At 43.5% G+C, this 60,948-nt stretch overlaps 2 protein-coding genes across 2 annotated transcripts in view; one reads left to right on the top strand and one right to left on the bottom strand.

Moving 5' to 3' along the window:
• Positions 1-16,968, top strand: part of LSM2 (LSM2 homolog, U6 small nuclear RNA and mRNA degradation associated) — a 22,119-nt gene extending 5,151 nt beyond the window's left edge. The window contains exons 2-5 of the mRNA XM_073598936.1: positions 7,946-8,013; positions 8,751-8,781; positions 10,119-10,178; positions 15,927-16,968. Of these exons, the coding sequence (XP_073455037.1) occupies positions 7,946-8,013; positions 8,751-8,781; positions 10,119-10,178; positions 15,927-16,052 (285 nt within the window). The 3' untranslated portion in view covers positions 16,053-16,968. The remainder of the gene's footprint in view (positions 1-7,945; positions 8,014-8,750; positions 8,782-10,118; positions 10,179-15,926) is intronic.
• Positions 16,969-24,331: 7,363 nt separating this feature from the next.
• LOC141107215 (fucolectin-like) lies at positions 24,332-44,958 on the bottom strand. The gene is made up of 7 exons (XM_073597942.1): positions 44,841-44,958; positions 39,648-39,680; positions 34,527-34,812; positions 33,953-34,101; positions 28,368-28,444; positions 28,213-28,279; positions 24,332-24,525 (listed from the first exon to the last, which is right to left on the bottom strand). Exons 1-7 carry the CDS (start codon positions 44,932-44,934, stop codon positions 24,494-24,496), a joined length of 738 nt encoding a protein of 245 aa, XP_073454043.1. The 5' UTR covers positions 44,935-44,958; the 3' UTR covers positions 24,332-24,493.
• Between the last annotated feature and the right edge of the window lie 15,990 nt (positions 44,959-60,948).

Consider the following 60,948-nt stretch of genomic DNA (forward strand, 5'->3'; position numbering starts at 1 on the left):
ATTAATTTTTTTTGTCCCAAGTGATTAAATAATGACAAAAAAAAAATACAAAAACTTGTCACTAAATGATATATTGCTCACACAGGCCATGGGCATATGTGGAATTACACCCAAAATACATTCTGTTGCTTCTCCTGAGTATGGGGATACCACATGTGTGGGACTCTTTGGGAGCCTAGCCGCGTACGGGGCTCCGAAAACCAATCACTGCCTTCAGGCTTTCTAAGGGTGTAAATTTTTGATTTCACTCTTCACTACCTATCACAGTTTCGGAGGCCATGGAATGCCCAGGTGGCACAAAAGCCCCCAAAATGACCCCATTTCGGAAAGTAGACACCCCAAGCTATTTGCTGAGAGGCATGGGGAGTATTTGCAGCTCTCATTTGTTTTTGAAAATGAAGACCGACAAGAAAAAAAATGTTTTTTTTTTTTTCAATTTTCAAACTTTGTGACAAAAAGTGAGGTCTGCAAAATACTCACTATACCTCTCAGCAAATAGCTTGGGGTGTCTACTTTCCAAAATGGGGTCATTTGGGGGGGGTTGTGCCACCTGGGCATTCCATGGCCTCCGAAACTGTGATAGGCAGTGAAGAGTGAAATCAAAAATTTACGCCCTTAGAAAGCCTGAAGGCGGTGCTTGGTTTTCGGGGGTCCCATACGCGGCTAGGCTCCCAAAAAGTCTCACACATGTGGTATCCCCATACTCAGGAGAAGCAACAGAATGTGTATTGGGGTGTAATTTCACATATTCCCATGGCATGTTTGAGCAATATATCATTTAGTGACAACTTTGTGCAAAAAAAAAAAAAAATGTGTCTTTTTCTGGCAACTTGTGTCACATAAAATATTCCATGGACTCGACATGCCTCTCAGCAAATAGCTTGGGGTGTCTACTTTCCAAAATGGGGTCATTTGGGGGGGTTTTGAACTGTCCTAGCATTTTATGCACAACATTTAGAAGCTTATGCCACACATCACCCACTCTTCTAACCACTTGAAGACAAAGCCCTTCCTGACACTTTTTGTTTACATGAAAAAAATTTTTTTTTTTTGCAAGAAAATTACTCAGATATCGATCCGTTCAGATACTATACCACTAAGGGAGGTGTATGCTGCGTGCGTGGGTGTTAGTGGTACTGGTGCTAATCTGACGCTGCCTGGGGCGACGCATATCACCGCCGGGCAATCAGGGGGCTAAACCTTTATTCGGTAATAAACGGCGGGTGCCCTGACACTATAAAAAATAAACGAACTAACCAGCGTCATCCGTAACAGTTATACGGTGATCAGTGGTGAAAGGGTTAACTAGGGGGCAATCAAGGGGTTAAAACATTTATTAGATAGTATATGGCGGTCCCTGTCGCTATAAAACGCTGACAGCGGACCTAAATATTAACCTCCCTAACTAGCGTCACCAGTGACACTAATGCAGCGATCAGAAAAATGATCGCTTAGCGACACTGGCGACGGGGGGTGATCAAGGGGTTAAAACTTTATTAGGGGGGGTTAGGGGGGTACCCTAGACCTACAGGGGGCTAACACTAACTGCCCTACCACACTAACTGTCACAAACTGACACCATGCAGTAATCAGAAGAGAAAAAAAAAAAACTGCTTGGTGTCAGTGTGACCGGGGGGGGGGGGGGGGGGGGAGGGGTGATCGGGGGTGTAAAGTGTGCCTGGCATGTTCTACTGTGTGTGTGTGTGGTGCACTCACATTGCAGTCTTCTCTCCTCTGTGCCGAAACGGAAAATACCGAGCCGAGGAGAGATGACATCATTTCCTTTGCTGCTGTTTAGCATACAGCAGCAGAGGAACTATTCTGATTGGCTGGGAGCGATTGCGGGGGGGGGGGGGCGGCGAATGGATGGCCTCCCCCTCGCCTCTCATCGCTCCCAGACCAAAGCTGACCGCCTCGGGCTCCGGGGGGGGGGTTGTCCGATCGGACCCCCCCACCCGCGGGAGGCAGATCACGTACAGGTACGTGATTCTGCCTGCCCGTGCCATTCTGCTGATGTACATCGGCGTGAAGTGGTCGGCAAGTGGTTAAAACAGCGCAGTGACAAATTGCAAAAAATGCTCCGGTCAGGAAATGGGCGAAGCCTTCCGGGGCTGAAGTGGTTAACAAATTGAAGACCAGGGCTTTTCTGGCACTTTTTGTTTACAAGTTGAACCACTTCAGCTTCAAAAGGTTTACACCCCCCCCCCCCCCCCCTCTTTTTCACGACCAGCCCACTTTTTGTGATACAGCACTGCATTACTTTGACAATAGCGTGGTCGTGCGACACTGTACCCAAATAAAATGGCTGTGACTAAGCACCAGGGAAGGGATAGCTGTGGTGTATTTGTACCCCCATTGCTGTATGGATTGTGTTGTGTGTTTTTTTTCTTTTTTTGTTTTTTTTTGTTTTTTTTTTTTTTTTCTATCATGGATCAATAAAGATGGTTTTATGGGAATGCGGCCATCCAGACTTTTCACTTTGTACCCAAATAAAATTGATGTTTTTTTCCCCACAAATAGAGCTTTCATTTGGTGGTATTTGATCACCTCCGCGGTTTTTTATTTTTTGCGCAATAAACAAAAAAAGACCGACCATTTAAAAAAACAAAAAAAAAAAAAAAAAAACAATTTTTTTTTTAACTTTCTGATATAAAACATATCCAATGAAAAAAAAAATCAAATTTCTTCATCAGTTTAGGTCAATATGTATTCTGCTACATGTTTTTGGGAAAAAAAATCCCAATAAGCGTATATTGATCGGTTTGTGCAAAAGTTATAGCGTCTACAAACTATGGGATATTTTAATTTTTTTTTTCTATTTATTTACTAGTAACAGCAACGATCAGCGACTTATAGAGAGGCTGCGATATTGCGGCGGAGAAATTGGACACTGACACTTTTGAGGACCAGTAACACTAATACAGTGATCAGTACTAAAAGAATGCACTGTCACTGTATTAATGACACTGGCTGGGAAGGGGTTAACATCAGGGGCAATCAAGGGGTCAACTGTGTTCCTAAGTTGTGCATACTCGCTGTGGGGGAGGTGCTTTGACTAGAGGAAGGCAAAGATCCGTGTTTCTGCTTAGCATAGAATCATAGGATCAGTACCTTCCCCTCTGACAGAACGGCGATCTGCCTTGTTTACATAGGCAGACTGCTGTTCTGCTTCTTTCCCAAATGATTGGTGGGTCCCAGCGTACATCGAGTCCACTGGACCCGCTGATTGGCTCCCGCTCCAATCACAGCGGGTCGCAAGCGGCCTGCGTGCCCTAGACCCAGAAGTACAGGTACGTAATCCTGCACAGGAGAGCCACCTTGCCGCCATATATATGCAAGCAGTTAAATCAGTATTTTTTTGGTAGAAATTTACTTTGAACCTCCAAACATTATACTTTTTTTTTTTTTTTTTTTTTTTTATTTTGCAGAGACCCTAGGGAATAAAATGGCAATTCTTTTTATGTAACAGTATTTGCACAGCATTTTTTCAAACGCATTTTTTGGGGGGGGTGGGGGGTGGGTTTGAAGAAAAAAACATTTTAAAGAATAAAATTTAAAAAAAAGCACAATATTTACCCCAATTTTTTTGTATAATGTAAATGGATGTCTAACATGTCATGCTTTAAATTTGCCCACACTTGTGAAATTGCAACAAACTACGGTACTTAATCTCCTTAGGCGATCTTGTAAACGCCTTTTACAGGTTACCTGTTTAGAGTTAGAGGAGGTCTAGCACTAGAATTATTCTCGCTCGCAGCAATGCCTCATGTGTGGTGCGAACATCCTTTAAATATGCGTGAGTTGCATATGTGTTTGCATCTGCACACAAGAGGGATGGGGGCGCTTTATGTATGTGTCACTTGTATTCCTATTACAAGGAATGTAAACATCCCGGGTCATAGAAATAGGGATGACAGGTCCTCTTTATAGAGAGAACTGGAGTCAAAAAGACCCTAAATCTCTTCACCTTTTTTGAAAGCAAAAGATAAAAAAAACAACTTGTTTACCTCCACCCCAGGCCGGAAGTGACATCATTCCGGTCCTCCAAGACCATAGAGGCGATTAAAGCAGATCTACTCTGATTGTCTGTGTGACAAGCTGGTGGCACCATTGGATTGTTTCTTGGGCGAGCCAGCGGAAACGGTAAGCCTAAGAAACAAAGGCAAATGTCCCCCTCCCGCCACTTCTGAAAGCATTCTAGCCGGCTGAAAAAAAAAAAAACAGTACCGGGGTTATAGCTGATATCTTCAGCCATAATCCCGGTAAATCACTTGCAAACCGCAACATATATATGTATTGCGGTTGGCAAGTGGTTAAAAAAGAAGTACGGTCAAACCTTTTCTGGTCATACTTGTTTTGTGGGTGAAAGGAGTGCGCTTGGTTCTGCCCTCCTGTAAACCCAGATTCAGCTAACAGCGGGCTAAAGTCAGCTGATGTGGCAGAGCTGCTTTAGACTCTATGGAAGGATACCGACAATACTGTCAGGATTGCTAATTGCTTAGTACTTGTTCTCTGTTCTTGATCTAAGGCTAGCCAAGTGGCCATTATTATACAATTTTCCTTTAGATTTACCAAAACCATAAAAGATTAGGTCAAACCTAAACACTTTTTCAATTTGTATTGAATCAGGCAGACCCTTGCACCACATAATTAAAGGTAAATCTAAAGGAGATTGAATAAGCACATTGTATAATGTAAAGCCAGCTGCACATCACATGGAATCTGCAGCCTAGTGGTGGTTATGGCCTTGTTTAGACCTGCTTTGCTGTCCACATTTGGATCATTGTATGGACTGGCAGAGAGGAGGCGTTGTATTGCCTCTTTACTGTCTGTTTTAAACCCCTAATTACCCGACAATGCATGCGGTTGTAGAGCGGCTCCTTTCGCTCGAATGGGTCGGGCTCGGTAGGCTATACTGTCCGCCGATCGTGACAGGTTGTATGATTCCTGCTGCGACATGTATACCTTAGCGGCAACAGGGGGTGCAGGTGAGGGGTGGTAAAAATGTGGCTCAACTGTGGGGTTTTACTGCCCCTCAGTCGCAAGTATAAACCAGGCCTATGATATATATATATATATATAATATTTTTATTAGTTCTACAAATCTCGGGCCTATTCGGACAAGGATCTGACCCAGTGTGTGCAAGCCTGCCAGGAAGTTATCACCTGAACGGCTAATCATCTGTGTCTGGGGCATTCCCCACCACATGTACACAAGGGGCATGTATATGTGTGGTTGTGGGGTGGGACATGCACCTACCATAGATGATTGCTTCAGATCCTTGTCCAAAGAGGCCTGAGCTCACCACTGCCCCTCCTACCTTTTTATATTCAAGGAAGCTGCCATCTTAGCCTGTGTTGATCTGCAGGTGCCATGGTGTTGTATATGTGATCAGTTATGACAACCCAAGCAGCTGTGACTGTTATTGTTCACAGAATGTCCTGAATGTATCTGTTTTAGGAAACCATTAGAATGGAACTAAACCCTTTGTTTAACCACTTGCCGCCCGCCGTATAGCAAAATGACAGCGGCAAAGGGGTTTAGTTATCCTGATCGGACGTGATCAGGATAACAGAGCCGGCGCGCACCCGCGGCGATTGGAGGTGCTGTTTGTCAGTCTGACACCGCAACTCCGATTGTGGTATGAAGCCTCTGACAGAGGCTTCAGCTGTGACCATTCACAGCTGATCATCGCATGAACCAGGAAGTGGCGGTAAAAGGCTTTCATTGGTTCACGCTGACGGGGAGAGACTATCACATTGATTATCAGCACAGCCCCCATCAAAAGGTGCCCATCAGCTGCCAGCCTGTCCCTCTCTATAAAGCCTGTCAGTGTCAATCAGTGCCCCATCAAAGTGACACTCAGTAAAGCCTATCCAGTGCTGCCTATCAGTATTTTTTTTTTATTTTTTATTTTTTTCAAAATTGGCGGTCTTTTTTTAATAGTGCAAAAATTAAACCGCAGAGGTGATCACATACCACCAAAAGAAAGCTCTATTTGTGGGAAGAAAATGATAAACATTTAGTTTGGGTACAGTGTTGCATGACCGTGCAATTGTCATTCAAAGTGCGACAGCGCTAAAAGCTAAAAATTGTCCTTGGCAGGAAAGGGGGAAAGTGCCTGGTAATGAAGTGGTTAAGATTTTTTTTTTTTTTTTACACTTCCTGTCTTGTAGAAACAGGAAGCAAGCTAAAATATCACCAAAGTGATTAAAATTAGACAGTTTACATAATGTGTGTCCATTAGGGCTGGGGAAAAAATTGATTAGAATCTTGAATCGAGTTGCGAGGTCAAATCGATTTTTTTTTTTTTTTTTTTTTTTTTTACACCATGTGCCGATCCCTGAGGAGCCGCGGACTAGGCCGAAGCCACGGCCTCTCCTAAAAACTCCTACCCGCAGCTCCTCAGGACCGCCGCTGTGTCCATGAAAAAAAAAAATTTGAATCGTGAATCGAGTTTTTTGGAGAAAATCGCCCAGCTCTAGTGTCCATTAGATTTTCTCTCCTATTCTCATTCCAGTGATGAGCTCAGACATGACCGTACACGACTTTGAACCCACTAGTGCTATCCCACCAGGAAGCTGTCAAAGCTGACAGCCAATCATAGGCAGCAGACGCGTTCTCTTCCCTGTAGCCACACACCCCTTGCATAAGTGTGGCTGTAGGATGGGAAATGCCTCAGTTGCCTGTGATTGACTTTCGGCTTTGACAGCTTCCCAGTGGGATTGCTTAGGCAAGTTCAGACTCTCATGTCTAAACCCACCTGAGCTCGTCACTGTTGAGAGAATGGATTTCCCTGGAAACTTTGACAGCCATAAAAACCCCCCTCACCACTCTATTTATTTAAACTTTATTTAAAAAGAAAAAAAGTTTTGCCTTTAGCTACTTTAAAGCGCTTGCTAACAACCCAAAAAAAATGTATCTTGCTCCTTTTAAAGCATGCATAACAGCACAGTGCTTGTGCTGTGCAATTTGCCCCTCCCCCGTATCACCTGAAATACCTGGCTGATCCTGCCAGTTTCTACCCTCCCCTTTGTAAACGGACAATGGTTCATCATCGCTGCTGAGCCCTGACATCGCGGTCAGTTTACGTGCCTCCGTCATCCGCAGCTCTCCTGTGTCATCCTTCCCCCTCCCCTCCCTGCCTGTCAGCTAGTGACAGTGACCACCACTCCACTTCTGTTGCTCTCATAACTGTTTGTTTAAAATCCTCTTCCCTCCTCCTCTCTCGGCCCCGCCCACTGCATCTGTCAGCCTAGCAGAGGCGAGAGCCTGCCGGTGACGTGATCGCAGGGAACCGCTCTAAAATACGGTAAAGGAGGCATTTTTGTTATATAAAACAGACAGGAGCAGCTATCATTGGGGAACCAGCAGGATTATGTAAATTGATATAAGTGTATGTGTGTGTGTGTGTGTGTGTGTGTGTGTGGGGGGGGGGGGGGGGGGGTTTGTGTGACCATCTTCCTGATCACTTGACCACAGATTGGCTGTCACAGTGGTCACGTGATCAGGAGGCAGACACCATAAATCTTAGACCCTTCCCTGCTGTATCAAAAAACTATCTTCTCAAAACTTTCTTCTCTGGGGAGCTGTATTGGTGAGCTATGTGTGCTGAGTTCCCACCTGCTGTGCCCATCATGAAGGGTTCCCACCATCCTTACTAGATTCCATTTTATATTCTAGAGAATGTAACTGGAAGACAGAGATGGGCAGGGAGGAGAGCTGGCACTTGGCCACTTAGCACTGACTATTAGGGATCTACAAAAAGCCAGGGGCTGACTTGGCCCATCCTGATCCGCATAGCCTTAAAGTCTTTAAGATGACCGTTTAAAGAGTTTGCCAAATAAGTTATTTAATGTTGAATGATGAAACGCAGTGTTAAGCTATGTGAACACATTCTGAAATATTTGACATTAATTTGTCTGCATTGTCATTTTTCTATAGTTGTTTTACTCCTTCTTCAAATCCCTTGTGGGCAAGGATGTTGTAGTAGAGCTGAAGAATGACTTGAGGTGAGTATTTTCTTCATTGATGGCTTTGTTGTATTCCTCACCCTCACATAGCCCTCTATCTATGGAAAATTCATGGTGACGCAAAGGATTTTGCCTAATGGTGAACTTGTGCATTGTCCGTGCAGGAAAAAAAAACTGTCTCACCCTAACATGTTTACTTTGTGATATTACCCTGCTGTCCACCATGTAAAACACATGTACAGCGCAAAAGGATGGGTTGTAACTCCCACATGCTGCACATATGCATCACCTGGCGGCTAATGTTTCTGTTCATAGACCAAGCTGTCAAAGAATACGCACAGTCCTCACTAATGATCAGTAGCCAGCGGGCAATCACGGTGGTCATGCAATGGGGCAGCCCAGGCATGCCAACCCATTTAAGGGGATGGCAGGGCAGAAAGGGGTTAAGGTCATCTATCTAATCTATCTATCTCCCTGTTCTGCAGTGCATGCTGCTGCTTTAAACGGCTTTCTTTCCCTCAGTTAGGCTAGTCCTGATCATACGCACTGGTCTTTTGGGACTGCTTACATTAGGCAGATGCGAGGGGCAGGATCTAATGTCTCCCAGTATTGGAGGGTATGTGATCTCAGTCCTGTGACGATGCAAAGCTTCACAATTGAAAGACTCTAAAGCTCCACCTGCTGGTTGGATTGATAAGCTAATATTATTGTTTAATTTTTCACACTTGCCTGCTCTCTTCTGTTTTGTAACTTATTAAACTTTTGTCCTATTCCAGTATCTGCGGCACACTACATTCAGTTGATCAGGTAAGACTAAAGAAATATTTTTGGTTTGGTTGTATTTGAACTATTATTGTAGCTCATGTCCTTTTTTAATATAACTGTGTAATTTCCCAGGAAGTCCAAGATGATATTTTGGATTGGGGTATTTATCTTGGTTATAGGTGTGCAGTCTTCCTTTTTTACAAGTAAATATTTGAAGTATAACTAAAGGCAAATCTTTTGTTTTAGGCCCCTTTCACACGACAAGCCGGCTAGGATCCGCCTGTCAGTTTTTCAGGCGGATCCATTGACTCCTATGGGCAGGCGGGTGTCAGCGGAGATGTGTCCGCTGACACCCATCTGCCATCCGATCTGCTAAAATCAGACGCATGGCGATACGTTCGTCATCCGTCCGATTGGATGAGATCTGTTGAAAAATTACATGCTGTTTTTTTTTTCATCCAATCTCTCCATAGGAATCAGCGGCGCTTGACAGGCGCCTCCCCGCTCAGTGAGCAGAGACGGACCTGTCATCCGCCGACTCAGCGGAGTTCAACTGAGAGATCTCCTGCTGAGCTGGTGGACTCAGCTGAAACAGATCCGCCTCATGTGGAAGGGGCCTAAGAGTGGGCGGGAGCTAGCATACCGGTCAGTTTTTGTTTGTCTCCCAGTCTGGGAGATTCACCCTCTCCATTTGTCGTGGTGACCATTATGAAAGTAAGTGAAAGAAAATCCCAAGTTTTGAGTGGTCACCAGAGCAGGAATAAGAGGGGTAATCTTCCAAGGGAGGCGCTAGTTCTCATGACCCTGGATTTTACTAATTTTGAAGTGATTGCCTTTTGCTTTCTGTTGTGCTATGGGACACGGAGTGAAGGGGTATCTCCCCAGTGGGTGACAGATGGCCGAACCTGACAGGGGTTGTAACAATCCCTTGGGCCTCATTACACGGCACTGAGTCCTGTAGTCCATGAATGGACTGCTGCATCCCCATACATGGGCTGCCTGCACACGCCACCTGGTGGCTCAAAGCCACATAAACACACACCCCCCCGTGTATCCGACTGACTCCTTGCTCTATGCAAAAGGAAAAAAGTGTGCCTTTTAGTTTAATACATGACGTGGGATTCCTAAAACACTCCAATTTAGCTAAATAGAGCACAAAAAAACAATGCTTGCTTTTTGGATTGGCATTTCTGATTAAAACTTCACAATTGAGACGGCTTATATGGGATAGGTAACCCTTTTGACTCATTCAATTCAGCTAGCTTTTTCTGATGGAAGCCCTCAGTAGCAAACAATTTCTGTCTTTTTTTTTTTTTTTCTTGTTTTTTATATGTAATCCATACTAATGCAGTATAATAATCTTGCATGTGTTTTTCTAGTACCTAAACATCAAACTGACAGATATCAGTGTGACAGACCCGGAGAAATATCCTCATATGGTGAGTTCCAGTTTTCCTAACACCCCATGCACAGCTGTCTGCCCATCTGTAGGGGTACATTTATTAATAATGAGTCCGTACCAATACCATACCTGAAGCTTGTAAGCAGTGTGTTCCACACAAAGCTTTCTTTTAGGGCTAGTTCGCACAATGGACAGCTGCTGCACACTAAATTGCAGCAGTTTAGTGTGCAGTGAGCCGACAGTAGGGGGCGGTGTAATGCGCCTTTCAGGGCATTACTCAGTTCTCTATTTGAAGTGTACAAAGTGACACTTCATTTATGTCACTCTACAGCAGCACTGTGCCGCGGTTCAGCGATCTTTGATCCTGCCCTGTGCACTGCAATAAAATACAGCAAGTTGTATGCGTTTTTTGGCGGTGACTGGTGTTCTTCCATTGTTAAGGGGTCTCCCCTGACTACTGCTTGCAATGCCAGGGTTTCCAATTGCCCATAATTTAGTTTGCCGGATTAAATACTGTGTTTTTCAGATTCATTTTTTGTGTTGCTGGGCAAGACTGGTGTTTTTGGTGTGCATTGCATTTGGATGGCACTTGTGTTGATTACAGAAGCAGTGTTTTTATTTATTTTTTTTTTCCCCCCACTTTTTAGTAGAAAGAGTTTATGATAAAACCTACACTCAGGCTGTGTTCACACTTTTGTGTGATGACATATAACATCACATTGCTGTGCAGACCACATGCGATGTCTGTGATGCAAATTCAGCCTTACAAGCTGTATGGCTGAAATCAAATCGCATATGCACCAAAATGGTGTAGGACCCTTTTTTTGGTTTGCACTGTAATCAAATCACATGGGTGTTCACACCTATGCGATCCAATTCCTGCACCATTTGACAGTTCGCACTGCGATCTGATCTGGGGGTGTCATTTAACTTTCTATTGACATCCACAGCGGTACGCAGAGGGCAGTGTGATCCGCCGGCCAGTGACTGGATTCACATTGGTGTTTGCATCGCATATGTGTAAACCAGGACAATGGTGCGCCTCCCCATTACTCTGTATACATTTTAGTGTAAATACCTTTTTTTTATTAGGTTTTTCTTTAGCAGTTTCTATACTCCACATCCTCGTAAGCGTGCAACTGGTGGAAGAGACCGTTCCCTCTCTGACAACCACTAGAACAGTGGAAGGTTTGTCAGGCTTGCACATTGACACTGAGATGCTGGAGCTTTGATCACATGACTGCATAAAAAAGTTTGGGGGAGGGGGATAAAAGGTAATGTTTGTTGTGATATATGCTAAAATGTATTAGAGCTGCACAATTAATCGTTAAAAAATCGTGATCTCGATTCACCCCCTCTGAGGATCTGTCCTGCTGAGTTTGCAGTTTCTTTCATATAAACAAGTGGAGAGATTATCTGCTCACTCGCCTGTCAAAAGAAAGCATCCGGGCAGTCTGCCAAGTTTAGAACTTGGAACATTGTAACTTCCTTCTTAGATCAAAGGGATAAACTTCTCTGTGTAAACAAATAACCCTGGCAATCTGCCAAGTTTTAAACAACGTGTAAGGCCCCTTTCACACGATCGGACCGTTCAGGTCCTCCTGTTAGTTTTGACGGCGGACCTGAACGGGTGATCCATGTTAGTCTATGGAGCGTCGGATGTCAGCGGAGACATGTCCGCTGACATCCGACCCCGTCCAATCCGCTAAAAGCAGACAGATGGCCCTACGTCCAGGTCCGTCGCTATCGGATCGGGTGAGATTTTTCGTCCGATCCCTCCATAGGCGGCAGCGGCGCCTGAAAAGCCACTCCCGGCTCAGTGAGCAGAGAGGGACCTGTCATCCGCCGGCTCAGCGGAGATCAACGGAGAGATCTCCCGCTGAGCCGGCGGACTCCGTAGAAACTGAGTCCGCCTCGTGTGAAAGGGGGCTAAATGCAGGAAGTTTAACCACTTAAAGTCTAAATCTTTTTCTGACACTTCTTTCTTAAGTTAAAATCAATACTTTTTGCTAAAAAAATTACTTGGAACCCCCAAACATGCAACTTTTTTGGGAAAAAATACACTTCAATAATAAAAAAAAAAAACAGTAAAGTTAGCAAATTTTTTTTTGTTTTAATGTGAAAGATGATGTTGGGCCGCAAGAATCGTGAGCAATCGTGATCTAAGCAATAAAATCGTGATTCTCATTTTAGCCAGAATCGTGCAGCTCTAAAATGTATACACAGTTATGGGGAGGTAGCATTAGGTTTATTGTAGCCCTTCCTTTTACGTTAATGCAGTATTAAACCAAAAAACAGATTTATTAAATCACAGCTTAACAATTCTTAGATGTGGTGGCTGTATTAGGGGTTGTGTGTTTGTTTATTTTCATCTGTTGATCTGGCAAGCAAGTCTGTTTATTTTTCAACTTGCTTTAACAGACCAAGCCGTCCAGAAAAACTAGTAATTTAGAGGGTTGAGACAAACCTTTTACCACTGACAGGGGTGCTTTAAAATGATCCGCAACATAGTTGGTAAGGTTGAGTAAAGACAACAGTCCATCCAGTTTAACGTGTGTGTGTGTGTAAAAATAATTTCCCATATCCCCCGTATATTGTTTTCGCTAAGATGCCCATCCAAGAGTCTTTTAAAACTATCCATGCTTCCTGCCGACGCCACCGATTTGTGAAAGAGCGTTCCACATCCTTACCGCCCTGACAGTGAAAAACCCCCTACGCATCTTAGGGTTAAACGGCTTCAGTTCCAGTCTCATCGTGTGGGCCAGTGTCCCCCATTACACTCCCTAGGACTGAAAAGTTTCATATTTACGTTGGGATCGCTGTTGAGATATCTGTAAATCGCTATCATATCTCCTCTCAACTGTCTCTTCTCCAGGGAGAATAAATTTAGCGCTTGTAGTTGTTTTTTTTATTCATTTATGTAATACCTTTTGTCCCAAAAGGAACAACATTGTTTGCTGTAACTGCTCAAGTGTTAGCTGAAGTTTGGCTTCAATTTCTTGGTCAAGTCCATCTACAGTGGATATAAAAAAAGTGTACACACCCCTGGTTAAAATGTCAGGTTTTTGTGATGTAAAAAAAAATAAGACCAAGATAAATGATTTTAGAACTATTTTTTCCACCTTTTTAATGTGACCTATAAATTGCACAACTCAATTGAAAAACAAACTGAAATCTTTGGGGGGGGGAGTAAAAAATAAAAAAAAATGTGGTTGCGTAAGTGTGCACACCCTCTAACTGGGAAAGTGGGAAAGGAGCTGTGTTCAGAATTAAAAGAGAAATATATGGGGGTTTTTGCTAGTCTTACTTACCTTGGTGGATGCAGCATCAGACCGATGCTGCATCTGTCCCCCGGTGTCTCTACACTGAGAACCGAGGCACCGAACATCACCCAAGGCTCGGTTCTCACTCCTCCCCGAGCAGAGCGATGCTGACTTCCAAGTCTGGTGGATCCAGACTTGGAAGTCAGGATGATGCGCTGCCTCGACTGATGACAGTGATGTCAGCGGAGAGCGGACTTCAGACCGCTCTGCGCTGAAAACTGGTCACAGGCGTGCAAAACTAATTGCACTTCTGTGACCCAGAGGAGAAGCCCAGCCTAAAAGCTCAGGCTGGACTTTTTTTTTTTAAGCAATCACATTTTAACTTGTGTTTAAATAGGAGTCAGTACACACCTGCCATCATTTTAAAGTGCCTCTGATTTAACCCCAAATAAAGTTCAGCTGTTCTAATAGGTCTTTCCTGACATTTTCTTGGTCGCAATTCTACAGCAAAAGCCATGGTCTGCAGAGAGCTTCCAAAGCATCAGATGGATCTCATTGTTAAAAGGTATCAGTCAGGAGAAGGGTACAAAAGAATTTCCAAGGCATTAGGTATACCATGGAACACAGTGAAGACAGTTGTCATCAAGTTAGGAAAATATAGCACAACAGTGACATTACCAAGAACTGGACATCCCTCCAAAATTGATGGAAAGATGAGACGAAAACTGGTCAGGGAGGCTGCCAAGAGGCCTACAGCAACATTAATGGAGCTGCAGGAATATCTGGCTGTGTGGTACTTGTGACCACAATCTGCCGTATTCTACATATGTCTGGGCTATGGGGTAGAGTGGCAAGATGGAAACCTTTTCTTACGAAGAAAAACATCAAGCCTAGCTAAAATTTGCAAAACACATCTGAAGGCTCCCAAAAGCATGTGGGAAAATGTGTTCTAGCCTGATGAAACCTAGGTTGAACTTTTTGGCCATAATTCCAAAAGATATGTTTGGCGCGAAAACACTGCACATCACCAAAAGAACACCATACCCACCGTGAAGCATGGTGGTGGCAGCATCATGCTTTGGGGCTGTCTTTAGCTGGAACAGTTGCCTTAGTCAAGGTAGAGGGAATTATGAACAGTTCCAAATACCAGTCAATATTGGCATAAAAGAAAGCTGAACATGAAGAGGAACGTCATCTTTCAGCATGACAGCGACCCACAGCCTACATTCAAATGTAGGAATGGCTTCACCAGAAGAAGATGAAAGTTTTGGAATGACCCAGCCAGAGCCCAGACCTGAATTTGATTTAAAAATCTGTGGGGTGATCTGAAGAGGGCTGTGCATCACCAATCTCGCAATCTGGTGATTTGAGTGTTTTTGCAAAGAAGAGTGGGCAAATATTGGCAAGTCAAGATGTGCCATGCTGATGGACTCGTACCCAAAAAGACTGAGTTCTGTAATAAAATCAAAAGGTGCTTCAGGTATTCAAGTATTAGTTTTAAGGGTGTGCACACTTGTGCAACCATATTTAATTTTTTTTATTTTTACTTCCCTCCACCTAAAAGATGTCAGTTTGTTGTTCAATTGAGTTGTACAGTTTAAGGGTCACATTAAAGGTGGGAAAAGTTCTGAAATGATTTAGCTTTCGCTCCTTTCTTTATTTTATTTTTTTTTTAATTTATTTAATATATCCCCACTGTAAATCTGCTAGTCCATCTAACATTACCCTCTCCCAGACTGACAATGTTGCTGTCCAAAGGTGTTTGCTTTACTACGTCATCCACAATGGACACCACTAGGCGGGAAGTGTTGCTGGCTAGATCACCAGGGAAAAAAAATTAATGCAGCTAACACATCGAAGGATTGATGAGCTGCAATACATTATATTTTGGGGTTTAATATTTCTTTTAATAAACAAAGCTACTGCTACTGTATGAGACACAGGTGCCACCCACTTGTAATGCTCACCAAAAGTATTGTAGCCTTTCCTTCTGCTTTAGGAAGTGGAAGGAGATCGTTATAAGGGGAAAAAAAGTCAGGATTGAGGAAATTGTTGGCCAAAGGCCAAAAGATGTTTACTGGTAGAAATCCTTTTTAGAGGAAAAGCTTAGAGAAAAGGATTGGATGCTGTAGGTAGATAACATGTCCTTTTCAAAATGCTAGTTACCTGGCTGTCACGTCCCCGGTGTCCTGACTTTACTCTAAATTTCCTGGTTAGTGACTCTGTAGTGGAGTCAGACACAGATGGGCAGCTAGCACTTTCAAAACAAAATTTAACTATTTCCTAATCAATTTCTTGTGAGCTGTCGGTGGCAGTTACATTGCAGTCCCTGTTCCTGACCAGTAGCATCTCTTTGTGTTGCCACAGCTGTGTGCTTGGTCTCTGGAATCTTCACCGCACCTCCCCTTCAGCATCCTGAACCAGGATTTTTTTTTTTTTTTTTGTTTTATTTTCTTCTGTTTGTCTTGACCTTCTTCTTTTTTTGTGTCTTGACCCCTAATACTTTTTGCTTTCTTGAACAGCTGTCTGTGAAGAATTGCTTTATCCGGGGCTCAGTGGTGCGCTATGTCCAGCTTCCGGCTGACGAGGTGGACACTCAGTTACTCCAGGACGCAGCAAGGAAGGAGGCTGTGCAGCAGAAACAGTGACCTACTGGGGCAGAATTTTATGAGACCATACAGGGACTCCCTACTACTGTTGCCTTCGTGCTAAGGCCGATTATTCTCTTATTTTTCAGATCGATCACATTTAAGTGTTTGGGCGTTTGGAAAATGTTCCAAAAAATTGTGGTTTTTTTTTTTTGTTTTTTGTTTTTTTGCAGGCTAATGTGTTAACCTGCTATTCCCTAAAGATGAAAAGTTCATGATCAAACCAATATTGTGACTTTTATGTTTTTTTTCACTTCTGTTTTATTGGTGGGCTTCTCCCGCTGTCAGCTCTTGCAACACTGACACCAGCAGACGAAACATGGGTAGTGCACTCAAGCCAGGCTTTCAATTCTTTATACACCTGCATTGGTTATTGAGTTAGAAGTAATGCTGATACTTTTCAGAGTTCTTCAGTTTTGTTCTGCAGGCTGGTACAGAAGTTGTTAGTTTGTTGCTGGGCTTTGGGTGGAACTAGGTGTTTACCTACTAAAGGCAAATAGGCTGATTTTTGCAAGAGAATTTTCCCTTGGCTTAGTGAGTTCTGCCAACTTCCAGCATCCAACCACTTGCATGCAAAAATATTTCTTTTTTTTTTTTTTTCTGCCCATGCGATTAGGTTTTCTTTATAAATGGCTTTTCACCACAAAGCAAAGGGAAACGTCCCTTGCAAAAAGACCGACCTCAAGGTGCCAATTCAGTCTAAAAATGTTTTATTTTTTTTTTATTCGAAGGGAACTGTCATTTCTTTTGGGACAAAGTAAAGCCAACAGGCTTGAGAACAATTTGTTAGAATGCAGCAAACTCATTTTGTGTTTTTATTTTTTTAATGTTAAAAGATTTTCAGAGACATGCCTGTCTGGGGAGAACACTCCTCTTCTTTTTTTAATATATTAAATAAAATACGGTTTGGATATCACCAGGCCTGCTGTATTCATTGTCTAGCTCTAAACTATCCAAGTTTTGCCTAGATATTTTACAATCCTACAGCTAAGTGTGTGTGTAATAAATATATATATATATATATATATAGTGTGTGTGCAGCATATCTTATGGTGCTATGAGGATTTGATGGCTGCTTTTATCAATAATCGCCATCTACACACCAGTGATCTCTGTTCACCACTGTTGATGATAAATGAAGCCAGCACTTTTTAAAAATAACCCTTCATAGGTTTTTTTTTTTTTTTTTTTGCAGTAAATGAAAGCTGTAGACCTGGCTATTGCTGTTATGTTTTGTGTGGAAGACCATGTTTGGTCATATAGTCCTTTAGTCCCTTTACAGAAATGGAAAGCACTTTTTGGGTAAATGCCATTTGTACATGTCAGCCTATCCATGCATATTCTATTTTGGCAATTATGTCAAGTATATTCGGAACTAGAAAAATGTGAGTTTTCCACTAGTGACTTCTCATGCTGCAAAATGCTAATACTTGGCTGCCATGCTGGACCTCTGACATCAATGTTCTGAGTAACACACACATTGCACAAGATCTGTCTTTACAGAAACTGTTCTAATACTTTTTAATTAGTATTAAAGCCAGTGGGTCAACTAGCATTTTCAGAAGTAGGTCAGCAATGGTTTACTTCAAAGGCTTATTTGTATACACTTCCCAGGTACCCTATTTTTCTGTACACCTTTCTTATAGTAGAGGTAAGTTACATCATACGCACACACTGATGTATGCTGTTCTTTCGACCAGTGAGGGGTGGCTCCTGTAATCATTTGATACCTGCTGCATGGTTGTGTTTGTAGTAACCATTCATGTCCCATAGTTCCTGGCCTGTCGTCATGCTGCAGGTCTGCGCCTTCTCATTTGACTGCTTTAGGACCACCCATAACGTAACTAATATGTATGCTGACATGAAAATAGGCCAGGAAAGGAAAATTACATTGAGTATTTTATAACCATTTTTCATATTCTTGGCTTGTTGCCATACTATTGAATGTAGAAAGCAGTAAGACAAGGAAGGGCAATAAGACCCCTAAATGTGGCTTAAACTTTTATGAGAAGACCTGGCTGATAAAACCAAGACCCCAAAGGAGGGCAGCCATGTCCACTAAATTGTGACTCCTGAGAGTATTAGATGAAGTCCAACTTGCAGTTTTACAAAATTCTTCTGTTGAAACTCTGGCATAAGCTGCCCAGGATGCTGCCACACATCTTCCAGAATAAGCTCTAATGCATCTGATGGCAGGGGCTCCCTAGCTGTAAAACATGCCTTTTATGTATTGCCTAATTGAAGCTGCATACCTCTTCTTTGGACCCTTCAGTAGAAGGAAATCATTCTTCACACCCCTAAAAGTGCTCGCTGGCTGCAGGTAGGTTGAAACAAGTAAAGTAGATTTAACAGGTTGACCTCTACTCAGTCTGCTGGGAAGGTGGGGAACACTTGACTTCAGCTTTGATGAAAAGGCATAGAGGTGGAGTTGACAGCCTCAAGACCATTTTTTCTGATTTAAAAAGGCTCTTTGGTCAAAAAGGTCCTTTCAAAAACCATCTACAGTATCTCACAAAAATGAGTAGACCCCTCACATTTTTGTAAATATTTTATTACATTTTTTCATGTGACAACACTGAAGAAATTACACTTTTGTTACAATGTAAAGTAGTGAGTGTACAGCTTGTATAACTGTAAATTTGCTGATCCCTCAAAATAAGTCAACACACAGCCATTAATGTCTAAACCACTGGCAACAAAAGTGAGTACACCCCCTAAGTGAAAATGTCCAAATTGGGCCCAAAGTGTCAATATTTTGTGTGGCCACCATTTTCCAGCACTGCCTTAACCCTCTTGGGCTTCACAGTTTGCCACTGGAGTCCTCTTCCACTGCTCCACGACAACATCACGGAGCTGGTGGATGTTAGAGACCTTGTGCTCCTCCACCTTCTGTTTGAAGATGCCCCACAGATGCTCAATAGGGTTTAGGTCTGGAGACATGCTTGGCTGGTCCCTCAACTTTTACCCTCAGCTTTTTAGCAAGGCAGTGGTCATCTTGGAGGTGTGTTTGGGGTTGTTATGTTGGAATACTGGCCTGCGACCCAGTCTCCGAAGGGAGGGGATCATGCTCTGCTTCAGTATGTCACAGTACATGTTGGCAATCAGTGTTCCTTCAATGAACTGTATCTCCCCAGTGCCGGCAGCACTCATGCGGCCCAGACCATGACACTCCCACCACCTTGCTTGACTGTAGGCAAGACACACTTCTCTTTGTATTCACCTGGTTGCATCTACACACGCTTGACACAATCTGAACCATATAAGTTTATCTTGGTCTCATCAGACCACAAGACATGGTTCCGGTAAACCATGTCCTTAGTCTGCTTGTTTGCAGGCTTTCTTGTGCATCATCTTTTAGTAGAGGTTACCTTCTGGAATGACAGCCATGCAGACCAATTTGATGCAGTGTGTGGCATATGGGCTGAGCACTGACAGGCTGAGCCTCCCCACCCCTTCAGCCCCTGCAATGCTGGCAGCACTCATCAGTCTATTTCCCAAAGACAACCTCTGGATATGATGCTGAGCATACGCACTTAACTTCTTTGGTCGACCATGGCAAGGCCTGTTCTGATTGGACCTGTCCTGTTAAACCACTGTATGGTCTTGCTTGGCCACTGTGCTGCAGCTCAGTTTTAGGGTCTTGGCAATCTTCTTATAGCCTAGGCCATCTTTATGCAGAGCAAAAATTCTTTTTTTTTTTCCAGATCCTCAGAGGGTTCTTTGCCATGAGGTGCTATGTTGAACTTCCAGTGACCAGTATGAGAGGGAGAGAGCGATAACACCAAATTTAACTCTCCTGCTCCCCATTCACACCCGAGACCTTGTAACACTAACAAGTCACATGACACTGGGGAAGGAAAAAGGCCAATTTGGACATATTCACTTAGGGGTGTACTCCACTTTTGTTGCCAGTGGTTTAGACATTAATGGCTGTGTGTTGAGTTATTTTGAGGGGACAGCAAATTTACACTGTTATACAAGCTGTACACTCACTACTTTACATTGTAGCAAAGTGTCATTTCCATTTCTTCAGTGTTGTCACATGAAAAGAAAAAAAATTTAAAAAAAAATTTACAAAAATGTGAGGAGTGTACTCACTTTTGTGATATACTGTATCTCTTGTAGGTGCAACGCTTTCACCAGAAGTAAGATCTTGGGTAGAAAAAAAAAAGGCATTTGAACTGATGTTAGCCTAGGTTCACACTGATGTGGGTTTGAAATCATGCGAGTTCAGCTGAACTCGCATGATTTCAATCCTGCATGTCAGTCTGACTTTGGGAGCGATTTCAGAGACATCTGTGTGGGTTTCTGCACAGATGTCTATTGAAATCACCCCTGGAGTTGCCAAAAGTTGTGCAGGAACTACTTTTGGGAATCGGTGCCGTGCCAATTCAGACTGTGTGTCGTTGCCAGCGATTCCCAAAAGTAGTTCCTCCACAACTTTTGGCAACTTCAGGCCCGATGTAAACGCGTGCTTAAAGTGGATGTAAACCCAAGAAATTTTTTTTTTTTTATCGTACTGTAGAGTATAAGATTTCCTATCAATTGAGCCCAATCTTGCCCCTGCAGCTCTCATTGACCCTCTTATGACTCATACACCCCCCCCCCCTTTCCTGGCAAACTCTTGAGAGTGAAAGAGCTGTGCATGATGTCATAAGCCTAGGCTTTTTACAAGACAAGAAACAGGAAGTGGGCTGTATAAGGTATTTACGGGAAGAAAAAAATGTTTTACCATCCAAAGTTAAACAAGGGCAGAAGATTTAATGGATGGAAAGTTGAGAGAAAAAAAAAGTCTGCTTTAATTCTTCGACATAGTGCTCTAACCAAAGCTTTTTCTCTGAACCTTCTGGCACACATGTTTGAACACAAATATCCCTTAAAGGTGACTTGAGAAATTCTGTTAGTTACCCTCTTGTGAATGCAGCCATCTGTAATCATTTCCACCCCGACATTTAAGAGGGCAAACCATTCTACATATTCTTGGACTTCTTTTGTGGTCCTTGTAGGAGAAAACTTTGACCACTTCCTCACTTCTGTCTGAGAAATTCCTTTCTGGGCTTGTAATCTCTAGCGTCTAAACCGAGTTCTAGCCTTGTGGACATAAAAGGGCTGCTGCCTGCCTATTCTTGGGGTATCAATCCTTATTTGCCCCAGTAACAGGTGGGATTACCTCATCCAATGGCTTGCCAAACAAACTTTTCCTATTAAATGTAATCAAGCACTGGGTCTGTTTGGAACCTGCATCTGCTGCCCAGTGCCTGAGCCAAAGGATCCTCTTTGCAGTTAATGATTGAGCAAAAAAGAGAAGAAAAATGTGTAACATTCGCTGCTTTCTCGGCCACAGGTACTACCATAATCTCTTGTAATGCCAATATAATTGAAGACCTGACCTTGATGGCTATTTTGATGCCATTCTAGGTACATAAAGCTCTTGTCACAGAAGAAAGTGTCACGGCTGGCCTACAGGACAAGCCTGCTGTTGCATACAGTACACCTGATTTACCTCCTTTGCATAAAGTTTTTAAAGGAAATGAAATTCTCCAGTCATGTGTGAGCCTCCACAGTGAAGCATCCACCCCCAGTGGAGAATCCTCCGACTTGAATAGACAACGCTTTTAACATTTGTTCAGCAACTTTGTTTTCTTATCGACAGACTGCCACTGTTCTTCAAATAATTCTTTGATCTCCCCCATTAATGGGGAGGAGGGAAAACCTATTTCAGATCAAGGTAGCATTTTTGAAACTTCCCTTGCTGTGGTTTAATTTTTACTGCAACCACAAAGATAGATACAATTCAAAAAGTCAAAGGTAAATGGCTCTGACTTCATCTTCTGGTGATTGCTGATCATCTTTGCCTGATGTGTGTTCCTGGTCAGCAGAGGAGGCCAGGTCTGATACTGCTGATGTATTTGTGGAAGTGGAGGGAGAATTTGTAGCCGTAAATTGCTGTATAATTTCTTCTTCCAATAGACTGTATGAGCATACCTCCTGCCAATCTAATTCTTTATTTTGAGGGTGTTCGGTAAGGCTTAAGCCTCATACACACGATCGGAGTTCAAACAAACTTTTCTGTGGATTTCTGTACAAAGGGCGTTGCCCGTGAACTTGTTAAGCATATACACGGCAGGACTTTTTAGGCAACAAACATGAACGTAGTGACGTTTCAACGTACTGACGACACTTCAAAAGAGGACGTTCAATTCTCTGACACCACCCTTTGGTCAACTGCTGTATTGTTGTCTGATCTTTTGCATTGGTTCTGAGCATGCGTGTTTGTACTAAAGTCCGATGGTTTTGTGTACACACGATCGGAATGCCGACGTAGGACTTTTGTTGCCGCCAAGTTTGTCTGTTCGCGCAGCCAACATTTGTCCGATGAAACCCGAAAAAATTGCCTTAAAACAGCTCATTTGCATGTTTGTTGTCAAAAAGTCCGATCGTGTTTATGGTTCTTTAGGCTCGCCATACATTATGCAATTTTCTCATACAATTTTCCTTTTAGATTTACCAAAACCTTATAATGTTAGGTCAAACCTAAACACTTTGAATTGGTATGCAATCAGGCAGGCCCTTGCACTACATAGTTGACAGTAAATCTAAAGGAAGTTGAATACGAAAATTGTATAATGTATGGTCATCCTTAGCTGAATTATTTCTTCAGGGAAAGAAGTTGCACCACCTGCTAAGTATCCTACCCTTTGAGGATGGTGATGTGAGCAGGAATAGTGATGCCTTGATATCAAGCATCTGTTAGATGAAAACTGTACCAATGCAACTCTCTGGAATAATGGCTGCAATGTGAGAAGGAAGAGCTGCTTCTGAGCAAGAAATCAGAATGTATAGATGGCGAGCTTCTCTCTCTAAATAAAACAAATTCCAAAGAGTCTCTAAACGTAACCCCCTTCTCCTTTTTTTTTTTTTTTTTTTTCCTGGTAATATGCATTCTCTAACCTCTCCAGCTCACACCAAAATCTTTGGTGCCCAGGCTCATTAGTCTGGCTCATGGCTAGAACACAATGATATAGTCACAATAAGACTTATTAGAGAAGAGGCCAAATATAAAATATGTAAAATAAGTTGCTATAAAAAGCTATAGTTGCAGGGAATGCACTAGGGACTCTGGCTGCAGACTGGCATGCCATATATCTGCCTGGTATAAAGCCCGGTTCACACCTATGCATTTTCAGTTTTGCAGGAACACACTATAGTCTGTTTACCATGGTTTCCTATGGATGTAGTTCACATCTGTGCATTTTATGAAAAGGGCCAGGGACTTTTTTCTGATTTTTGGTTCCATAGACTTCAATGGATGAAAAGCATGTATTGAAAAATACAAAATGCACCTGCCATATGCAACCTGCATAAGTGTGAATCTGTCCTGAATTAGCAGCTGGAAGACTTCAACAATTTTGTTTTTAGGTAAAAGGGCTGTCCCCCCAACTACAGGGCACATGCGCCAGCAAAGCCCAGTAGCACAAGGAAGGAGCATCTGACATTACGTGCTAAGAAATGGGCCCACTCCTGTTTATCCTCCTTCCCTGTGATGAGGATGCACACCTATCCAAAGCCTCTACCGCCATTGCAAAATTGGGCCAGCAGCATGCACAGTTCATATTTACCTGTCAGCCACTGAACCATATCTCCCCATCATTAAATAAGGAGGCCCAAGAACAGGCCATTTAGATCCCAAGGCCTTGTTTAGAGAGGCGGTAGTTTCTACTGCTTCTCTGAACAATCTGTGGTGGATCACATCTCTGAAGGTTGAAGTGCAGCATATAGGAGGATATACTGCCTGTTTTTCTCATCTAAAGCTGGATTTTGTATTGAAATACTGTGCCCAATTGAGAGGCAGGAGCTCGGTTCACAGATGCAGGGTGGTCCCATTCAGTGAGCGATTTGACAGGCGGTGACTTAATATTGACAAGACAAGCTAAATTTGCCATGATGCCGCAGCTAGTGTGAGGGAAGTAGTGTAAGTGTGAACCCTTCCGGCTACATGTCATCTTTTAGGGTGGGGGGGGGGGTGAGGGAGCAGTAAAACCACAGCACCACTGCCCCTTTTTACTGCCCCCTTGGTGTATGTATGATTGAGGTCTAACAAACCAATACCAGCGCTAAAGGATGCCACTGAATTAAGAGGGTTTACCTCTGATATCGGAGCCTTGCATTCCAGGGGAGGTTAAACCTGGGTGGGCTCAACCTACCTGAGATAGATGGAGAGCAGCAATCTTAGGTGATCTAGAGCGAGGACAATAAGAACACAGGTGGGATCTACCTTTTCTTTTTTTTATTGGTTAGTGATCCTATGGAGGTCAGAGGTGAAGGAGCTGACCTGTAGTATGCTCACATGAATATACCTTAATCATTGAGTATATTTTGTTGAGTGTGCTTTGGTTATCTTTATTGGCAAATAATTTACTCAGCCCAGCAGGACTTTCAGGTTATGTCTTCATCGGTATACAGGTCTGATTATCTGTAGGGTAAAAAGATTGACTTGTTACTGCACAGTATATCACTACACAAACTCCTCATTTAGCCAAATTATGTATTTATTAAATGTATCTTTGCAAATAATTCACATAAGTGCCTGTCTTGATGTCTTCTAACCCCCTGCACAGCAGTACACAGACTGGGATAGGTGGGTGGGGAGGGGCAGCAATGGAAGCCAATCATGGCCTATTGGTTTGCATAGAGGTGTCACTGTAACTAGGGGGGGTGCAGATTTATAGGCAAGTAGAGTCCAGAAGCAACCTCGTGTGAGATATCGTTTCTTCTTTATTATCCATACATGTGGTGTTGAGTGTCCTGGACAGGGATGCATAACTATAGTGCCCCTATGATCTGCCTCTGCTATCTGGCAGGCATGCCTGGATCCCAAGAATGAACAAAATGTAAACTCACAGGCAGGTAAAACAGCTCACATATATGCATTTTGGTGCCCAACTTGAATTTTGCTTTTGAGCTAAGCAGAATATTTATCTCAGCTATTCTGTGATCGTCCCAGTTATAAAAAGTGCCATGCTGTGGGATTCACAAATTTCCACATAATTGCCAGCTGCAACCTCACATTGTGCCCCTAAAAATCATCAGGCAACTGGAGCCTACTTTATCCCATGAATTTCTCTCTGCTTAAAGCAGCAGAGAGAGCTCTGTGATTGGATGACCTTTTATTTATTTATTATTATTTTTGCGTAATATTTATTGTAATTTTTTCAAACATTACAAAGAAACTAAAGCAGTGCTTCATTGTAGCATCGAACAGACAGTAAAATGAAAAGTGGCATAGTGACCACTAGTCATGTATAGACATAACATCAATGTATGAATTGAAAGATATGTATATGACACTCAAGATTAATACCAGACAATGGAGAATAACTATGGGCTCAAGTACTGGATAGTAGCCCATAAGCTGGACCCAGAAGAGCAAGTTCTCGTGGGTCCAATAATTTGGATTATAAATACAAAGCCTCTACCCATAGGCATCCTCTGTTAAACCAGTAATTACTTGAGCGGGTTTGGGGCCTGCGCTACAATCCAGTAAACCCAGTCTCTGTGGAATTGTCTTGGCTTTCCGAGCTGGAGAACTAAGCAGTGCTTATAGGTGACCGTCAGGTTCATCTGATTTTTAACATCTGAAATGTTAGGTACCAAGGAGCCTCTCCATTTTCTAAGAATCAATAATCTAGCAGCGAATAGGATTTGAATGACCACAGTCCTACACTCTTTTGGGAAGATATCAATGTCTAAACTGAGTAATGTCAGCGCCGTGCTGGGTTTGGTCAGGCAACCTGTAACCTCTGATATAAGAGTGAATGTCCTGTTCCAGAGCTTTTTAGGTGCAGTCAGTCCCATAAAATATGTAACAAGGAACCCACTCTCTGACAGCCTCTCCACGATAGATCGTCTTGTATGTTTGAAAATTTCGCTAAACGTACTGGGGTTAGATACCACCTATGGAGTATTTTTCTGGGAGATTTCCCAGAAGTTTATAGATTTTGTATAGGATATGTTGTAGTGTATAGCCTAAAACCACTCTGATTCTGAGAATACAGTCCCCAGCTCTTGTTCCCATATTAATAGGGAGGCAGGATTGGATATTCTTTTAAGTCACATGACCGGGCTCCCCTCTGGACTTTTTTCCCACCCTACTTTGAAATTAATTTCTGGCTTCTGACTCCCAGCGTCAGGGGGGAGTGCACTGGACACACACACATTGTTGTGTTTTTATAAATCTAAAGTGTTTTTGTTTTTTAAAGTAGAGGTATGGTTGCAGCCACCTTTTTATCATCTTCCAAAATGCAGAACATACACTATTCTAATGATAAAAGAAGCCAAAATCCTACTTTTGCACAGTATGGCAGGAGCTGAGAAGATCTAGTGGCAGAAAAGATTATCTAGTCCTCTAGATACCAGCCAGCAGGTAAACTTTAGGCTGCTTTTCAAGTTTTAAAGGCTCTCGGTTTGTTTGATAAAACATGGATGTTATATAGCTTAGGGACTCATCAGCAGTGACTTATCCCTTAACTTGACCTCCAGAAGGTTTTACCACCTTCATGACCAGGGCATTTTTTGCTATTCAGCACTGCGCTACTTTAACTGGCAATTGCGGTGTCATGCAACACTGTACACTTTTAATTTATATAATTTTTTTCATACAAAAAGAGCTTCATTTTGGTGTTATTTGATCACCATTGGGATTCTTTTTATTATATAAACAAAAAAAGACTGAAAACTTAAAAAAATATATATATTTTCTACTTTTGTGTTATAAAACCATATCCAATAAAAATCAAATTTCTGCATAAAATTTGACCAAAATGTATTCTGCTACGTCTTTGGTAAAAACCAAACTGCATTTTTGAGGACACTAATATAGTTCTGATCGTGATCAAGATACTAATCCGTACAGACACTATACTAGTAACGTGGGTGATCAGCGACTTATAGAGTGACTGTAATAGTGTGATGGGCAATCTGGCGCTGACACTGGCCGGGAGGGATGCTAACTGCCACTGACATCCCTTAGTGGCACTAACACAGTGATCAGTGATAAATGCTGTACGTTGTAGTAATGGCACTGGCTGGGAAGAGGTTAACTCTGTGCCTAACAAGTGTAATGTGTGCTGCTTTTACTCACAGATCTGGCTGCTTTTTCTCCCTGAATTCCGAGTTGATTTCAGGGAGAAGAAACAGTCAGGACGCTGTCTGGGTACAGAGTTCTGTGTGTTTGTAAACACAAATTCTGTGCTGTGACTGGCTGCAGCTAATCAGCAGGTATAGAGCCAAAGTTATTGTCTGAAACCCTCTGTCAAACTCGTGCTGTGTCCAATCACAGCACAGATCAGCAGGGGCGCACACATGCATATTCGGAAACAGGCGGCGACATACAGGTACATTGCCAAGCCTGTATATACTACCAGCCTGCAGTAAATGTACCATGGGCGGATGGCAAGTGGTTAATAGAGAGCTTAGGTTAATGTTTCTGTTAATTAGTTCCTTAAAGCAAGGAGCTCTGCTGTGTTACCACCTTAGATAACCCATAGTGCTCTAGGCATCTTTTGTTGTGTATGAACATATTTATTTGTAAAACAAAGATTGTATGTAGATAGTAAAAAACAAGAATTTAAATGTGTTAACATCAAAGAAAATGAACATTATGTTGATCATTATAGTTTCTTTTAAAGGGATCCTTTCACAAAGCAAAATACCTCTGTGATTAAAGCTGAACTTCTGGGTTGACTGCCTGTTTACTTTAGGGGAGTTTTCAAGTACCAGAATATTTATTCCTTGCAGCTTCGCAGCTGGCTTCCGACTGCGCATGTGCAAGTCGGGCTGGGCTTTGTGAAAGGTCCAAGAAGGGTGTGGGCAAAGGGGAGGGGGAACTTCGGCGATTCTAGCATAAGTGGGAGTGGGTACCTATTAAAACTAGGTAATTGCTTCCCCCATATGTGGGGGGGGGGCTGGACATAAAGCAGAACTTTCCTTGTAGGGTGAAGGTTCACTTTAAGTCTCCATCAAAGCTATTGTTCCTTGCCTCATGTGTTCAATAAGCCTCAGCCGAGTGAAGACAGGACATAAATGTCATGCTCTACCAGAATACACAATACACTGGTTTAGTGAAAACCTGACCGATTCTCTTCAGGCTTGATCCACTCACCTCTCTTAAGAACATTGTCAATCCCCAAGCTTAATGTTCTGATTTTGCTTGCAAGTTGCTGTTTGAACTGTAATAAATGAGATGGAGATGTAATTATCTGTGTGCCATCCATCTGGAAGAGATGGGTCCTCATTGTATGGGAGGAGCTGACTCACCTTTGTTATCACAACCTCTGCTGAAAGGTTTGATCCAGCATTAGATACACTCTTGATCTTGAGTCCAAGCTGACGATCTGTTTAAAAATTAGGAAAAAAATGAATATTTAGGTTTACAGAGCAAAGACCCACACAAAGAGAACATTACAAATTTCAATGTGGTTATTCAAAACATCCCTTTGTCTAAGGGTGGCCATACACACTCAAATCTGTTTATATAATCCTTGTACAATTTTAAGTAAATTTTCTAAAACTTTGTTACATGATGATAACTTATTCAATTAATTTTTTATCAATTCCACAGGCTTTTATTTTACATAGTTGTTGGTATATCTATAGCAGTGGTCTCCAAACTGTGGTCTGGGGGTCAGATGTGGCCCTTTGCTTGCCTTTATCTGGCCCTTGGAGCACTATTCCACCAACTGACAACAATAAGGCACCATTCCCTCTACACCATCAATGGGGCACTGTTTCTCCCATTAAAACCAATGAAGGGGAACTGATGCCGGGACATTTTATACACCCACTAGCCACAGTCCAGACCCCCTAAAGCCGGAAGGACAGTAAATTGGCCCTTTGCTTTAGGCCCCTGATTTATAGTGTATGTATCAAGTTAAGGATAGTGAGAAGAGATTATATCCTAATTTAAATATATATGTATATATACTGATCAGCGTTAACATTGTGACCAGTGACAGGTAAAGTAAATAACATTGATTATCTTGTAACAATGGCCCCTGAAAGTGGGTGGGATATATTAGGAAACAAGAGAACATGTTCCCCCTGAAGTTAATGTGTTAAACGAAAACAAAAATCGTAAGGTTTTGAGTGACTTTGACAAGAGCCATTGATGCACGTGGGAAGTGAAGGCTGGCCTGTGTACTCTGATCAAATAGAAAGGCTACTGTAGCCTGAATTGCTGAAAGTTAATTCTGGTTCTGATAGGTGACAGAACACACTGTGTATCGCACTTTGTTGTGTATGGGGCTGCGTAGCTGCAGACCAGTCAGGATGTGCATGCTGATCCGTGTCCACAGCCAAAAGCACCTAAAATGGGCAGCATCAGAACTGGACCATGGAGCAATGGAAGAAGGTGGCTTGGTTTGATGAATTCAAGAATGGTGTGAGGAACATTGCAATGAGTTTGATGTGTTGACATGGCCTTCAAATTCTCCAGATCTCAAACTAAGAAGAGGTGAGCTGTGGACAGGAGGGAAGAAGAGGTGAGCCGTGGACAGGAGGGAAGAAGAGGTGAGCCGTGGACAGGAGGGAAGAAGAGGTGAGCCGTGGACAGGAGGGAAGAAGAGGTGAGCCGTGGACAGGAGGGAAGAAGAGGTGATTTTTTTTTTTGTGTCCTGTGTGAAACACACACCTCATCACTGCAGAGTACACTTTCCTGAGCCCTGTGTGTTATGCGCTCCTAAGTGCCGCACGCAGTGCCTTTTGGGCCTACGCAGATTTGACGCCGCTTTACTTCTCTCCCCGTGGAACGACAGAATTGGGGGTGGAGAGTTGGCTGGGGAGGGTGAGTTCCTGCACATATATTCTGAGAAAAAAAGCCCTGTATGTGTATATATATATATATATATATATATCAGTGGGGACGGAAAGTATTCAGACCCCCTTAAATTTTTCACTCTTTGTTATATTGCAGCCATTTGCTAAAATAATTTAAGTTCATTTTTTTCCTCATTAACCGGTTCCCGACCGGCGCACGCCGATGTACGTCGGCAGTATGGCACGGCTGGGCAAATGGGCATACCTGTACGTCCATTTGAATTCCCTGCCGTGTCATTGCGTACGCGCCAGGCGGGAGCTCCGTGAGTCGGGTCGCGGGTCCCGCGGACTCGATCGCCGCGGGGATACCCACGATCGCCTCACGGAGAGGATGAACGGGGAGATGCTGATGTAAACAGCATCTCCCCGTTCTGCCTAGTAACAAGTGTCACTGATCACAGCTCCCTGTCATCGGGAGCTGTGATCAGAGTAATGACACACACAGCCCCTCCCCCTACAGTTAGTAATCACTCCCCTAGGACACACTTAACCCCTCCCCTCCCCCTAGTGGTTAACCCCTTCACTGCCAGTATCATTTACATAGTAATCAGTGCATTTTTAATCGCACTGATCGCTGTATAAATGACAATGGTCCCAAAAATGTGTCAAAAATGTCCGACATGTCCGCCATAACGTCGCAGTCACAATAAAAATCGCTGATCGCCGCCATTACTAGTAAAAAAAAAAATTATTAATAAAAATGCCATAAAACTATCCCCTATTTAGTAAACGCTATAACTTTGGCGCAAACCAATCAATAAATGCTTATTGCGATTTTTTTTTACCAAAAATATGTAGAAGAATACGATCGGCCTAAACTGAGGAAAAAAAATGTTTTTTTTTTATATATTTTTGGGGATATTTATTATAGCAAAATGTAAAAAATAATGCGTTTTTTTTTTAAATTGTCGCTCTTATATTGTTTATAGCACAAAAAATTAAAATCGCAGAGGCGATCAAATACCACCAAAAGAAAGCTCTATTTGTGGGAAAAAAAGGACATCAATTTTGTTTGGGAGCCACGTCGCACGACCGCGCAATTGTCAGTTAAAGCGACGCAGTGCCGAATCGCAAAAAACGCTCTGGTCAGGAAGGGGGTAAAATCTTCCGGGGCTGAGGTGGTTAATGTATACACAGCATCCCATATTGACAGAAAAACACAGAATTGTTGACATTTTTGCAGATTTATTAAAAAAGAAAAACTGAAATATCACATGGTCCTAAGTATTCAGACTCTTTGCTGTGACACTCATATATTTAACTCAGGTGCTGTCCATTTTTTCTGATCATCCTTGAGATGGTTCTACACCTTCATTTGAGTCCAGCTGTGTTTGATTATACTGATTGAACTTGATTAGGAAAGCCACACACCTGTCTATATAAGACCTTACAACTCACAGTGCATGTCAGAGCAAATGAGAATCATAAGGTCAAAGGAACTGCCTGAAGAGCTCAGAGACAGAATTGTGGCAAGGCACAGAGCTGGCCAAGGTTACAAAAAAAAAAAATTTGCTGCACTTAAGGTTCCTAAGAGCACAGTGGCCTCCATAATCCTTAAATGGAAGACGTTTGGTATGACCAGAACTCTTCCTAGAGCTGGCCATCCGGCCAAACTGAGCTATCGGGGGAGAAGAGCCTTGGTGAGAGAGGTAAAGAAGAACCCAAAGATCACTGCGGCTGAGCTCCAGAGATGCAGTCGGGAGATGGGAGAAAGTTGTAGAAAGTCAACCATCACTGCAGCCCTCCACCAGTCGGGGCTTTATGGCAGAGTGGCCCAATGGAAGCCTCTCCTCAGTGCAAGACACATGAAAGCCTGCATGGAGTTTGCTAAAAAAACACCTGAAGGACTCCAAGATGGTGAGAAATAAGATTCTCTGGTCTGATGAGACCAAGATAGAACTTTTTGGCCTTAATTCTAAGCGGTATGTGTGGAGACATATCAGGCACTGCTCTTCACCTAAGACATAAACAGAAAATAAAACCGCGCTAAAGAATCCAATATACTCAAAAGCTTAAAGCTGCACGAATAAAACACAAATATCTGTGTAAAATAAAAACAAATAAAACAAAAAAATGTGCGCTCATAATCAGTGTAAAGATATTTGTGCAAGATAGATCATGTTGAAACGATCCAAATTAATAAAAATAAATTATTAATGAACAACTTAAAAATTCCCACACTGAATAAGCTGCAACATTAACCAGTCCTCATGGCTCTACAAAAGCTTCTCAGCAGTGAAAAGAACAGAGGTAGTCCATGGAATGGATGACGGAAAGAAAAGTTCCATAGGTAATTAACCGCTTCAAAAGAGCAAAGCCACACAGGTAAATGGAGAGGAAGGAAGTGTATACACGAGATTCCCCCAGGTGCCCCTTTGAAGACGTCAGAGTGTGACGAAACATGTAGGGCGTGGCTACGCATCGTAAGCCATCTTTCAGTCCGCCCCATGACTTGCACGGGTGTCTGTTAGTTTTTTATGCTGGCTATTTTACATTTGTTTTTAATTGTTTACGGAGCTCACTCCTTGTGGCTCTGCTGTTTATAGCAAACAATAAATTTTTATACATACTACACCATTGGAGCCCCGCTTCTACTTCTTACCCACCTCCCTCTGGGTTAAGTGGGCTTATCACCCCTCCTCAGGTGGAAGAGTCGGTTCACGCCAGGTCGGAGACACAGGATACACCAACTGATTTGGATACTATCCACCCACAGTCCCCGCAGAGGGCCAAGTCTGCTTGCCTGTAAGACCTCGCCAGAAGGGAGGTCCACCATTGAGGGTAAGGGTCCACCTTTTATATCCTTGGATTCTGGGGGAATCTCGTGTATACACTTCCTTCTTCTCCATTTACCTGTGTGGCTTTTTGACCTGATGGATCGTGGAAGCTTTCCTTTGCTCTTTTGAAGCGGTTAATTACCTATGGAATTTTTCTTTCCGTCATCCATTCTATGGACTACCTCTATTCTTTTCACTGCTGAGAAGCTTTTGTAGAGCCTTGAGGACTGGTTAATGTTACAGCTTATTCAGTGTGGGAATTTTTAAGTTGTTCATTAATATATGGTTTCAAGCACATTAGTACACATTGCACTTTATTATTTATTAACAGCATTTTGATTAATGGTTGTTCTAAGTATTTTATTTATTTTTATTAATTTGGATCGTTTCAACATGATCTGTCTTGCACAAACTGCTCGTCACCTGTCCAATACAGTCCCAACAGTGAAGCATGGTGGTGGCAGCATCATGCTGTGGGGGTGTTTTTCAGCTGCAGGGACAGGACGACTGGTTGCAGTAGAGGGAAAGATGAATGCGGCCAAGTACAGGGATATCCTGGACAAAAACCTTCTCCAGAGTGCTCAGGACCTCAGACTGGGCCGAAGGTTTACCTTCCAACAAGACAATGACCCTAAACACACAGCTAAAATAATGGAGTGGCTTCAAAACAACTCCACGACTGTTCTTGAAAGGCCCAGCCAGAGCCCTGACTTAAACCCAATTGAGCATCTCTGGAGAGACCTAAAAATGGCTGTCCACCAACGCTTACCATCCAACCTGACAGAACTGGAGAGGATCTGCAAGGAGGAATGGCAGAGGATCCCCAAATCCAGGTGTGAAAAACTTGTTGCATCTTTCCCAAAAACACTCATGGCTGTATTAGATCAAAAGGGTGCTTCTACTAAATACTGAGCAAAGGATCTGAATACTTAGGACCATGTGATATTTCAGTTTTTCTTTTTTAATAAATCTGCAAAAATATTGACAATTCTGTGTTTTCTGTCAATATGGGGTGCTGTGTGTACATTAATGAGGAAAAAATGAACTTAAATGATTTTAGCAAATGGCTGCAATATAACAAAGAGTGAAAAAATTAAGGGGGTCTGAATACTTTCTGTCCCCGCTGTGTATGTATGTATATATATATATATATATATATATATATATATATATATATATTTATTTATGTTTAAAAGACATATAAGCATAGACCTATGGAACATCACTCAATCTATCTGTATGTTGTAATACCTGGTATGTCCAGAACCGCCACCTGAACCTCGCACAGTGTTAGCATGGCAATAAGGTTTGGCATGACCACTGTGATGTAACGTCCGTAGATTCCCCCACATGGAAATGACCTAGTCTCTCCCGAGGACATTGAAGGTATGACAGCACAGCTGTAAGGCAAGAAACAAGGGCTGATTGCTGCAAACTGCAAGCTAAAAGAACTATGGTAGAAGTGGAGTGAATGGAATAATTGTTATATCTTGCCCCCGCAATCTGACTGGTTGCAACAAGCAGATTTGCTCTTTTCATACCAGCCATATACAGTAAATCACTCCCAGAGAGGACTTCATACAGTATAAATGTCTAATAAGAGTTTTTGTTGCCCATTCAGTTGGTTTCAAATTCTCCCATACTTCACTGAAAGTACAAAAACGGAGGGTGTGATTGGTTGATTATGATATTTTGCTTTTTTTAATAAACAAGCATTTTTATTCTTTTCATATTGTGTAGTATTAGTAGCATTTATTTATAGTGGTCTCATAAACTTTAAAGTATATCCAACACAAACTAGGCACAATCTCTGTGCCTTACTTACATTGGGTTATATATTCCATAGCCTTGTATGTCGTTGCCAACATGGATCTCGGCCCCCAGCAGCAGGCTTTGCTGCTTGCTTATCTGGTTGGTAATCGTAACGTTATCAATGAGGTAGCCACGTCTCAAGTCCACTGTCCACCATGGCTGGAACTCATAGGTAGTCTGGCTGCAGGACCCATACAAGAGGTTGGGATTGGTATTATTATCTATTGCCAGGTAAGCTTCCCCCCAGCCTTGATTGGAGCTGGACTGAAAGGCAAGACCCTGGAGAGCCACATTTGCAACTGCAAAAAGAGCATCAATATGTATTCAGCCATTGCTGTATTTTTATTCAAATCAATTAATAAATACAGTACGTAAATAAACAATTGTGCATTCTGTTGTGCTTATCCAACGTGATTTCATTAAAAAAATTTCTCTAAAAATATGAATCTTTGTTATGTAGTGTTCAGCATCCCCTGGGGCTTACTAAGTGCTTGTAGGCTTAAAGTGAATCTGTGCACCAGCTAAGTAGATTGTAATGATTCTTAAAGTGTTTGTAAACCTCAGACATGAAATATGAACAAAGCATGTTACTCTATTATTATTATGATACAGGATTTATATAGCGCCAACAGTTTACGCAGCGCTTTTTACTCTATATCAGGGGTCTTCAAACTATGGCCCTTTAGTTATTCAGGAACTACAATTCCCACCATTGCCTAGTCATGTCTGTGAATGTCAGAGTTTTACAATGCCTCATAGGACATGTAGCTCCGCAACAGCTGGAGGGCCGTAGTTTGAAGATCCCTGCTCTATAGTGTGTACTTGTCTCAATCCAGAGCCCTAAGTGTAATTTCTGTCTACTGCTTCGTTACTCTGCTATAAGCATAAGTCACTTCTGACAAGTTTTCCTGACACCAAGAGAAAAATGGTGACAGGGGAGGGCACAACTTGTGAATGACAGCCTCAGCTCTGTCCCTGTGTGCTGTGTGAAGGGCGGTGTGTCCCTTCCTCCAATTCGCTCTCAGAGCTCTCCTCACTGATGTAACTGCAGCTCTTTGAAAGGATGTAGGATTGTAGGAGAAAGAAGGCTGTAGCTAAACAGGTACAACTTATATAGGAAGATTTGTTTCATCTCTGTGCATCACCTGAGGGCAGTCAATTCACTGGGTGTATGTAAGGGTTTACAACCACTTTAAGAAGATGGTGTGTGAAAGGGATCCGGTGACTGCACAGCCGCTAGATCACTTCCATCTCACAGCCGACAGTTGGCTTGTCAGATTTCGGCTCCTTTTACGCTAGCGGACCAATCGGATCTGAAAAACGAACAGGTGGACCTGATCTGACCCGACCGTCTCCTCTATGGAGCAGCGGGTGTAAACGAACGTGTCAGTTTATACTCGCTGATCTGATCCTAACTGCTAAAAACAGACGTTCCCCATCCGTCTGGTGGATTGGATTAGTTGGCAGTTAGGTGTAAAGGGACAGGCCATCCTCTTACATCCAACTGCCCATAGAGGAGAGTGGGTTGTGACTCTGTATGCTCTGCATAATTAGACTAACCATCCAGACTGATCCCACGGTGAACAAGTGGACTGCAACGAAGCCCGCCCCATGTGGAAAGGAGCCTTACACAGTGTGTTTAAAACACTCCAAAGCCACTGATGTTGTTTCTATATTGCAATACACTTGTGCAACTTGAAAGTTGCGTGATTTTTACAGTGATTTTTGACGCGACTTGAAGCAATGCCTGTGTAATCTTGAGGTCTATGGACTTCTATGGAAGTGCAGGGACTTCTTTGGAGTCACTGCGACTTGAAGATGCAAAGATAGAAATGGTACTCTTTGGAAATCATGGGGTATGACTTGTCATGCGACTTTGCAGTTCCAAGTCGCACAAGTGTGAAAGGGGCCTTAAAGCGGAGTTCCACACAAAAATGGAACTTCCGCTTTTCGGAACCCTCTCCCCCTCCGGTGTCACATTTGGCACCTTTCAGGGGGGAGGGGGGTGCAGATACCTGTCTAAGACAGGTATTTGCACCCACTTCCGGCATAGACTCCCATGGGAGTCTACGCCACTTCCCGTCCCCACTGCGCTGTCTCCTGGGAACACACAGCTCCCAGGAGAGAGCGGGGACCACTTGGGACATGCAGCGCGACTCGCGCATGCGCAGTAGGGAACCGGGAAGTGAAGCCGCAACGCTTCACTTCCTGATTCCCTCACCTAGGATGACGGCGGCGGCAGCTGCCGAGAACCGAGCGGGTTCTCGGCGTCCCATGCCGACATTGCTGGACCCTGGAACAGGTAAGTGGCCATGTATTACAAGTCAGCAGCTGCAGTATTTGTAGCTGCTGGCTTTTAATATTTTTTTTTTTTTGGCGGTGTGGGTGGATCCCCGCTTTAAAGGCATTCTCACCGGGAAGGGAAATGACAGTTGGTGGAACTAAGCCATGGAAATTTTTAAGTAAAAATCAGAGAAGGGCAAGGAAGTGGCTTTTCTGACTAGTAAATATATTTATTTAGGAATTGTTTTGGTGTCTGTTAGGCAGGATCTTTACTTTCAAAATCTTAAAATTGAGGACAGATTCACTTTGAAAGAACTCATCAGTATATCGTGTGACCTCAATGGTCCAACTTCCCTCGCTGGCACCAGCATCTTCTACCCAGCTTCTTCTAGGTGCCAGGCAGCAGCTGTCTTTATTGGCTGGTATGGGATGAAATCACTCTTACACATGGGCTGGTGTGGGATGACATCACTCTTACACATGGGCTGGTGTGGGATGACATCACTCTTACACATGGGCTGGTATGGGATGACATCACTCTTACACATGGGCTGGTATGGGATGACATCACTCTTACACATGGGCTGGTATGGGATGACATCACTCTTACACATGGGCTGGTATGGGATGACATCACTCTTACACATGGGCTGGTGTGGGATGACATCACTCTTACACATGGGCTGGTATGGGATGACATCACTCTTACACATGGGCTGGTATGGGATGACATCACTCTTACACATGGGCTGGTATGGGATGACATCACTCTTACACATGGGCTGGTATGGGATGACATCACTCTTACACATGGGCTGGTATGGGATGACATCACTCTTACACATGGGCTGGTATGGGATGACATCACTCTTACACATGGGCTGGTATGGGATGACATCACTCTTACACATGGACTGGTGTGGGATGACATCACTCTTACACATGGACTGGTGTGGGATGACATCACTCTTACACATGGGCTGGTATGGGATGACATCACTCTTACACATGGACTGGTGTGGGATGACATCACTCTTACACATGGACTGGTATGGGATGACATCACTCTTACACATGGACTGGTGTGGGATGACATCACTCTTACACATGGACTGGTGTGGGATGACATCACTCTTACACATGGGCTGGTATGGGATGACATCACTCTTACACATGGACTGGTGTGGGATGACATCACTCTTACACATGGACTGGTGTGGGATGACATCACTCTTACACATGGACTGGTGTGGGATGACATCACTCTTACACATGGACTGGTGTGGGATGACATCACTCTTACACATGGACTGGTGTGGGATGACATCACTCTTACACATGGACTGGTGTGGGATGATATCACTCTTATGCCCCGTACACACGGTCGGATTTTCCGACGGAAAACGTGTGATAGGACCTTGTTGTCGGAAATTCCGACCGTGTGTAGGCTCCATCACACATTTTCTATCGGATTTTCCGACCCACAAAGTTTGAGAGCAGGATATAAAATTTTCCGACAACAAAATCTGTTGTCGGAAATTCCGATCGTGTGTACACAAATCCGACGGACAAAGTGCCACGCATGCTCAGAATAAATAAAGAGATGAAAGCTATTGGCCACTGCCCCGTTTATAGTCCCGACGTACGTGTTTTACGTCACCGCGTTTAGAATGATCGGATTTTCCGACAACTTTGTGTGACCGTGTGTATGCAAGACAAGTTTGAGCCAACATCCGTCGGAAAAAATCCTAGGATTTTGTTGTCGGAATGTCCGAACAAAGTCCGACCGTGTGTACGGGGCATTACACATGGACTGGTATGGGATAACATCACTCTTACACATGCGCAAGAATACAGTCATCCCAGCACACAGGATCCAGAATGTAAAGTGCAGCTCAGTCTAGAAGACTGCGATCAGGCAGGTATGTTCCTTTTTTTAAGGCCACTTTCACACTGGGGCGGGAGGTGCGTCGGCGTTAAAGCGCCACTATGATTACCGGCGCTTTCCCGTCGTTTTAGCGGCAGTATTCGGCCGCTAGCGGGGCGTTTTTACCCCTCACTAGGGGCCGAGAAAGGGTTAAAAACCACCGCAAAGCGCCTTTGCCCCATTGATTTCAGTGGGCAGGAGCGGTGAAGGAGCGGTGTATTCACCGCTCCGAAGATGCTGCCAGCAGGACTTTTTTTCCCGTCTTGTTGGCGCACCGCTTCAGTGTGAAAGCCCTCGGGGCTTTCACACTGGACACAGCAGTGGCAGTTTTAGGTCGGTTTGCAGGTGCTATTTTTAGCACAATAGCGCCTGCAAACCGCCCCAGCGTTAAAGGGGTCTTATAGCAGAAGAGATATTGCATGTCCCTTCTACAATACACCACCTGCTTGCTTGAAGTTTTTGAATGCAGGAGCTCCACTTTAATGGAAAAGTATTCTAGTTTTAAGACAGTTTATTTATTTAAGATACACAATACTATATATACTACCATCTTTCATCACCTTTTTTTTATCAAAGATTATTTTAAAAAATATGTATTTAGCTGGCCATACAATCTCCTTTATGTAGCGCAAGAGGCCTGCCTGATTTGATTAGAACCAAATGACGATTATCGGTCTGTCCTCATATTACCTAAATTTGGTAGATCTAAATGAGATTGTACAAATCTATTTGCATAGTGTATGGCCAGCATTTGTTGTCTATTACAACCAAATCCTTTATTTGCTCGCCTTCACTGAGCAATGGTGGTTGAAGTATGGTTACCATGACAACACAGAAAGCTCTTTACATCTGTTTTCTTTCTATAGAAGAGATGTGTTTTGAATTTGGATATTCATGCAGATAAACACACACTGCTTTACTTACGTGCAGCCACCACTCTGGTATCATAGTTTACACCTGTGAATTACAGAATAAAACATCCTATTACTGATATGTATATTGTATTAATTAATACATACTGCTATTATTAGCATTACTCTTTCTATAGTGGTAACATGTTCTATAACGCTTTACACTCTGGGGATATCACAAACATTAACCACTTCAATACCAGGCACTTAGACACCTTCCTGCCCAGGCCAATTTTCAGCTTTCAGCGCTGTCGCAATTTGAATGACAATTGCGCGGTCATACAACACTGTACCCAAACTACATTTTTTTATCATTTTGCTCCCACAAATAGAGCTTTCTTTTGGTGGTATTTGATCACCTCTGTGTTTTTATCTGTTGCGTAACAAATAAAAAAAGACCGCAAATTTTGAAAAAAAACAAGTTTTTCTTTGTTTCTGTTAAAATTTTTTGTAAATAAGTACGTTTTCTTCTTCAATGACATGCACTGATATGGCTGCACTGACAGGCACTGATAAGGCGGCACTGATGGGCACAGATGAGGTGGCACCAATGAGGTGGCACTGACAGGCACTGATGATGGGCACTGATAGGCGGCACTGATAGGTGGCACTGATAGGTGGCACTGGTATGCGGCACTGATGGGCACTCATAGTTGGCACTGATGAGCACTCATAGGCGGCACTGATAGGCACTCGTAGGTGGCATTGATGGGTACTTATGGGTGGCATGGATGGGCACTGATGGGCACTATTAGGTGGGCACGGATGGGCACTGACAGGCGGTCACTGATGGACACTGATGGGTGGCACTGATGACACTGATTGGTGGCACTGATGACACTAATGGGTGGCATTGCTGGGCATCACTGATATATAATGGTGCCAGTCAGTGCCCATTTGTGGGCACTGATTGGCACAGATCTGGCATAATTTGCACATGTGGATGGCCATGGTGTACATACCTGGCCATCCACATGTTGCCCCCTTCCCTGGTGGTCCTGGCGGCTTCCCTGGTGGTCTAGTGTGGGCATCCGAGGGGGGGCTGTGCTGATAAACAATCAGCGCAGACCCCCCCTGTCAGGAGAGCCACCGATCGGCTCTCCTCTACTCGCGTCTGTCAGACGTGAGTGAGGTAAAGCCGACCAACGGCTTTTCCTATTGACATCGTGATCAGCCGTGATTGGACGGAGGCTCTTTATCAAGATCGGTGGAGCGGTGTGTCAGACTGACGCACCACTCCACCGGTCGCCGCAATGCGCACCCACACAGGCGCACGGTGGCATGTTATCCTGCTGGACGTCATATGACGCCCAGTCAGGATAACCGAACCACCGCCCGGCCGTCAATCTGCTATAGGCAGGGCGGGAAGTGGTTAAGGGAAATAGAGAAAAAACAAACATTTATACTCCTCTCCACACTGCAGCATTGGTCTGATGTTACGGCTGTCCCCTGCTGGCTCTAAGGTCAAGAACTGAGCGATCACAAGACTGTAGATCGCTCAGTTCTCGGTCTTCTCGGAGCTGAGAGTGGTGACTGTCACCAGCTCTCTACTCTGCCCCTCCAATGCTCATTGGAGCACCAGGCTGGGGAGGACCCAGGAGCAGCCTGCTTAGGCTTTAAGCCGTGCACTGAGAGGCTGAGCCAGCTGCTGGTCAGGCATTTGGGTGGATCTCGACATTAGTGTCAGGATCCTTCCAGAGACTAGAGCGATTCTGCAATGTCAGCCAACAGTGAGCTTTAGCCCGCTGTTTGCTGATTCTGGGTCATAGGAGAGCACAGGTAATTGCACTTCTGTGACCTAGTAGAGAAATATAGCCAAAAAAGTAGTTGACCTACTCCTGACCCATATTTGGCCTGCAGTTGACCTCCTTTTGACCTGCATTTCATCTGACTCAAGCTGTTTTTGTATTCCAATAGATTTGCATTGAGAAAGAAGCAGCTTTGACAAATACAAAGGCTCACCAACACTGGACCTTATGCTAGTTCTAATGCCTGCTATTTTTACGTATTAACCACTTCAGTCCCCTGAAGAATTGGTTGCTCAATGACCATGCCACTTTTTGCGATACGACACTGCGTCACTTTAACTGACAGTTGCGCGGCCGTGCGACGTTGTACTCAAACAAAATTGACGTCCTTTTTTCCCACAAATAGAGCTTTCTTTTGGTGGTATTTGATCATCTCTGCGGTTTTTATTTTTTGCGCTATAAACAAAAAAAGAGCGACAATTTTGAAAAAAACACAATATTTTGTACTTTTTGCTGTAATAAATAGCCCCAATTTTTTTTTTTTGAAAAAAGCTCATTTTTTCCTCAGTTTAGGCCGATATGTATTCTTCTACATATTTTTGGTAATAAAAATGGCAAAAAGCGTATATTGATTGGTTTGTGCAAACGGTATAGCGGCTATAAAATAGGGCATAGATTTATGGCATTTTTATTATATTTTTTTTTTTTTACTAGTAATGGCGGCGATCTGTGATTTTTATCGGGACTGCGACATTATGGCGGACATATCGGACACTTTTGACACATTTTTGGGTCGATTGACAATTATACAGAGATCGGTGCTATAAAAATGCCCTCGATTACTGTATAAATGTCACTGGCAGGGAAGGGGTTAACCCTAGGGGGCGATCAAGGGGTTAACTGTGTTCCCTATGTGTGTGTTCTAACTGTGGGGGATGGGACTGACTATAGGAGATGAGAGATCGTGGTTCTCAGCTCGTAGGAAGTCACGATCTCTCTTCTTCTCTCCTCACAGAACTGGGATGTGTGTGTTTACACACACACGTCCCAGTTCTGCCTCTCGTGCCCGCAATCGCTCGTGGCAGACGGTCATCGCGACTGCCGGTCATGAGCATCGGCGCTCCCGCTGTGCAGCGGCGCGCGCCTGCTATCCTGCTTAAAGGGACCGAGGTATGGCTTTGACGGTTCGCATGATCGTGCTGACCTGCCGCAGTATAATGAAGGCGGCTGGTCGGCAAGTTGTTAAACCCTCCTGGTTTTTCAGTTTAACACAATGAGCACAATAAAGTAAACATACATTTTAACTTTTCATTAATATGCACTTATAGTTTACCACTTTTAATGCTGCTGGCTCCTGCTGCCTCAGTGCTGCTTGCCTGAACTTCTGGTTTTCACAGGAAAGCATTAACATTGGACAATGCAGTCTCCAAACAGTCTGTTAGCTTGGAGAAGGGAGGGGGAAGAGGAGGAGGTAGAGCTGGGGAGTGCTTTGCTATCCTAGGTTAGTGGGCTGTGTGTTTCTATTGATGCACACAGCATAGTGAGACATAATTCTAGTTCTGACATGCAATGGCTCCCTAGGATGCTGCAAGAGGAAGGAGCCATCCTGAAACAGGAGATACAGCACAGCAGTCATGGCACCAGCTTAAACTGAAACATAGGCAAGGATTAAAGAATAAAAAGAGCCATGTGCTCAGTAATTAATTAAAGTGTTAGTGAACCCAAATATGTAAAGCACTGCCAGCCCCTCTATTATAGATAGGCATACCACACTGTATAAATCTTTTATAAAAAACGAGGTATGTAAATACCTTTTTAGAGCGATCTTTAGGCCGGTCACGTGACTTGCGGCTGCTTTACATCGCTGATACATGGATACAGCAGGAGGGACTGAGATCTCCCTTTGATGTTAGCTGGGGAGGTCACCCGGGGACCAGCTGAGAGTCACATGACCGGCCTGAAGATCGCTCTAAAATGGTATTTACATGCCTCGTTTTTATAAAAGACTTATACAGTGTGCTATACCTAATTATAATAGAGGGGCTGGCAGTGACCATTTATAAAATTTGATTTCTAATAATAGCAGCAGGGGTGGGGCAGGGGCACAGAGGCACAGATCACGGAGCTGACATTCAGGGGGACAGAGGCACAGAACACGGAGCTGACATTCAGGGGGACAGAGGAGAGCTGCGGATGATGGAGGGTCATACACTGACCACGGTGGTCAGGGCTCAGCAGTCCTAATTATTGTGGTCAGCACAGGGAGGGGAATACAGGAAGTGGCAGGATCAGCCAGGTTTTTTTTACAGTTTAGACGGGGGGCAGGTTAATCAGCACAAGAAATGTGCTATTTAATCTGCTTTAACGGAACAGGATCTCTATTTTTTTTAGGTTAACAAACACTTTAAATCAGCTGCTGAAGGTGCTTAATATCACTTTAATGAAGCCAGTATTGGTTCCCTGTCCAAATCTGCTCTGGGTTATGTAATAGTTATTGCTCTGCTTAGCATCAGTATACGGGAAGACAATAGCAAGGGTAAATTGGGGACAAATGGGAGGAGAGTTAGCTTTAAAACCTGCTGCATTGCTGGTTCTCTGCTATGATGGTTGGGTCCGAGTTCTGCCACACCCTTCCCAAGCCTCTCTGACCAACAGGGATGTACATGAAGTGGGGGGGGGGGCACAGCTATGACTTCCTGAGTTAAAAACAGGGGAAGTTGTTGCCGCTGGAGAAGACAGTGATTATTGCCACTAGCGATAATCACATGTAAAATACGGCAGGCTGGTTGTACCCAAGTTGATTGATGGATCAACTTGGGTATATTCAGCCTGCCCATACGTTGTTCGAATCTTGGCTGGTTTAGCAGGCTTTGAACCGTCTATGGCTGGCTTAACACAAGTGATGTTAGTATAACAATCTCCCCTGCTGTACTACTGTGTTCTGACAGGAGGACCCCCCCCACCCCAGCCAGGGCACACCGGTCATTGGATGCTGGTTTTCCAGCTTTTCGTGCGACCAGCTACTGTCAGACAGGAAGCTGTACACTTGGGCAGAAATTCGGATGGTTTCTGCTGAACCGACCATTTTTGGCCGATTTTTGGCCCATGTATACCCAGCACTACCCTCTTCATTTGTTCCTTTTCAAGAACTCCATTATATCGTGTACAGAGGAACAGCAGGGATATCCTTCCCACAGTACACACAGAGAGGAACTATAATCTACATCACATGAAGACAGATAAGGTTGAATGATCTATACCTCTGTTATTCCAAGCTTTTCTTCCATTGATGCTGATAAAGCCACCAGCCAAGGGCCATATACAGTACATAAAACATCTATTGGCTTGTGGTTCTCTCTACATTTACAAAACAATACATAAATTGTGAGTGCTGGATTGATTTCAACACTCATGTGAAATAATACCTTTATGTACAATATATATTGTCGTTTACTTACCTAGCAACAGAAAGCAGGAGAGGATTGATGTGTAAGTCAGCGACATGCTTCCCAGTTGTGGGATATAATGTAGAGCTCTTTTTGCCTGTGTCATCCCAATACTCTAGGCCGATTTGCATTACAAATCAGAGCGAACTTTAAATACACAGAATTTCCCTATACCTTACAGCTGAACTCAGGGCATGTAGTTTAAATAAACCATATTCCTCAATAGCCACAAAGGATGTGCAATCACTTTGTGTGAACCAAATACATTTACAAACCTAGATAATACATTGAATGTGAAATGAAGGGGGCGCTTGTGTTAATTAAATGTGATCATCTAAAAATAAATAAATAATAAAAAACAACAACAAAATTCACATATGGTTGTGTATGATAAAATACAAACAAATGCTATAATATCAATAGTATATCAAATAAACCAATCATGCTTGTGAACATAAATACATCAATCCAACCAGCTTAAATCTTTTTTTTCCACTCCAATTCTGTGAAAAAATAAAAAACACCCGTGACCGGTGAAATCACTACACACTCACCAGATATGTAACGGCTTTATTTAAAAAGTGGTCAATATGCAGTTAGTTGGGACTCTACTCTGTTTCAAGATAAGCCCAGCTCCTAACAGTGTTTACCATAAAGTTGAATCCACTTCAATTGCACATTTATGGGTGTCAAACTGGCACTAATACAGCCCGCAGTATGTATATTACAAAGCACCGCTGCTCCGCCACATCCTGGATATGGCTTGTGTTCCAGGAACCAGAAATGACAGAACCAGAATTGATGTACTGGAAGCTCTGTTCAATGCGCTTCGTCAGAGATCAATAGCCATTTCGATCTGGCGAAGAAGCGGATGCTTTGAAACGTTATCTCCATGTTCTGACGTCACTTCCGATGCGACTCTGAGTGTGTTCCATGCTGGTTCCGAGACGACAAGACGGTGTCAGAAACCTCGAAATCAGACCGAGACAGAAATACAGTTAAATCACACTTGTTTAATAATAAAAGTAAATAGAACAAACATAGTCAAAACATAGCCAAAGTTCAGTAACCAGAACGGATAGTCAGCCAAGAGCCAAGCCAGAAGGTCAGGGATCAGTATAGTGGAACAGCAAGCAGGATCTGGAGCCAGAAGGATGTCAGCCAAGCAAGTCTTTAAACAGGAACGCAGGAGATAGTCTCTGTGATGTTGACCAAGGCGAAGGCAGAGATCCTCTGAGCTGGACGGCTTAAGTAGGCAGGACTGACGAGCAGGAAATCATCAACAGGTCAGTAGCTGTGGAGAGATAGGAGCTGGCAATTAGCCGACAGCTGAGTGGCCAGCTCAGAGAAGGAAGGTGTCAGGTCACCTGGGACCAGGTGTGAGATGCACTCTGTAGGAGTCGGAAGTGCACCGCTAAGGTAGTGGACCCTAGGACTGACTGCTGCGGTTTGAACCCTGGAAGGTTAAGGAAGCAGGTCTACAGGATAACTAACATGGATCCCAGTGGGAGCTAGAGCATAGATTCCCCAGGGCGCGGAGTCTAAGAGCCAGCGGGTGTTCACCAGAGCCTCCAGTGGTGAGAATGGACTGCGCTGCAGTCTGGCTCCAGGTCGCGGCCCCCAGGGTCTCACAGCTCACGCTCACCGTAGACTACAGAAGAAGAGGAAGGAGGCAGCAGGCTGGAATGACAGGGAAGTAAGGGGTAAGCCAAAGGTCAGGGCGACTAGCAGACAAGGATAAACATAACACGCCAAAGGTCATGGTAACAAGCAGACAGGGAGAGTCGAGAACAGGCCAAAGTCGGTAACAGGAATCAGACGTAGGAAACACAGCAAGTACACACGGAGGCTAACACACAATGGTTGATCAGCACTGCTGGCTTGGAGTGCACAGGTCAATATAGGGTTCCCTGATAGGCCCTGGGGTGGGGCCATGCTTAGAGGAGAGGTTATAAAACCAGTCAGGTGAGAGGCAGCTGGTCTTTAAAGATGAACACATGGAGACAGGTAAGCTGACAGAGAAACTCTATTGCATAACCATGACAGAAGGGCTGAACCCAGCCCTGGCAGACGGATGTCCGGCCGGTTTTTCCTCTCCTCTCCTGTTAATACCTACACACCACCATCCACCGGGGACCCACTGAGTGACCACAGTATTTTACTGTTATACGATCTTTATATTAGTGTGAGTAGCCATTTGGCTGATTATAATTAAATATACCATTTGTTGCATCTTCTGCTGCACTTGGTTTTTGGCACACCTTGTTTTTCTCTCAACGCGCTTCATCACACTGACGTCATCAGGAGGACTTTGTTTACACTAATGGGAATTGGTGTTACTCACTTGTTTTACATTTTAAAAACAGTATATGGTTGGTTTATTTTATATATTATTGAGATTGGCATTAGCATTTGTTTGTATTTGATCATACACAGTCATCGGTCCTTTATTTGCATTTTTTTAAACATATTTATTTATTTTTGGATGATCACATTTAATTACCACTAGTGCCCCCTTCATTTTACAATAATGTTTGCAAGTGTTATTCTACACTTTATTGGGTAGCAGCAGTTTTACACACTGATTTCCATGTGCACAGATTTTATTCACATTTTTTACCAGATAATACCTTGTAAAGTAGAAGTGTGTCAGGACTGGGCTCAGCCCTCCCTTCTCAGTGCTCAGCTGTCAGTTAATTGCCAGCAATGATCGTTCCTCAGTGCCTCACCTGGTGATCATTTCCTGCTCGTCAGCCAGCCCCTTCTGGCTATTTAAACTGCCTGGTTCATATCTCCCATGCGTTCGCCTTGGTCAACATATCTGAAGATCCTCTGCTGTGTTCCTGTTAAAGACGTCCCTGGCTGATATCCCTTCTGGATCCTGATCCAGTTTGCTGTCTCCATCTACGCTGATCTCTGGCTTCCTGATTAACTAGTTTGCATTGACTACCCGCTTTGATTACTGAACCCTGGCCATGTTTTGACTACGTTTACTATTTGCACCATTTTTACCATTATATTAAAAGGTGTGATTTTTACTCCATTTTCTGTCTCCGTCTGATTCTTAGTTCCTGACAGTAGGCGAAGGCCATGAATTCAGAAGATGCAGGCAAAGTGGTAATATTTTTTCGAGATTGAATGAGCTGGATCACCGCATGGATCAGTTTGCCATAGCATTACAGACGCTCCTGATTCACACTGCTCACTTGGATCCTTTCACTATGGTTCCGGTACAACCAGTGTTGCAGGCCATCCCTGCTGCTGCTCCAGTCTATGAGAAGGCACCCGCCTCAAATTTTACCTCTGTAAGAGGTATGTCCGGTTCCACTCCTCTTCCCCAGTGATTTGGGGCCGATCAAGTTCAATGCAGAGGTTTTTTCAACCAGGTTGGGATATACTTTGAAATGCTGCCCCAAGCGTTCCCCATGGACAGAAGCAAAGTAGGCTTTTTATTATTATTATTATTATATTACTTCATCATTTCTTTGCTTTCTGATAGAGTCTTGGCTTGGGCAAACCCTCTATGGGAGATGCAAAAATCCATTGTCCTAAGTTACCCAGAGTTTCTGCGTCACGTATCAGGTGTGACCAGAACTGTGTGGACAGCAACAGCGGAACAAAACGCATGTAAGGTGAAAATATTATGATTTATTCACGATAAGTGAAAATATATAAATACAACCACCTCCAATATCACACAGTGCACAATAACCAATACCAAATAGAGACCTACAAATAATAACAGTCAGACAAGTATATACAATAATAGGGGAATGCCAGAATCGTAAACGTAGCCAGGCCAGGGTCATCAACGGGAGATCAGCAGATGGGGACAGGGAACAAACAGGACAAGGAGAGGATGGATGGATCAGGCAGAAGGGCAAAAATTAAGGGTAACATGATCACAGGAGGGACCGGTACAGATACAGGTACAAGGCACAGGGTACAGGTGTCAAGTTAGAGACAGGATCAGGTTCAGAGCTTTCAGGTCAGGGCACAAGGACGATACCAAGGCAAGGTGTGTGTGTGTGTGTGCTTGCTGGGTATTTATACACATCTCCTGCAATCAGGCTCAGGTGACACCTGATCGCAGGAGATGATGTCGGCTCCACACTGCCAGGAACCACCCGCTGGTGGGCGCCAGTACTGCGCGCCCAATGTCTGACAATGCTACCAGCAGGAGGAACCATTCCTGACATTGTGGCTTCCTTTAAAAGGGTATTTGACATTCCGCTCCCTCCACTTCTGCTGCCAAGAGCCTCATGTCCATCAGAGTACGAGAACTGTTGCTGATTACGCCATTGAATTCTGTACTCTGGCAGCAATAGTCGCTTGGAACAATGAGGCCCTCGTGGCTGCTTTTTCTCATGGTCTCTCAGATAACATGAAAGATGAGATAGCAGCCCGAGACATACCTACAGATCTGGAGAAGTTGCAACTGATATAGTACTGACTTATATTACTCTACACTAATATTGTATTACTTGCATACCTTCTTTATTGTAGAAAATCTGTACCCATCTGAACCAATAACTAAACCTCTGAAGAAGGACGTAGTCCGTAACATGTAAGGTGTTATACACTGTATTGACCGCCACTAGTCCATCCTGCACCGGGACAGTGACCAGCTCATACAACTGTATCATATTGGGTACCAGAAACTGTTTTTTTACGTGTCATGTATTTTTTCTATATGTATATTATTGTCATATCTTAATAAATGTATACCTTTTTATACTCCATGTTTTGGTCTGTCTATAATAGAACCGAAGGGGTTTTTTCAACCGTGCCTTTTGGTACTAGGTGTTTTGGAATTAATACTAGGACAAGACATTATGAATACCTTGTAATGCCGTTTAGTCTTTGCAAAGCTCCTGCAGTTTTTCAGGAATTTGTCAACGATGTAGCAATGTGTGGTGGTTTATCTCTACGACATTCTCATATACTCTAATTCCCTAGAGAGCCACCACACAGATGTCTCCCGTGTGCTACAGAGGCTGAGCGATAATAACTTGTATTACAAGTTGGAAAAGTGCGAGTTCCATCATGAACAGGTTACATTTCTGGGTTATGTCATTTCTACTGCTGGTTTTTCGATGGACCCAGAGAAACTATCTGCAGTCCTACAGTGGCCTTGACCCGTCGGTCTACGTCTGCTACACGTTTTATTGGCTTTGCCAATTATCAGACGTTTATTCGTAACTTTTCTTCTCTGGTCAAACCCCTGACTGATATGACCAGAATGGATGGTAACTCTCAGAATTGGTCTCCGGATTCCAATATATCCTTTGAGTCTCTCCAAGGCTGCATTTGTTTCAGCCCCTGTGTTGTCACATCCTGATCCCACATTACCCTTCATTCTTGAGGTTGATGCATCTGAGATTGGAGTTGGTTCCCCTCTGTCTCAATGTCCTACCCCTGAGAGCGCTATGCCTCCTTGTGGCTACTTTTCCAAGAAATTGTCTCCTGCGGAATGCAATTACAAAATTGGGGACAATTTTTAGCGATCATTTTAGCTCTTAAAGAATGGAGGCATCTCCTCAAAGGTACCACTGTGCCGGTTCTCATTTTGACTCATCACAAGAATCTCACATTCTTGTCTGAGGCAAAATGTTTATCTCCCAGAAGGGCGCGATGGGCTCTTTTTCTGTCAAGCTTCAATTACATAGTCTCTTTCTTACCCGGTACCAAGAATGTAAGGGCTGATGCATTGTTGCGACAGTTTTCCTCCTCTTTCAAGATGGAGTCGGTTCCTGTTCCTGTGATACCTCCCGATTGTATTCTGGCCACTGTTTGTACCAGTCTCACTTCACCCTTAGGTGACAGAATGCTTGCCGATCAGATTCACTCTCCTCCCAAGAAACCTTGTTACCGCTGCTTTGTCCTTGAGAGTCTCCGCACTGCTTTGCTCCAGACTTACCATTCTCCCAAGGCAGCTGGCCACCCACCCAGCCATTTCCCAACAATTCTGGTGGCCTAGTCTCTGCGTGGATGTAGCCCCTTTAATAGCTGCTTGTTCCGTGTCTGCTTAGTGTAAGACACCACAACACCTTCCAGTGGGTCTCCTACAACCCATACCCAATGAAGAGAGGCCTTGGATCCACCTGTCTATGGATTTTATTGTGGCGTTACTCAACTCCCAGGGCAACACAGTTATTCTTATGGTGGTTGACCGGTTCTCAAAAATGTCACATTGTATTCCACTTAAGAAGTTGCCCACATACAAAGAACTGGCGTCCATTTTTGCTCGGGAGAGCTTTAAATTACATGGGCTTCCCAAGGTTATCATCTCGGACAGGGGTAGCCAGTTTTGTCTTCAGATTTTGGTGAGCCTTTTGTGCACAGTTGAGAATTCATCTTACCTTCTCCTTGGTGTATCACCCGCCGTCCAATGGGGCCGCAGAACAAGCCAACCAAGCCTTGGAGCAGTTTCTATGCTGCCACCACCACCACAACTGGTCAGACCTCTTACCTTTGGCGGAGTTTGCTCACAATAGTGCCATCAATACCGCTTCCCGATTGTCTCAGTTTTTGGTGAATTATGGTTTTCTAACCATCATGTTGCCTGACTCATTTGCTCCTCAAAGCATTCCTGCGTTAGAGGAGCATCTCCGTGGTCTTCATTACACTTGGGTACAGGTCCAAGAGTCCTTGCAATGTGCCAGTGATAGGTACAGACTCCATGCTGACCGCAGGCACCTACCTGCGCCTTCCTACTAGGTTGGGGAGAGGGCTTGGCTGTCATCTCGCAACCACCAACTCCGTTTTCCCTCACAGAAACTGGCACCATGATTTATTGGGCCTTTCTGTATTCTCCATAAGATCAACCCAGTGGCTTACGCATTAGACCTTCCTTCTAACATGCGTATTTCAAATGTATTTCATGTCTCCTTATTAAAACCCTTGGTGTGCAACCGCTTCACCACCTCGATACCACGTCTTTGCCTGGTTCAGGTTGAGAACCATGAGGAGTATGAGATACAATCAATCATTGACTCCTGTAGGTTCCATGGGTGCATACAGTACCTGGTTCTTTGGAAAGGGTACGGTCCGGAGGAGCGCTCTTGGGTCTCATCCTCAGACATACATGCTCCTGTCCTCCTCCATGCTTTCCATAGATGTATTCCCCTCAAACCTGGTGGCCCTCCGAGGGGGAGGGGTTTAGTTGAGGAGGGGGTACTGTCAGGGCTGGGCTCAGCCCTCCCTTCTCAGTGCTCAGCTGTCGGTTAATTGCCAGCACTCATCGTTCCTCAGTGCCTCACCTGGTGATCATTTCCTGTTTATCAGCCAGCCCCTTCTAGCTATATAAACTGCCTGGTTCATATCTCCCATGCCTTCGCCTTGGTCAACATATCTGAAGATCCTCTGCTGTGTTCCTGTTAAAGACTTAATAGTAAAAAATATATATGATCAGCTCAATAAACAATGTGATTGTGAAAATAAAAATAAAATAATCAATATAATATTCTACTAATAGTCTTGACGTGATTGCTGCCCACACCACTTAGAGTGTATCTACTTGTGACTCTCAATAGGTAGTAAACAAAATATAATATATATATATATATATATATATATATATATATATATATATATATATATATACCCTGTTTCCCCGAAAATAAGACCTAGCGTGATTGTCAGTGATGGCTGCAATATAAGCCCTACCCCCCAAATAACCCCTACCCTGTTTCCCTGAAAATAAGCTCTACCCTGAAAATAAGACCTACAAGGACTTTAACCTGGGCTTATTTGGGGGGGTAGGTCTTATATTGCAGCCATCACCAACAATCACGCTAGGTCTTATTTTCGGGGAAACAGGGTGTATATATATATATATATATATATATATATATATATATAGTGTAGCGCAGGGGTCTTCAAACTGCGGCCCTCCAGGTGTTCAGGAACTACAATTCCCATCATGCCTAGTCATGTCTGTGAATGTCAGAGTTTTACAATGCCTCATGGGATGTGTAGTTCTGCAACAGCTGGAGGGCCGTAGTTTGAGGATCCCTGGTGTAGCGCAACCAAAAACTCATAAATAAAGTCCAAATATTGACAAAATTCCACCGTAGTGCAACTTTCAGTGACCTGCTGAAGAAGCTCATTAGAGAGCGTACAAGTGTGAGGTGCAGCCATTCAGGAAGTTTTTCTCCGTTCTCATCATTATTGCTGATATGCATGTTTTTCACATTTGTATGTAGATATTTTATCCCTGAGTTAAATTTTATGAAATGTTATTAGCAGAGAGCACTATGGTTTTCCTTTGTTTTATAAGGCTACACAGGACTGAATGAGATCCCGGGAGGAGGTCTGAGCTGTCTAGGTGCACTGTGATGAGGATTCGTGTTCCCGAGGTATCCTGAGAGATATTTCACCAGGTGTGTGTGACTCTGTAGTGGGGTTCATATCATGAGAACACAGAGGAGGTCTGTCTTGTCCAGGAACACCAGGAGGAGGAAGGGTTTCCCAGGGGCATCCTGAGAGATATTACTACAGGCGTGTGTGACACTGTAGTGGGGTCAACATTGGGAGGTGAGCAGGAATTCCAGCTAGAGGTGGTGGTCACTGAAGTCACTGTTAAAGACTTGCCTGGCTGACATCTCTTCTGGCTCCTGATCCTGTTCGCCGTCTCTATCTACGCTGATCTCTGGCTTTCTGATTTACTGGCTTGCACTGACTACCCGCTTTGATTATCGAACCCTGGCTATGTTTTGACTACGTTTACTATTTGCACAATATTTACCACAATATTTAAAGGTGTGATTTTTACTGCATTTCTGTCTCCATCTGATTCATGGTTCCTGACAAAGTGACATTATCATTGTGCTGTACATAGTCTATGCAAAGAGCAGAGCTGTGGAAGGGGCCCATCAGGCTCCACCCACCACAGGCTACCTGCAGAAAACTACAGGAGTGGGTGGAGACAAGACCAGTCTCCCTGCACAAGGAGAAAGAGCAGTAGTGAGTGGTCTTTATTACAGAAAGCTCCTGCACAGAGGCAAAGTGTCACACTGGATTACTGCACAGATGTGGAAGAAATACATAAAGCACACCAAGGTTCAAGGAAGAATACACATGGCAAATGTATTTAGACAATATGGACTTATCTCGGAGTTCAGCTTTAAAGAGACCCTGTCATTTCTGAAAAACCTTAGTTGACAGCAGAGAGTAACATAGCGCCTTATAAACTTACATATCCTTCTCTTCCCTTCGGCCCAACAAGAGGAGATAAGGGGAAGATACAGATGGTGTGTGCTGTGAAATGGAAAACCATCTTTTGGCATAAGTATATTTTACAGCATACAGGAAGTGCACTTCGGAGCTGATCTCCTGGGCACATGTACGGACACCCTATGTCCCAGGGTGGAAGTACACAGTCTGCTGGGTGACATCATAGAGTTTTGTATCACATACAAGGAGGCATGTTTGGGACAAATGACTACTAAAATGGAAAGCTACACCAATGGTAAAAACAATAGCAATGTTTAAAGGGAACACAAAAGTGGGGGACCAGGTCTCTTTAAAAATTTTGAGCATGCATAATTTTACTGGTAATGAGCCACAATATGGTAGGACTGTAATTGTACAATTAAATACATCAAATCAGAATATGTCATTCTGAAATGTCAGAATTTGCATCCTGTCCATGATATACATAGGTTTGTACTTAGTGTGTAAATATGATGTGTGTACATAAGAATAAGTGCTGGGCTGGTAGGAAAACATCTATCCAAAGCACCCTCCTGCACAGTGGGAACTGGCCAGAGAGGGTTTAAATGATAAATAAAGTTGGCCATACACTAGTAGCATTCTGTTCAAATGTTTTCATTTTAACCACTTGCTTATTGGGCACTTTCACCCACTTCCTGCCCAGGCCAATTTTCAGCTTTCAGCGTTGTCGCACTGAATGACAATTGTGCAGTCATGTAACACTGTACCCAAAAAAAAAAATTATCATAGCTTTCTTCTGGTGGTATTTAATCACCACTTGGTTTTTTATTTTTTTGTTAAACAAATGAAAAAAATTTCCTTCCATAAATGTCCTTGTTCGGGCACTGTTATCCTCTTACAGGGTGACAACACTCACTATCGCTGTCTCCCAATTGTTCTCCGATGTTGTCACCCATTCACACATGTTTCTGGTGGAGACTACACATACTTTATGCAGGCATATTCCAGTAGTGTCTGTATAAACAAATTATATACAAACTTTAAGTGGCGACCAAATGTTTGTATATATTTTGTTTTTGCAGACACTAATTTGTAATTTGTTGAGCTCTTAAATGGGCAGCAGCATGTTTTTTTGTAAAAGGAATATTTTAGTCACTATTTCTTTTCTTGGAAAGATTATATATGTGTGGCATTGTGTAATTGCAATTTATGTTCATATTCTATTAGTATCACTTTTAGGAAACTGCCCTGAGAAATGAGGTGTAGCCATCAATGAAGTGCATGTAGAGAGGAAGTGGGTGCAAAGAGACTGCAAGAGATCAGCAGAACTGAGATGCAACAAAGGACGAAAAAAAGGATAAACAATTATTTTATTTAAAAAAGGACAATGTTTATCATTCATACAATGCTTTAGCAAACTAAAGGGCATTCGGCTTGGGTTAAAATCTACTTTAAAAGGAGGTTCTTTGGCCATACATCTCTTCTGGGTCACAGCCGTGCACTTTTTTCTGCTCTCCTGTGACCCAGATTCAGCTTCGAATGATGTCACAGAGTCGGTCCAGACTTTAATGTTGCGCTCCACCCACATGCCTGACTGGCAGCTGGCTCAGCCTCTCAGAGCACCACTGAGAGCCTGAGCCAGCCGCTCCCATCCCCTCCACAGCCGGCACTCCAGTGAGGGCTTCAGGAGCAGAGCAGAGAACCAGTGACTGAGGACCACCACTCTCTGCTCAGAGTGTACAGAGACCTGAGCGATCAGTGATCATGTGATCACTCAGTTCTCAGTGTAGAGCCAGCGGGGGGACAGCTGCAGCATCAGACTAATGCAGCAGCCATATACAGTAGGTGAGTATGTTTTTTTTATTTTTTTATTTCCCATATTCTCCTTTAAAGTGAGACTACGGGCAGAGTGCTATGTGCACAATTACAATGCACACATGTGAACTGATTTATCTGCCACAATATTTGTAATTCAGCAATTATTCAGTAGGGATGTGCAGTTTCAGATGTCACTGATATGCACTTAGTATTTGGAGGAAAATCGATCAAACACAGACCTTAAAATATGGAACAGCATAATAAAACAGAGGATGTCACATCAGAAATTACTTTTTTGGTGATTATTTAAAAAACCTAAAGTGATATTAAAGGCAGACTTTATTTATTTATAATTTTTTTTAATAACAAACTATTTTTACTTACCTGCACTGTGCAGTGCTTTTCACAGAGCAACCCAGATCCTCCTCTTCTCAGGTCCCTTGCCGGTGCTCCTGGCCCCTCCTACCGAGTGCCTCCATAGCAAGCAGCTTGCCATGGGGGCTCTCGAGCCTCTGCTCTGCGTGTCCATCCACACATGGAGCGTGGCTCGGTCTTGCCCTTGCACTCTTCTTACTAGCTCACTGGTTGTGATTGACAGTAGTGAGAGCCAATGGCTCCCGCTGCTGTTTCATCAAAGGAGGAAGATATCCAGGAGAGCCGCTGCACTCATGCACATCGCTGGATCAAGATGGGGCTCAGGTAAGTATTAGGGGGGCTGCTGCACACAGGTTTTTTACCTTTGAATGCATTTAGAATGCATGAAGGTAAAAACCTTGAGCCTTTATAACCACTTTAAATAACATACACTGCAGTTTCTTTTTAAAAGCCTGGCCATTTCTCATATACCTCCTAGGTGGGGCAGTCAAAAAAAAAAAAAAAGAACAATTAAAGTGACACTACTGGTTTAAAAAAAAACCTAATTACAAAAAATGTACCTTCTATTGTTCTCAGCCTCCTCCAAATTCCCTTTTTATTTGCTGCTGTGATCTGATTTCCTGTTAGAGTGGCTACGTTCGTTCTCAATAGTCCCACTGTATGTAGGATTGTAACCACCCTCTCTTGCTTGCTCCCAAGATGGACAATGTGTTGCAATATAGAGGTACTTTAATTTAATTTTGAAAAAAGAAGGTTTTCTTTGTTTTTGTTATAAAACTTTGTAAACAAGTAATTTTTCTTCTTCACTGATGTGCGCTGATGAGGCTGCACAGATGGGCATTGATAGGCGGCACTGATATGCAACACTGATGGGCACTAATAGGCAGCCTTGATGGACACTGATAGGTGGAAAAGATGGGCACTGATGGGCGGTACAGATAGATGGCACTGATAGGCAGCACTGATGAGGAGGCACTGACAAGCATCACTGATGGGCACTGAAAGGCAGCACTGATGGGCATTACTGGTGGGCACTGCTGATGGGGCTGCACCGATAATCATTGCACTGATTATCAGCACCAATTCCTCTGTCAGGAAAGCCACTTATCAGCTCTCCTCTACTCACACGCTGTCAGCGTCCTAGTTACTCTGTGATCAGCTGTGCGAACATCTAATCACATGGTAAAGAGCCTACGTCATAGGCTGTGTGTCCAAGTGAAACACTGCACCACTGATCGCTGTGCTGCACGCCCCCGGGATACAGGAGGGACTAACTGTATTGCCTTATTAGCCCTAAGATTCTCTTCCCATATCCAGAGTGTTAAAAACTGTGTAAGAACTTTTGACAGTTTAGAGACAGGAAGAGGACAGGCATTCCTGCAGTAAAGATTCTCCAAGATCCTACTGCCTGCACAAGGTGGGGCATACTTCATTACAGGTAAGTGATGTGACTAAAGCTGTACAGATTTTTTTTTTTTTTTTAAAGCTAAACATAAAGTTACGACCACACTACAGGCAGTCCCCGAGTTACGAATGGGTTAGGGACTGCCGGCTTGTTCTTAAGTCAGATTTGTTCATAAGTCGGAAACGCATGCGCAGAACGGCAGAGATGTCGTTTTCCAATGTTTTTGATGTTCTGTCAAGTAGCCACGCATGCGCAGACGTTGTTTTCCGCTGTTTTCTGATTTTTTCCGATGTTTTCCAATGTGCCCGCCGTCAAAAAGTGGCCGCACATACGCAGAATGTCACGCCGCCTCCCGTTCGTAAGTAGAAGTTGTTCACAAGTCGGAGGTTCCTAACTCGGGGACCTCCTGTATAGTGTTCAGATAAGAGGAACAGGGGAGCACGTTCCACCTGGAAAACAGATTGTAGCAGCATGTTCATTATAGCAGATGTAAATTCACATTGAAAGCAGAAAAACATCGCTCATCCACATGACCACATATCAAGTTTAAATTCTGGACATACTGTACACTATATTTCAAAAGTATTAGAATATCTGCCTTTATACACACAAGAACTTTAATGGCAGCCCAGTCTTAGTCCATATGGTTCAATATTGAGTTGGCCCACCCTTTGCAGCTATAACAGCTTCAACTCTTCTGAGAAGGCTGTCCACAAGGTTTAGGAGTGTGTCTATGGGAATGTTTGACCATTCTTCCAGTAGCGCATTTGTCCATATCATTTGGTGGAGGGGGGATTATGATGTGGGGTTGTTTTTCATGGGTTGGGCTTGGCCCCTTAGTTCCAGTGAAAAGAAACTCTTAAGACGTGAGCACACCAAGACATTTTGGACAATTTTATGCTCCCAACTTTGTGGGAACAGTTTGGGGATATCCTGTTCCTCTTCCAACTTGACTGTTTGTGCACCAGTGCACAAAGCAAGGTTCAGGAAGACATGAATGAGTGAGTTTGGGGTGGAGGAACTTGACTGGCCTACACCTTTGGGATGAATTAGAGCGGAGACTGTGAGCCTTCTCGTCCAACATCAGTGCCTGACCTCACAAATCCACTTCTGGAAGAATGGTCAAACATTCCCATAGACACACTCCTAAACCTTGTGGACAGCCTTCACAGAAGAGTTGAAGCTGTTATAGCTGCAGGGTGGGCCACCTCAATATTGAACCCTACGGATTAAGACGGGATGACATTAAAGTTCATGTGCGTGTAAAGGCAGGTGTCCCAATACTTTTGACAGTATAGTGTATGTCTACAGTGGGGACGGAAAGTATTCAGACACCCTTAAATTTTTCACTCTTTGTTATATTGCAGCCATTTGCTAAAATCATTTAAGTTCATTTTTTTCCTCATTAATGTACACACAGCACCCCATATTGACAGAAAAACACAGAATTGTTGACATTTTTGCAGATTTATTAAAAAAGAAAAACTGAAACATCACATGGTCCTAAGTATTCAGACCCTTTGCTGTGACACTCATATATTTAACTCAGATGCTGTCCATTTCTTCTGATCATCCTTGAGATGGTTCTACACCTTCATTTGAGTCCAGCTGTGTTTGATTATACTGATTGGACTTGATTAGGAAAGCCACACGCCTGTCTATATAAGACCTTACAGCTCACAGTGCATGTCAGAGCAAATAAGAATCATGAGGTCAAAGGAACTGCCTGAAGAGCTCAGAGACAGAATTGTGGCAAGGCACAGATCTGGCCAAGGTTACAAAAAATTTCTGCTGCACTTAAGATTCCTAAGAGCACAGTGACCTCCATAGCAGCCAAATTAAGCCCCGGTTCACACAGGGGCGGCATGACTCGCTGAGGCGACCTGCAAACGACTTCCGCGGCGACTTGCAAAACGACTTCTGTATAGAAGTCTATGCAAGTCGCCCCAAGTCGCCCCCGAAGTAGTACAGGAACCTTTTTCTAAGTCGGAGCGACTTGCGTCGCTCCTATTAGAACGGTTCCATTGTACAGAACGGGAGGCGACTTGTCAGGCGGCTAGGCCGCCTGACAAGTCGCCCCTGTGTGAACCGGCTCTTAGCTATCAGGGGAGAAGAGCCTTGGTGAGAGAGGTAAAGAAGAACCCGAAGATCACTGTGGCTGAGCTCCAGAGATGCAGTCGGGAGATGGGAGAAAGTTGTAGAAGGTCAACCATCACTGCAGCCCTCCACCAGTCGGGGCTTTTATGGCAGAGTGGCCTGACAGAAGCCTCTCCTTAGTGCAAGACACATGGAAGCCTGCATGGAGTTTGCTAAAAAAACACTTGAAGGACTCCAAGATGGTGAGAAATAAGATTCTTTGGTCTGATGAGACCAAGATAGAACTTTTTGGCCTTAATTCTAAACGGTATGTGTGGAGAAAACCAGGCACTGCTTATCACCTGTCCAATACAGTCCCAACAGTGAAGCATGGTGGTGGCAGCATCATGCTGTGGGGTTGTTTTTCAGCTGCAGGGACAGGACAACTGGTTGCAATCAAGGGAAAAATGAATGCGGCCAAGTACAGGGATATCCTGGATGAAAACCTTCTCCAGAGTGCTCAGGACCTCAGCCTGGGCCGAAGGTTTACCTTCCAACAAGACAATGACCCTAAGCACACAACTAAAATAACGAAGAAGTGGCTTCACAACTCCGTGACTGTTCTTGAATGGCCCAGCCAGAGCCCTGACTTAAACCCAATTGAGCATCTCTGGAGAGACCTAAAAATGGCTGTCCACCAACGTTTACCATCCAACCTGACAGAACTGGAGAGGATCTGCAAGGAGGAATGGCAGAGGATCCCCAAATCCAGGCGTGAAAAACTTGTTGCATCTTTCCCAAAAAGACTCATGGCTGTATTAGATCAAAAGGGTGCTTCTACTAAATACTGAGCAAAGGGTCTGAATACTTAGGACCATGTGATATTTCAGTTTTTCTTTTTTAATAAATCTGCAAAAATGTCAACAATTCTGTGTTTTTCTGTCAATATGGGGTGCTGTGTGTACATTAATGAGGAAAAAAATGAACTTAAACGATTTTAGCAAATGGCTGCAATATAACAAAGAGTGAAAAATGTAAGGGGGTCTGAATACTTTCCGTCCCCACTGTGTATAATAATAAGCATCATCATAAACAGCCCATAGTCGCAAGCTATGTTCTTGGTGTAAGAGTTTCTTATGACAGGCAATAATTAGCGCCTTGCACAGCTGATCCTTCAAAAGCCCTGTTTTTATGACGCCGTGATTGGCTGAACCATGCAACAGATCCTGGCACTTTAGATTAGAGGATGGACAAGTGTCTCTCCACACG

This window comes from Aquarana catesbeiana, linkage group LG09 (assembly GCF_042186555.1).
Source record: "Aquarana catesbeiana isolate 2022-GZ linkage group LG09, ASM4218655v1, whole genome shotgun sequence".
NCBI lineage: Eukaryota > Metazoa > Chordata > Amphibia > Anura > Ranidae > Aquarana > Aquarana catesbeiana.

What these genes read in the sequence shown, in the direction of transcription:
- LOC141107215 (XM_073597942.1), bottom strand. Translation starts at nt 44,934, where the DNA reads ATGACACAGGCAAAAAGAGCTCTACATTATATCCCACAACTGGGAAGC. An exon ending in CTCCTGCTTTCTGTTGCTAG is followed by an intron (nt 39,681 to 44,840) that starts GTAAGTAAACGA and finishes TGTAATTCACAG; the next exon opens with GTGTAAACTATGATACCAGA. An exon ending in GGCGGTTCTGGACATACCAG is followed by an intron (nt 28,445 to 33,952) that starts GTATTACAACAT and finishes ATTTTTAAACAG; the next exon opens with ATCGTCAGCTTGGACTCAAG.